This window comes from Gastrolobium bilobum, unplaced genomic scaffold (genome assembly GCF_033153095.1).
Source record: "Gastrolobium bilobum isolate Gb01-03AN ecotype WA unplaced genomic scaffold, APGP_CSIRO_Gbil_v1 utg1034, whole genome shotgun sequence".
In the NCBI taxonomy this organism is placed as follows: domain Eukaryota; kingdom Viridiplantae; phylum Streptophyta; class Magnoliopsida; order Fabales; family Fabaceae; genus Gastrolobium; species Gastrolobium bilobum.
The window spans coordinates 287,051-358,712 of NW_026897770.1; the positions used below are offsets into that span (position 1 = coordinate 287,051).

The following is a 71,662-nucleotide window of genomic DNA, read 5'->3' on the forward strand; positions in this document are numbered from 1 at the left end:
TAATATGCATAACATGTTCAACAATAAGGCTACTTATGGAAATATACCTATATGAATATAACAAACTCCACCTTATTTTCATAAGGCAGCAAGTGCAGTACCAGATGAATGGAATTTAATCCCATGACCAATATCATTTTCAACAAGATTGACCCAAAACCTTCAACAAGCTCAAGGCATCCTTGAACTTATTGACAGGAACTGGCTTGGTGAAAATGTCAGCAGGGTTACAAGAGGTTGAGATCTTCTCCACCTCCACCTGCTTATTAGAGATGATTTCTCTAATGAAGTGCAACCTAATATCTATGTGTTTTGTCCTTTCATGAAAGGCACTGTTTTTGGATAAGTGTATAGCACTTTGTGAATCACAATATACCTTTGGAATACCTTCACCTAGTCCCAATTCAGAGACTATACCCTTGAGCCACAAGGCTTCCTTAATGGCTTCTGTTAAGGCCATGTACTCAGATTCAGTGGTGGAGAGTGCTACCACATGCTGGAGGTTAGACTTCCAGCTGACCACATTTCCACCCACCGTGAACACATACCCTGTTAGAGATCTCCTCTTATCAAGATCTGCAGCAAAATCTGCATCACAGTATCCCTTAACAGAAAATTCATTAGATTCATCAGCAGTAAAATTTAAACAGTTATTACAGCATCCATTTAGATATCTAAGAATCCATTTTACTGCATTCCAATGTTCCTTATTTGGATTTGACATGAATCTACTCACAACACTAACACTATAAGCGATATCAGGTCTAGTGCCTATCATAGCATACATAAGACTTCCTATAGCATTAGAATATGGCACCTTATGCATGTAATCAGCTTCATCACCACTTAAAACACCATGAACTGGTCTTAATCTAAAATGTGCAGCTAATGGAGTGTTGACAGGTTTAGATTGGTGCATGGCAAACAAATTCAGCACCTTTTTCACATAATGAGATTGAGACAGTGAGAGGACTCTTGCCTTTCTGTCTCTAAAAATGTCCATGCCTAGAATTCTTCTAGCAGGACCTAAAATTTTCATATCAAACTCACCCTTTAACATCTCCTTTAACCCATTGATTTTATCTATGTCATGAGAAATTATTAACATATCATCAACATAGATGAGCAGATATACATAACTATTTTCACAAGTATTCATGAAATACACACAGTGATCATAGCTACATCTATTAAAACCATGAGATGTTACAAAGTCATCAAATCTCTTGTACCATTGCCTAGGTGATTGCTTTAGGCCATACAAGGATTTCTTTAAGAAACAGACTTTGTTTTCAGAGCCTTTCTTTATAAAACCCTCAGGTTGTTCCATAAAAATTTGCTCTTCTAAGTTTCCATGCAAAAAGGCTGTTTTTACATCCAATTGTTCTAATTCAAGATTAAAAATTGCTACAGCAGATAAAAACAATCTAATAGAAGTATGCTTGACTACAGGGGAGAAAATTTCATTATAATCCACCCCTTCCACTTGGGCATAGCCTTTGGCTACTACCCTAGCTTTATACCTTGGCCCTTCAACACCAGGGATAGAGGGTTTTCTCTTGAAAACCCACTTGCATCCAATTACCTTTTTATTTTGAGGTCTGTTCACTAGGACCCACGTCTGGTTCTTTTCAAGTGAACACATTTCTTCCTCCATTGCTCCATGCCACTGTTTCCAAGTACTTGATTCCATTGCTGCCTTGTAGGTTACTGGTTCCTCTTGCTCCATAAATTCTCCAACCTGTAAGGCAAAAGCAATTATATCAGCATGAGCAAATCTGCTAGGAGGTCTTATCACCCTCCTAGCTCTATCCCTAGTTAACAAATAATCAGTAGGAGGTTGCTCCTGTTGATTATCATTCCCCCTTTGTTCCCTAGGGGCATCCGATAAGTGATCATGATTTTCTTCATGATCTGAAGGGTCCTCATCCTCAAAAGGATAGAAATTATTTGCAATCTGCCTAGAAGGTCCAGACTGCTCCACCTCCAGCTGGACTGTACTGGGGGAGTTTTCTTGTTGCTTATTCTGAAAAACATTCTTGTAGAAAGTTAGTTCATCAAAAATAACATCTCTACTGATTATACATTTTCTCTCACTAATCAACCACAACTTAAAGCCCTTTGTGCCAGAAGGATACCCTATAAAAACAGATTTGAGGGCCCTTACACCAAGCTTGTCTTGCTTGACATGAACATAAGCTAGGCACCCAAAGGGTTTTAAGTAGTTTAGATTAGGGGGTTTGTTATTCCACAGTTCCATGGGAGTTTTAAAGGCTAATGCAGATGATGGAGACCTATTTATAACATGGCAAGCTGTTGAAACAGCCTCTGCCCAGAATGATTTACCCAAACCAGATTCAATTAACATGCATCTGACCTTATCCAGAATAGTTCTATTCATTCTTTCTGCAACACCATTCTGTTGAGGTGTTTCAACACATGTTCTATGTCTAGCTATGCCATGTTGTTTGCAAAAGTCAGAAAACTGACTATTACAAAACTCAAGACCATTATCAGTCCTAAGTACCTTAACCTTTTTACCTTTCTCAGTTTCAACAGCCACTTTCCATTCCTTGAAGCAATCAAAAGCTTGATCCTTTTGCTTCAAGAAAAAGGCCCACACTTTCCTTGAATAAGAGTCTATGATAGAGAGGAAGTAATGACAGCCTGAAAGAGAACTAGGGATATTGGGTGAACCCCAAAGATCAGAGTGTATGTATTCAAGTGATTCTTTAGCTTGATTTTTGGCTGCTGTGAAAGTTTGTCTATGGGATTTCCCTAAGACACAATTTTCACAGAAGTCAATTGGTAAAAGATTTTTAGATGGCAGAACCCCTTGTTTACATAACTCTTGCAACCCTTGGTTGCTTATGTGTCCCAATCTCTTATGCCAGAGAATGGACAACTCAGAATTCTTCAAGGCTACACAGGATTCCGGTCCTACTGCCTCACCATTCAGAATGTACAAACCATTCACTAAATTTCCTTTCATAGCCACCATAGATCCTTTTACAACCTTAAGAGTTCCTTTCTCACTCTTAAAGATGTAACCATCCAAGTCCAACATCCCTAAGGATATTAGATTCCTCCTTAGTGTGGGGACCAACCTTACATCCCTAAGGATCTTGACTGTCCCATCACCCATCTTGAAAGTGACCCTGCCAATTCCTGTTACTTGGCAAGTATTGTCATTTCCCATCAAAACCTTACCACCCTCAAGTGACTTAAAGTCACTCAACCACTCTCTCCTGGGTGTCATGTGGAATGAACACCCAGAGTCCATCACCCACTCTCTGTCATGGCTGTCCTTGGTCATAACCAAGAGTTCACCATTTTCATAGTCACTTAACAGATTTGCATAATCTGTTTTGTGGCTATTCGAGGATGCAGATTGGGATTTACCCTTTTCAGGACAATTTTTCTTTAAATGTCCTTCTTTATGACAGAGCCAACATGTTAGCTTTCCCTTATCCTGTGTTTTATTTTTATTTTTGTCATTATCAAAATTCTTATTCTTCTTCCTTTTATTATTAAATTGGGATTTCTTTCCAGATTTCCCTTTGACACTCAGCCCCTCCACTGGGGCCTTTTTATTGGAGTTCATCTCCAATTCCTTAGACCTAAGAGCTGCCATCACATCCTCAAGGGACAAAGATTCCCTACCATATTTTATAGCTGATTTTACATCCTTGAAAGTTTCAGGTAAGGAATTTAGGAGTATTATGGCTTGATTTTCATCTGAGATCTTCTCATCTACATTAGCTAAGCTAATAGTTATTCTTTTAAATTCATCTAAATTTTCATCTAGAGTCCTATTAGAATCCATTCTAAACCCAAACAATTTTTCTTTCAGAAAGATCTTATTTGACAGTGATTTAGTCATGAACAAGGACTCTAGCTTAAGCCAAACACTAGCAGCTGTAGACTCTTCATCTACTTGTCTAAGAACATTGTCAGTTAGGTGTAAAATCAACAGACTATAAGCTGTTTCTAACATCTCTTCTTTCTCAGCAGAAGACATAGTTGGAGGAAGATCCTTCACTCCACCCAGAGCCTTGGAACACTTTTGGTGAACCAAGATTGCTTTCATCTTCTTCCTCCACATGTTAAAATCCCCCTTGCCGTCATATTTCTCTACCTCCACGCGAGCAGACCCCATCTTGTACAACCGTAAGATCCAAGAAAAAGGGAAAAACAGAAGCGAGGAGAAAGCGGAATAATAGAGAAATATAATAGTGACAATTAATATGCACTTCAACAAGCAGATACTAAAAGTACTAGGTAAAACAGAGAAGTAACGCAACATATGCTAATCAATTTAACAGAGATCAAGAGAGATATAAAGAGAAATTGTAGCATCCAATTCTTAGTAGCAAGAATCAAACGATTAGCAGGCAGGAGCATATAAAGAACACACGGCAAGAATTCAAAGAACCTAAGCTCTGATACCAATTGTTGTAAAATAACATGCGGAAACCAAAAAGATTGGGAAGAAAGAAAAGAGTGACACGCAAGATTTACTTGTTCAGAAACTTGTTTTACCAAGTTTCCTACATCAAGGGTCAATTAGGGATTAAAATCCCTGGTACTTGCACTATAACAGAATAAGAGTTTGAAACAATATACACAACCAATCAAGAAACAATGATTGCAAAGAGCCCAAATAAAACCTCAGATAACAGAGTACAGATCAGAAACCCTAACCAACATGTATCAAAGATACTTCAGAAAACTCTCAATAGAGAAGAGCAACCACAAACATGCAAACTCAGTTGTGGTACTAGAACCTCCTCCAAGATCCAAGCTTTCAGTTCACTTCTTGATGTCTTCAAGAAGCCACCACCGAGATCCTCTTGTTCGTGAATCAGCACCAAGTTCCAATACTGAACCTGCACTCACAGAAGAGAACCAGAACCAAGAAGAAAGCTCGAAGGAAAAGGGGTTAGCAGATCAGATTTCTGGTTTCAGGAGAAACCCTAGCAGAGCTCAACACAAAAGGATTTCTTGCAAGTGAATATCGAGAGAGAGATAGCAAAACAACAGAATGAATGAGAAAATGCAAAAGGCTGATATCATATAGTAGCCAAAACGCATAGCTTCACTCATGTAATTAAAAAGACAAGTATACCCCTACTTATAATATGCATAACATGTTCAACAATAAGGCTACTTATGGAAATATACCTATATGAATATAACACTATTCATCTTTAATCGATTAAATTGAATATTTAATCGATTAAATGGTCAAAACTGACAAAAATCGTTGACTTGAAGATTTAATCGATTAAATCTTCAAATATTTCATATCTATATACTTTTATAGTGAGTCTGGGAATTATGCCTGTTACTATAACTTACATGAAGAATAGAAGAATAGTTTACTTTTGTTTATTTACAAGCAGACTTTCATCAAGAAGAAGAAGGAACGAAACCATCCACCTCAAAAATGAAGGATAGTTTACATTGATCCAACAGAGTGCCACCTTGCCAGAGCAGAAATCTCAGCTTCCTAACCCGTTTGAGCTTGATGACAAACAGATCCTGCACAAAGTTTATATGACCCACGTCAATGATGATGAAAAGTGTGATAAGGATATCCTTTTCAACCTTACGTCCAACGTTGTCTCTGGCTCAACTCAAATTTCTGGAACTGATATGAAATCTTTGAAGATTTAATTGATTAAGTTAAAAATTTAATCGATTAAATATTCAAGTCAATGATTTTTGTCAGTTTTGACCATTTAATCGATTAAATGACCATTTAATCGATTAAATATTCAATTTAATCAATTAAAGAGGGGCAGATTGGTAGATTGTGACACCCTCCCATGTATGCATCCAAGGGAGATGTCTGCTAAGCGGATTAGAGTCGTATGCGGAATTGAATTAAAATTTGGACTGCGTTTTTAAGTCATGAAATAAAATCTTATGATGAAATCTGTTTGCCCATGAAAAATAGTTCGAAACTTTATAAAATACATTGTCTGCTGAATTAGTAATCTTCCGGAAAACCTGTCTGTCTTGAAAAAATTATATATATTCGAGTTCAACAGCTTAAAAAAAATTCCTTGACACAAGAAAACTAGAGATTCGAGGCTTTACGTGCATATAGAAATTATTTCATTCGGAGGTCTATAGCTCCCGAAACAGAACTCGCAAGGTACTCGATCAATCAGTACAAATTTCCCCAAAACTACCTGACTTGCAAAAATCGTATAAAACCAGGCTTACATGCATTTGACATAAAATTTACATAATCTGAAACTAGATATCTGGGGCTTTAAGTACATATAAATTATACTCCAATCGGAGGTCCGTAGCCTCAGAAACGGAACTCGCAAAGTGCTCGAAAACTTAGTCCCAAGAATCCAAAATTTAAACAGTAGAATTTGTTTGTCCAAGTAAGAAAACAGAATTACATAAGTCTTACGTAAATACAATAATCAAGCTAGTGCATGTTCTCCAAAACATAATGCTAAATTCAATTAGTCAACTTCCAAAACACTATCTAACATCAAGATTCAGCACACGGCCAATTAGACAGCGAGCAAACAGCATGATATAAACAGCAACACTCAACAACATGTATCCAAAATACTACGTCATCAAATGCTCTTGCGTCTCCCTGCAATTTTATAAAAATTGAGCCCCAAAAGGGGTGAGAAAAATTCCAGTAGTGTGATAGTAAAACCAGTATTGCCACAATATTAGTCTAGGTACAAAATTCCAAAACAGTTGCATCAACATTTAAATTCAGAACAGATGCTAACATATAATCGAAGTGCGTAGATAACGTCAGAATACTAGTCAAGATGCGTATATAACGCCAAAGTAATGTACGTTCATAGCACTACAGTGCACGTACTACTAACAAACACATTGGAGATTCCATAGGGCTCCAAAGGTGAATTCCACTACGACCTATGCGAACTGAGCCACGGTTCCATTCCCTGGTACCTGAGGGATACCTATATGATGCGTGCTCAAACGTATGCTTACTTTTATTATATACTTCGTTTTCCAAAATGAATGCATAATGTTGTATGCTATGACATGATTGGCTTTACACACACATGAGAAATGTAGTTTTATGACGTGCATATGCATGACTAGATCATAATCATAATAGCATATATTTCATGTATTTTTAATACCAATCTGCCGAATAACAAATACTTCCAAAACAGAATTTCCATCATGTCAAGTCCAAGGCAGATTGCAAATCATATTTAACAAAATACGAAACCAAGGCACATGTGAGCAACAATTCAAAATTCCATACACTAGCTAATAGTCACAATAGGTCTCACCACCAAATACTTACCTTGACACTTTAGCTTTTTAATCAGACATTCCAAAATCAGCCCAACGTCCTTGAGACTTGTGGAACTAATCAAGAAGGTACCAAACAGAATTTTACTTTATTTTCTTATAAATCACAAGGTTCCATTCGAAATTCATACTTCTAACCCCCAAGTTCATTTTCTGACTTTTAAACTAATTTTCCATGCTTTCAATTCCTATGATTTCAATTGATTTATCATGCTTCCAACGTTATTTAATTTTCTGTTTTAACTTTAATTTCATACAGGCTAGCCATGGACAAACCAAAGGTTCTTACATGCAACATATACGGTTTTTAGGCCATCATTTGGTGCATCCACATTCTATTACTAGGACACTGCCAATTTGACTTAGGCATGAGTTGTTAGATCACTTAGCATGCTGCCTACAAGAGTTACAACACAAACAAGGCATGGTTCAAATCTGATTTCATGCTTCTCCTACCAATAATTAGCAAATGGCATAACCATAATTTTTCCATGCATGTGGGTTCGATTCTTTAGCCATTAGCAAGGGCTTCCAACTCTTGTATTTTGATCAATTAACATGCTTCTAATGCTAATGGTTTTCTGCCTTGAAATTTATCCTTTCAATTGATAGCAATTAATAGAATCCCAAAGTTCATACAGGTTCGGTTTTTAAGGCTATCCCCTATGGCAGTTCTATTTCTTTTCTTTTTTCTTAAACATACATTACCTACCTCACCTAGGCATGGTCAATAAGACTTTTAGCATGCTGTCCTCTTCTATTTTCGCACATGCATTGCTATATATTTATTTTTCTAACTCGATGGCAGTTCCAACTTCACTATGAACCACAATATAAGCTCACAAATTAGTTATCAAAGCTCACATGCACCGAAAACATGGCTGCACGGCTGAACAGAACCAAGGAAGAAGAAATGACAAAAATTACACCTTTCTAACATGCAAGTAAGGTCGGACAGCAAGGGATAAAGGGATACTTTGAGGTTCTACTTACGTTTTCTTGCCTATACATCAAATGGGCCACCAATTTGAACAGGAAGTTGTCCTTCACCCTCCACCGTCCCAAGACATCAACTCCAGCAGCATGCAATGGATGGATGAATGTAACCAAGGCAGAGTCAAGCACATACAATAAGGGAAAGTCCAATGAGAATCGAGTCAAGAGGTTATGAACAAGAAGATGCAGAAATCATCTCACCTCCTTGAGGTTTGTCTCCCGTCGAACAAGAAAGAAACGATGGAGTAGGAGCTTAGGTTGTACTCTCCTTACTTGCTACAACTCGGCCGAACAACCAAAAAGGGGATGAAGTAAGCTTAGGCTTGAGGAAAGGGTTGGTTAGATTTTATTCTGAATTAAAATAAGGCATCCAGTCTTCTGTTGATGATGGTCCTTACGCAGGGGATCAAAGAGGACAAAATGGTATGCTTCTCTTGGGTTCACGGCTTTGAGGGAAAGAAAAGGAGGAACATGGCTGGTCATTAATCAGCCCCCAAGGGCCAGCAAAGAAATTAGGTTGTTTCTTGCCTCAACAAGGCGTGTAGTAAGGGCATAGGGTAGATAAGTGTCTAGTTTTCTTTTCCACCAATAAAAACACATGCATTCAGATTTCACCAATCATCTACAAGGCGTGTAAGATGGCTATAGGGCTGGCTTGATTTTTCTTTGGACAAAAGGATAAGTACTTAAATTGCTTTATCTTTTCACTAGGTGTATAAAATGGTGAAGTAAAGATAAATAGATATTGCCATGTGGCCACTTCTTGGCCAATCCATGACAAGTATGCAGATTTTGTAAGGGATAGACTAATGGTTCAAGGATAAGAGAGGTTTGGGCTAAACTTAATTGCTACTCAAAGACAAGTGGCCAGCACCCCTCCAAGGAGAGGGTCTCAAAGTGCATGTCCAAAAACTTACCTATCTCATGTACAACCTACTACTTATTATTTTACATGTCTTCCAAGTATTAACTAAGGCTTTCATACTTTATGATTTTTAATTCAAGGCATACATTCACCTCCACTATGGCATTTTTATTAACTTCCTAATGGTTCACTTATCACATGAAACATATATATTAATTATTATTTCATGTTCCCACTAGATAGTAATTAGGATTCCTACCTATATTATAATTAATTGTAATACTATCCCTTTTTTTTAACTAGTGTCTTGAATCTTTTAAAATATATACATATACTTGCTTATAATAACAACAAGATAATTTTCCTAATTAAATTAATTCCTCTCTAAACATAAATTTAATTCGAAATTCAATCATGCTTCACACCCCTAATTGCAAGTTATGTAATTTCCTAATTATGCGGGATGTTACATAGATAGTTTTCAATAAGGGGTAAAATAGTTATTAATTAATTAATGATGGGTAAAAAGGTTAAAAAGCCAACAATTCATCATTTCATCCTTTCCAATATGCTATTATATATCAGAAGGATTATATTTACAAATTTTTATTTATAAACTCTTATAAATTATAGAGTAAATATCCTTTTTGGTCCCTAACAAAAAACACGGTCCCCACTTTAGTCCCTAACAAATTCAAAGTGGACCCGTTTAGTTGAAATCGTGGTCCCTCACAAATTCAAAAAAGACCTATATTGGTCCCTCAAAAGGACTAAAATGGGTCCACTTTGAATTTGTTAGGGACTAACTGACTAATTTATTTTTGTAAGGGACTAAAGTGGGGACCCATAAGGGTATTTACTCTAAATTATATTATGTATTCCCAGAAGTACATTACGTTACACTATGTACTTCAAGGAGTATATAATATAATTTGTAAAAATTTATAAATAGATTATTTCCTATTATATATAGTTATAGAGAAATAATAGCCTCATGATGTATAAGAGAGTTATCTTATGCCATACATTCATAGAATTTCGTGCCAATTTTTTTTTTTTTAACATTGTGGACTCCACGTATTTATGTCACCCACATGAGAGTATTATGTCATGTAACATGAGATTAGTAAACCCCAATTAAGTCTAAATAATTGTACAACAAATAAACATAAGGGGTAACATACTTGATTAGCGGAATGTGTCCTCGAGATTGAATTTCATATTTGATTCTTAAAAAGATTCATTCGGGCTAAAACAAAATTTCGTAGTCTCTCCCTATTTTCAATTTAAGGGTGTACACGACAACCTTCTCAAAATTAATTGTTAGAGAATAATATAAATCATTAAGAAGACTTTCACCCAACACTTAAAGGTTTTGGGTTGAAGTGTTTATTTACATGGTATCAAAGCTTCAATGACTGTAAGATCACGAGTTTGATCATCATCGCCCCTTACTTGTGAAATTAAATAAGTATAAGATAAACCAACCAAAAAAATTGGGTCTATGTAATATTCACGCTTCAAGCCCAAATGACTCTTACGTGAGGGGGTGTGTTAGAGAATAATATAAACCATTAAAAAGATCTTCACCCAACACCTTAAGGTTTTGGGTTGAAATGGTTCTTTACATTAATTTTTTTACAAATTTTGTTCCAGAAACAGAAATGGATAAAACAGTGTTTGACAAAACTGATTTATTTTTTTGTTCCAGAGAATGAACCGATTCAATTTTTGTGCTCGAGAGCACAAAAAAGAATAAAAAAAACTCTACTTTTTTGCTCCGACACAAAATGAGAAACACTTGTCTCTCTCAATCACTCTCCACTACTACTAACATCAATACCTCTGTTGGGTATGACTCATATTTCGCATGCTGATGAAGGCCCTTGTTGTCGGGGTCAACATAAAGGCAATTGTGGTCCTGCTCTTTTCGTTTGCGAGGTGAATATAGTACAGATAAGTTGGACATAGCCTAAATTGAGTGAACTAGGGGTAAATCATCGTGTCTATTCTATCTTTCTCTCTCTCTCTTTTTCTTTTCATTTGTGATTTGCGTGATTGTCGATTTCCAACAACCACCACCACCATCACGATACGACCACCACTACTATCATTGTACCACCCCTATCACACCATATGAAAAGAAAAGTGATAATTCAAAAAAAATTTATGCTTAATAAGAATACTTTTGTATTTTATTATTTATTATGTTATCAAACATAATTCTCATTCTTGGATTAAAAGTACAACATGTTATAAAACATATTTTCTTCTTCTCAAAAACTATAAAAATAGAAAAAAAATATTTATTTTCAAAAACACTATCAGGAATAGAATATTTGTCTCGTTCACCCTAATACACCATTTATTTTTACAAAGAATTGATTCCAAGGCCGTTTTTTGAGCAAATTGATTAAGTGAGAATATCTTTCGGGTTAAAATAGTAATTCAACAACATTATTTAAAAAAATAAGGGAAAAATATTTCTGCAGTTAATGCAGATAAATTATCTGTATTTATTTCCAAAACGACGTCGTTTTGGTATTGAAATCTTAAAAAATTATAAATATAAAGACTATTATAACCCTGAAATAAATTAAAATCACAACAACACCATGATTTCCGTCCCAAAACGACGTCGTATTGAGCTTACTGCAGATAACTTATATGCAGTAACTAGTGAACCCAAAAAATAATTATACAAATAAAAAGTAATAAATATATGTTTATAGTTTCATTTAAATTTCTACAAATTCGGCAATCTATGCAATAACTATAAGGAAATCATATTCTCCTTCTACATGAGAGTAGAACTTTTTCCTACACAAATTCGTTTTCCGTGCCAATTAATTTTTCTTTTCTTTTTTAATATAAAATGTGGGACTCACATTTAACTTATCTATACTTTTTTCTCTCCTACTTTCCTACAACACAAGAAAATATGAACCCTAACTATAATATAGAAAATCTACAAAATTGTGACTTTTTGCGGGTTAAACTTGATTCATGGGCTTGAGAAAAGTTGATTTGTTTAACCTGATTACTAATACTAACTTAGTTTTTATCATTAAAATATAATTTTTTAATCAATTTAAATTGAGTTTAATTATTATTTAATAAATTATGAAAATTAATATATTTTCAACCCAAGGAATAATGTTAACATAAATCATGAATATATTGTTATTAGGTCAGACCAATGTTATTAAATCCGGCTCGGTTATTGACCCGGTCGAGGTATTGGGTCACCGATTCAACCAGTGGATCACTGGTTCAATCGCATGACCCGGTAAGTATATATAAATCTATAATTTATATAAAAAAATTAATAAATATACTTAAATACTTGTAAAAAAATATAGCAATTTCAAATATTTTAATATGAAAATAATAAATTACACATCATTGTCCAACAAAAAACCAGTCAAACATATAATATTTGTGATACTAGTGTTTCAGGTTCAGTAAACGACATCTCTAACTATAAATCAAATCAAAATTCTCTACATAGTGCATAATCAAGATAATATTAGTGTTGTAGGTACATAATCTATGTAAGTTAATAAGCTACAAATCACTTAAATATTTCAAAAGAAAACAAACCATTTGTGTTTGAGAGTAAAAAAAAAGGCATTAATTTATGAAATTAAATTAGTTTTTTTTATAGACCGTCCCGGGTCACCGATTGAACCAATCGAGTCACCGGTTTTTACAAAAATTGGCCAGGTCGCACCGGGTCACACCGGTTCTATAACATGGTCGGTCCAATATGATAACCGGACGGTTATATGACCGGTTCACCAGTTTTCGGGTCGGTCCAATTTTTATAACATTGGATTAGACGGCCTATCAGAAGTCTACAACTTGATATATAGTAGATTAGAATTGATCTATTATATCTTGTAAAATAAAACTGGCTCAAACCTTAAAATTTTTTATTTAAAAAGCAAATTATATGTTTTTTTTTGTAAGTTTGACCTATAAGCATATAGATTGACATACACATATTTTTTATTTTAAATTGAACAAATAAAATTATTATGTAAATAATTGTATATAGTTATATTATTTTAATTATTTTTTAATTCTTGTAGTGATAAAAGACTTAAATAGATTAATAAATATAGATCAATTTTTTATTTTTTAAATATAATTCACGTCAGACTTACAATTTAATTTATATTATGTTATCCTTGGCTAAACTTAAAATATTTTAAGTAAATCTGATTTTTTTAAGCAAAACCTAAATTAACTCAATCCATTTACCCCCGTAGAGTTACTGTACCGTCCTATGAAAAAGAAAATTAAATTTGTCATACCAAAAAAATGCTATTATCATACAGATAAAAAGAACGACATTACATTTATTTTCAGAAAAAAAGGAAAGGGAAAAGGAAAAGGTGGGGTGCTTATCTGATTCGGCGGTGAATAGGATACCATATGGCATATGATATGGGCTATGGCACCCACCCGTGCACTTTTATTTTTCTTTCCTTTTCCACGAACCACGAAGACGCTTTTGCACTTTTTATTTGTGTCTGTCTGTCTCTGTTTTGATTATATTTAAATTTGCACGTCGCTTTTCCGTTCACTCTAATCCATCTATTGTTTTGGCGCTCTCTCTCTTTCTAATAATTGATTGATTGTTTTTAAATTATATCATATCATATTATGTTTCCATTTTTCTGTGCGGTGGCATAAAGATTCATATGAAACAGACAAATTTATCAATTGATATACATCTTTTATTTTTATTTTAAAAATATTAGAATTCAACGTCGAATCTTGATAAAAATATATATGTGATAGAGATACTTTTGCCATTATATTATAGGAAAAATAATTTATTCATAAATTATGTTATTTTAATTATTTATAACTGTTATGGGCCTGATGAAGATCCACATTCTAGAAGATTCAAGTAAGGCTAACAGTTAAGAGAGAATTAAAAAAATATTCCTTAATTATACGCAGATAAGTTATTTGCAGTAAGCCTAATACGACGTTATTTTGGAACGAAAATCATGGTTTTAATTTATTTCAGGGTTATTATAGTTTTTATAATTATAATTTTTTAATCGTGTAATTCCAAAATGATGTCGTTTTGGAAATAAATGCAGATAACTTATCTGCAGTAACTGCAGAAATATTTTTCTGTTATACTAATCCTACTACGACAGCAATGGATTAATAATTGAACCCCCAATACTCCTAAGACGCCCAGAAGTTCATTCTTGCCAAGTAACCCCTATATAAATAAAGCATTAAGCCAATACGGTACACACTCTACACTCTCTCTTAGCTTGTCTATGTGCACACATCCCACGCATTGACTATGTCGTCTTTATTATTGTGTGCAGTGATTCGCTGATCTCTAAGGTACCTCGACAAACAGATCCTATATAAAAAATACCAATTTGTGATTAGATATCTCGATCTATCAGATCGTAACAATAACTATATATTTTGAAAAGTATATAATTATAATAAATTATATTTTTTTCTTCAGGACTTGTCAGATGATGTAAAAAGTAAAAAAAATCTCACTTTAATATTATAACTACGTAATTTGTCATACATATATGGAAATGGAAACGTGATTATGTCATGTGAAAAGATCTTAATCATTAATAAGTAAATCAACGGTGATGATTGCATGATTTTTTATCCTTATATTTTTTTTCTCTCCTCTCTTATCACAATTAACTCTCATCCATGTATGATTATGATTGCCTCATTTGATATGATCATGTTAATTAGCACGTATATTCATCGCCATTTGCCGACGGATTTTTTTTTTAAAAATCAGGACCCAACGTCCACGTAATGTGGTAGAGCACTAGAGCCGCAGAAGGAGAAATACTTTTGTCTATTATATAACATAATATAATATACCACGTATGCACATTTCTCATCATTGCAAGTTGGAACTACATATTCCTCTCTAACTTTGCCAAACTGTGTTTTCATGAACTCCGGTAACATTTCATTGCAAATTCCTGCTCTTGTTGTTTTCTGTCTTTACGTTGTGGGTTTCTTTGGTTACTTCCTTTTTGTTCTGTTATGTCTATGTTACTGGGAATTCTTTCTTTCTCTCTCCCCATTCTCATGTTTGTTTCCGTTTCTTTTTTAAATTTTCATGAATACTAACATGAACGATGTCCCAGCACTTTCTTAGTCGAATTTCGCAGCTTGTCAAAAGTTGGGGTATATAACTGTCTATTTGATACTCTCAACTATGGCCATATTATTTGTAATTACGATGACTTGAAAAGTCATATCTAACTGGGTTTCTGCTTGAAGTTGATCTTCTGCGCTTTGTTCAACTTTTTAGTTAGCAAGTTTGAATTTTTTTCCCTAAAAATATAATCCTTTTTTATTGGGGTTCTTTTTTTGGTGGTGAGGGGGTGGTGTTGTAAAATTGTCTTTGGTCCTGGGTAAGATTAATAAGTAGATATACACAAAAATGATCAATCCTTGGAACCGAAGATCTTAGGGAGAGCCTACTCAGCTGTGCTGAGTGATTGCCCTTGAAGCTAAACTTCACTGTTGACAGATATGACAATGAACAATTAAAGGAAGTTAAAAAAACCAAAGTGTTATTGGTTGATCCATTTGGTGCACTTTATTGCACATATTTTGTATGGTAGGTCTTTTTATGCTTCTTAGGCAACTATGTGCGTAGTGTGACAATGCAGAAACTTCGGGTTATGTTTTGGAAATAATGACTCCCTTAATGAGAGAGGTAAAAGTCTGAAAAATGATTTTTCAATTCCCCTGTGGTAGACTTGGTCAGGTAACATTATTACTTGGAGTGACTAGGGCAACCAAGAAAATTTTGTTCATCATATTGTTTTCTGATTGTCATTTATTGTTACGGTAAATAGTTCAAGATATTGGTTGAGGCATTGAATTATGTTACATTATGGGTTCGTCTGTTAATATTACTTTGTGGTTGTTGCCAAGATTTCCAGGAATGTCACTTTACAAATGGTAGTAGGAGATAAAGTGATTTTAGTTCAAATGGAGCAGTATGAAATTCTAGAACAGATTGGCAAAGGTGCGTTTGGTTCTGCTCTGCTAGTGAGGCACAAGCTCGAAAAGAAAAAGTAAGGATCATTCCAATCCCTACATTGAAATGTGATTTAAGATATTATATATCCTTTTGCAATTTGCAGATTAATTTGTTAAGTACTTATATGTGGACTTGTACATTTCGTTATACTGATAAGCTGTTATATCATATGGTGTAATTTATATACTGATGTCGTTTACATTTTAGGTATGTCCTCAAGAAGATCCGCCTTGCTCGCCAAACTGACAGAAGCCGTAGGTCCGCCTACCAGGAGGTAATCCATTCTCCTTTTTACTTCCTGATCTTCAGTTGTTGGAGGAAAACTGAATCAAGTTCTTAAGTGGCTTAATTCTTTCTTTGGATTTGAATGAATAATTGTCCTTTTTCTGGAAGGGAGTATGGAATGCGTATGTTGTGATGTTGAAAATAACATTCATTCTTATACATTTTCTGTATTGTGTTTTACTGGGTTTTTTGCAGCTTGAAAATTTGAAGTTGATCTTTAAGCCAGAGTTTATTCATTTAGTCAAGTTTACATATGAATTTTAATGTGATATTTAAAATAAATTTCTTTCTACTCGTTGTTTTATATCTTAAAATGTGATAATGATATTTATGTTGTCTTTCTTATTTATTAGATTGTAAGATGGTTTGTTGGTTCCTTGTTTTGCAGATGGAGCTTATATCTAAAGTTCGAAATCCATTTATTGTGGAGTATAAAGATTCCTGGGTAGAAAAGGTCAGAACTTTCTGATTCTGTTGCTTTTCATGTTTTGGGTATGTCTGTGTGTGTTTTTTCCTGACTTACTAAGAGTGCTGGGAGTCTAAATTTTAGTTTTATGTTTTGACAGAAGTGACTTATTATGAACTGTTCAAATTCAATGATTTATTCTTTACTTCTCTGTTTGTGAATGCTTATTTTTTTTATCATACTAATTGTGATCTTAACAGTAAAACCTCTTTTGCAACCCATCATATGAATTTATAATCTTGATTGATTCCTAATACTAAAATTGGCAAGTTGGTGTCTTCATTTCCAGGGTTGTTTTGTATGTATCGTCATCAGCTATTGTGAAGGAGGAGATATGTAAGTCATGATTCGTACTGAATTCAAGTATTTGAGGAAGTCAGGGCATTTATTAAAACATTGCTATCTTTTACCTGCCAATTATGTAGTCTTTCAATGGTTTATCTCTGTTGTACAGGGCTGAAGCTATAAAGAAGGCTAATGGTGTTTACTTTCCTGAAGAGGTTGGTCACTCTTGCAGCAACTCCTTTTACTTTTGAGCCTTTGGTAATTTTCATCACCATTTCCGAGCACTTTGAAACTACATGAAATAAATGATGTCTATAAACTTTTGCAAACAGAAGCTTTGTCAGTGGCTTGTGCAATTGCTGATGGCACTTGAATACTTGCATGCAAATCATATTCTTCATCGTGATGTCAAGGTAAAGGACTATTTTAAGTTCAATAACAGTAGATGTTATGTAGCTAATATCTCAAAGAACTTCGACGACCAGCTTTGTGTTGATATTATTTCCTCATCTGTTTCAGTGTTCAAATATATTCTTGACGAAAGATCGAGATATACGTCTAGGTAAATGGCCTTGCCCATTTTATCCTAACATAATTGTCCTCTTAATGAATGTGTTTAGAGTTTGGATGTCTCTAACTTGTGCCTTGTTTTGTACTACGCTATCCTTATGTTATGCATGTTGGATGCAGGTGACTTTGGTCTAGCTAAAATGATGACATCTGATGATCTTGCTTCCTCAGTGAGTGATATTGCCAAAATACTGCTTTGTTCACTGTTTCAGAATTTTTTCTTGGTTAGTTACTGTGTACTTTTGCTCTAAACTTAGGTTGTTGGGACTCCAAGTTATATGTGCCCGGAGCTTCTTGCTGATCTACCATATGGCTCTAAGTCAGATATCTGGTCTTTGGGTAGGATAGCTTTCTTTGGTACTCCTGAGATTGCCTAACCTTTACAATATCTTTTTAATTGCATTTCTCGTTTGTGATGGCTTATAACGTTTGCCAGGATGCTGTATTCATGAAATGGCTGCTCACAAGCCCACTTTTAAAGCTTTTGTAAGTTACTATCCTAAGCTTTTGTATTCACAATTTTTGTTTTCCAAAAATGAAATGTTTATTCGCAAAACTTTTTAATCTTAAGTAGGAGAATTTACTGGGGGTGCAATAATTTGTTTAAAACTCTTAACATTGTGTTGTTGAATTATAAGCGTTCATGTTGATGTTTGAGACTTTTGAGTTATATTATTTTGGAAAGCATTTGACTTTCAGTATTTTACATTTCTAAAGTTTGGAGCACAACATAAAGTAATTGATATTTTATTTTTTGTTTGTTGTCTTCATCTGAGCAGGATATTCAAGCATTGATTATGAAAATAAACAAGTCTATAGTAGTTCCACTGCCAACTATGTATTCTGGTGCCTTGTGAGTCCTCTGTTTCACGAGAATCTTATTTAGAACTATTTTGTGTCTTCCTGCTTTATCTAACTGATATGTTAGCACTTAGAACCCATACCTACTGATTTTGAAAAACGTCAATGCCCTGGTTTATTTGAGCATGCATGCATGCAAATATTGATCAAATTAGCAATGCCCCTCCTATGCATTCTTAGTTTACCAGACCTACCATTAGATTTTATGTCCTCCTAGATAGACTTTCAAAATTATTGTGGATTGGATATTTAAGTGTTCTTCCATCCATATTGATCTATGTCAATTGTTAAAGAGTTACGTGACTTAAAACATGACAACATCTTTCAATATAGACGATTCACACAATAGTACCATTCATTATTTATGACAGAACTAGAAGGATGGCATGTAATTCTGTCATGGTGATAAGAACTTTGGAATGCAACACCCCAAAAACTAGCTCAAAAGGTGGAAGTGCTCAAGGCCTTATAAATCTCATGTTAGTTGCCCATACAACCAATGTGGAACTCCAAGTCCTATAACTTGCAAATGGGTCCTACTATGCTCTGCAGCCCCACTTTGCGCTAGTCTTTTACTAGCTCTGGGTGAACTCTGCAATGCCAAGGTCACCACCCGCGCTGCTCGATTGCAATCGGGAGACATAGTGGAATACTCTGATACCATTTGATAAGAACCTTGGGATGCACCACTCCAAAAGCTAACTCAATGGGTGGGAGTATCCAAGGCCTTATAAACCCCACATTGCCCATACAACCAAATGTGGCACTTCAAGTCCCATACCTTGCAAATGAGTCCTAACACATGGACTCATGGTATTGGTTTATCATTATACATTTTGCAATGGCAACTCTCTTTTAGCAGTGAGCAACCCTATTCTGTTTAACCTGAAATACTGCATGGACTGTATATTTCTCATTGGTTCTCATTCTCGATCATTTGATCTTTGCAGTTATAATTCTTCCCACTTAAGCTATGGACCTCATTCAATGACATGATTTGTGTAACTTATTGTAATATATATTTCTTCTTTCAGCCGACGGCTTGTCAAAAGTATGCTGCGAAAAAATCCAGAGCTTAGGCCAACTGTAAGTTTTATCTTTTCCTTGCGCATTTCTTTGCATTTATGAGACATTGATTATTACATAAGAACTTGTCTTTAGAAGAAAACTGGTACACATATGTCATTGTCTAGTGGCTTACATCTAATTGTCTTTAAGTGATAAATATAAACCAGATGTCATCAAAGTCTGACAAATTCAAATGCAAATTTTGATTTTTGTGGTCTCATACTTTCTCTCATCATTTTTTTAAAAATAATTTTAGCTTTTAGTTTTTCACCTTATGTGTTGAAAGACGGAGCAATTCTTCTTGATTAACTTCTTAGTGTTCCTTTCTCTGCCTTTATTCTTACGGTACATTACTTTTCAAGATTCATGTGCTGCAATGAACTATTTTCTTGTTGTTTGAGTCACTTGAGACTTGGATTCTGGAAAATGTGTAATGGGAAAAACATAAATGGATGGTATTCCAGGAACTGGAGCTAGCTTTACACTTCTACTTAACAATACTTATTGATTAGAAGAGAAATTCTATGTCAAAACAATCCTGAAAGTATATTGATTGAAGTTATTATGCTTGGCAGTGTTCAGTGAGATCTAGAGGATTAAAATTTGTAGAGGCAAACAATTGTTGAGAGATTTAAATTTTAAAATAATTCATTGCCTTTACTTTATAGGAATAGTAAGTTAGAGGAAAAAGAAGATAGTTGTTTTTGTGATTACCATCATATCCTTGGATGTAATTTATATACTCTAATTTGGTCTCTAACTTTCACATTTTTATTTATTAAAAACTGTTAAAACTTAAATTATATGGCTGCCACTTCCCTCACTTTTTAAGGGGGAAAACCTTCTAACCTTGCTTATGAGTAAGTATAAATAAATAGTTAGAGAAAAGCATCTGCCAGCATGTATTTCAAAAGCCACAAGGCTAGTTATAGGACCATTTGTTTAGACCTCTACTCCTTTGCATTTCATTTCCATTTTCACATTACTTTTGGATGCAGTAAGTTTGTTAATCATGTGATATACCTAATAAGGTCATGCGTATCTTCGCTTTTGTTCTCTCCAGCTATTCTTGTGTTGACCAAATATGATAGTTTTAATTTGTTGTTATTGTCTTTTGTAGTTGTTGTCATCATTATTAGTTTAACTCTCACTTCTGTTTTATGAAGCAAACCTTGAAAGTTAAAACTACTAGTGTAAGCGTATTCTTAAGTAAGCAAATGTCCACAATGTGAGACATTGCTATATTTGCAAATTTAATTGTTTGCTGAAGTTTTCTTTGTTCTTTTTCCGCCCTTACATAACTTGTCTATGCACCGCCCTTACATAACTTGTCTATGCAAATTCTGCATGGCATTGGTCCTTGGCTAAGTTTATTTCGGTGGATCTATTGAAAACAAATTAAGCACATTTTGTTTTGACAGGCTGCAGAGTTACTAAATCATCCACATCTTCAGCCATACATACATAAAATTCACCTAAAATTAAGTAACCCCAGAAGTACACTTCCGTTCCAATGGCCTGAGTCAAACTATGTACGGAGAACTCGGTTTATAGAGCCAGAATCTATTTCTACTCTTTCTGATCAAGATAAACGCTTGTCATTAAGCAATGACAGGGCCTTGAATCCTAGTATTTCTGGAACTGAACAAGGTTCTCAGTGTTCTACTCAAAGAGCACATGGATTATCCACTTGTTCAAAAGAGAAGCTCTACGAACAATCCTTTGCCTGTGTCTTTGACGAATGCAATACTAGCAAATCGAAAGCCACAAAGTCCTCAACTGTTAAGAGAACACCAAGATTAAGAGCAGCTAAGGATTCTGCTACTGCGAGAAGGCACACAATGGCACCAACAAAAATATCCAGAACTAGTTCAAAGCATGATTCAGTAAGTCTTTGCTTTGTATGACTCAATATTTCCATTTCTCTCGATGGCTACCATATAAAGAATAATGAAAAAGAAAAATAATTGAACTCATGCTGAACTGATAGAATTAACTTCTCAATCTATTCCCATTGATGGGAGTTGAGATTTATTTCATCTTCAGATCATAATTTCATAACTTTTTGATACAGGGAAAATTGGGTTTGTATTTTCCTAGATAATGTCTTTGATATTTGAATTTTTGTCACAATACATATAGGCAAGGTGCGCATGCTGCATTAATGTGTGAATGTGTGTACTTCCTATATTAGCATGCTGATGACATTGGATATTTGTAAAATTTCATTAGAAATTACTTTTTCATTAATTTCCCGTAGAGCTTAATTGGTGATGAGGTTGACAATGTTTGACTTAATGAAGAGAGTTCATATGTTACTACTGAACCAGGCTATATATTGATATCTACGTTTGCTTATCATTTCAGCTTCCAGCGTCTAATGCACCATCTGTAAAGTTTTCCCCACCAACTCATAGAGCATCACTTCCACTTCCTAAAACAGCCACGGCCACAGCAAGCTTTTACACCAATGTTGGTCTCCTTCGAAATGTGCACTCTCCAGATGTTTCTGTTAATGCACCACGATTTGACAAGATTGAAGAATTCTCAATGGCCTCTTGTGATGATTTGGCACAGTGCTCTTCTAGCTCAGCAGGGAGTGCTGATTGCACAATCACAAAGGACAAGTGTACAATCCAGGTGGACAAAGTTACTGTCCCTACCACTATTAATGCTCCACGTCTAAAGGGTAGTGAATGCTCTGAGCATGTGACAGCTGGTGTTTCTGCTGAGTTGCATCAGCGTCGATTTGACACCTCATCATACCAGCAACGTGCGGAGGCATTGGAGGGGTTGTTGGAGTTCAGTGCCCGGCTACTACAGCAACAGAGGTTTGAAGAGCTTGGGGTGTTGCTGAAGCCATTTGGTCCTGAGAAGGTTTCTTCAAGGGAAATAGCTATTTGGTTGACCAAGAGCTTTAAAGAAACACTGGTCTAAGTTTTTCTCATGCACTTAATATAGTCATTAGTATATTAATAATTGTATATTTGGGAACAGAATTTGAAGTGTGGCTTTTATTATTGGCATTGGCATTTTCCATGAAATCTACATTGTACTGGGATAATGGGTATGCTTCATATAGAATAATATTATACACATATTACTTACATATTCATTACTTTACATTATAAAGTTTTTACATGATTACAATACGTCTCATCTCTTCTTTTGCATATTTATATTCTGATTTTGCTACCTCTCGGTGAGGTGACGTTTCCATGAAATTTAAAAATATTGAAAATAAGTCACTAAGAGTGGGCTAGTGGTAGGGATTTGATTAATTTACATGAGATTATATATTATAAGCTCATAGTCATCATTGTACAAAAAAATATATTGAAAAATAATGCTATATTCACTGTTCTAACAGGAGTAGCTTCCTTCTTTCTTTTGCCATCTTATTTAGTGACGATAAAAAAAAGGAAATACTACTCTCATTTTACATGAGGTAGTTATCTCATTTTCTATCACATCGAAAATCGCACCCCTTCTTTTTTCTTTTTCTTTTTTACTTTTTAATGGTGGACCCCACTTAAACTCTCTCTATAACATGAGATAATACTCTCATGTAACATAAGATTAATATTTCCCTAAAAAAAATCCATTTCCTGCATCATGTTATTACTTGGGAATGAGGAATGTCCATCACCAACTCCAACTAGAGGTATACATCTTTGTAGATATATATGATCCCAATGAGAGAATTGTCCTTTTTGAATCTGCTGACATAATCTCAAAAGCAACAATTCAGACACTGCTTTGCATTTAATAGAATGGTATAAAATTTGGGAAGCTGCTTATAACTGTTACCGAAGAACTTTCTACCCTTTTTCGTTTTGAATTTGATTTTGATCTATTTTTAGTGTAAAAATCTCACTACATTTAATAGACATAAATTAAAAATGTTCAATTTCTTAAAATAATTTTTGTTGTAATTAAATTCTTTTAATGGTGTAGCAATATATGATTAAATAATGGTGTACATGAATCAAGTTCATTTTTCCTCCTCCCACTTGCCTATTTTATGCTTTTAAGGTTGATTACGCTGGCTACTTCATGTGCAACCGGTCTTCATTCGCTCGCACTAAAGTCTCTATATAGCAAACAAAAGAATCAACGTGCATTTTATTCCTTTTCTCTTTTGGTTTCTCAATGCTTGTATGTGGTTTTTGTGTCAGGAGATGTCTGTCGGGAATGTTGTGCTTTCATTCACTCAAAGCTTTGGCTTAAACCATCAACATGCACCCATTAATTAGAGGAATATTACCTTAGTCTGGCCATGAATAAGTAGCGCATTGCACAACTAAACTTGAAAGTGAAACGAGTGTGTGTTGTGTGTACGGGGAGTTTGCAAATTTTCGAAAAAAAGAAAAAAAGAAAAGCGAAGGAAAACAAAAGTGGGGTTGGGGTAAAAGAAACAAAAAAATGAGAACAGTAACCAAAATGTCATTGTTCATTAAGTTTTTTACCCAAATGCCACACGAACAATGTTATTTTTCAATATGCCACGCGGGCAAGTTCGCTACAGTGCTCAGCGAACTTGGTAGCCAATAATTTCGTTACACGTGACACATTTTCTCAGGAAAAGTGGACTAACATGTGTCCAAGTTCGCTACTATTGGTAGCGAACTTGGTAACCAATAATTTCATGACACGTGTCACACTTTTGCAGAAAAAACTGACTGGACGAAGTTCGCTACCAGGGGTAGCGAACTTGGTGCGCTACGTGGCATTATCTCGTTGCCCGATCAGAATTAATGTACCAATCACAATCAAAAAAAGAAAACGAAGGAAAATGACTTTAATTAATGTACCAATCAAAATTAATGTACTAATCACCAATCACAATTAATGTATCAATCACCAATCACAATTAGCATATCAATGAGATTAACTTTTGACTGTATCAATAATAATTAATGTATAAATCATCAATCACTTCAGAGGGCCATAACTCTTAATTCGGATATCCAAATCAGATATTTTTTATTTTGTTTCACATAATTTATCGGGATCTACTCAATGACACATCATTTGGCATATTTTATCTCTCACAAACATCGTTCGAATTTGTAACAATAGTATCACAAACAATTAATGTACCAATCAAAATTAATTGCGATTGATACATTAATTGTGATTGATGATTGTTACATTAATTGTGATCAATACATTAATGACAATTAATTGTCATTTTCCTTCGTTTTCTGTTTTTTATTGTGATTGGAACATTAATTCTGATCGGGCAACGAGATTGTGCCACATAGCACACCAAGTTCGCTACCCCTGGTAGCAAATTTCGTTCAGTCAGCTTTTCCTGCAAATGTGCCACGTGTCACGAAATCATTGGCTACCAAGTTCGCTACCAGTCGTAGCGAACTTGGACACGTGGCAGTCAACTTTTCTTACGAAAATGTGCTACGTGTAACAAAATCATTGACTACCAAGTTCGCTAGGTACTGTAACGAACTTGCCCGCGTGACATTTGGATAAAAAACTTAATGAAAAGTGACATTTTGACCACTGTTTCCAAAAAAAATGTCTATATACTTATTGTGCAACGAATTAGTCATTAGGTAGTAGGTAGGTCTTGCTTTATCACTTAGTGGTCCAAAAGGGTAGCCAAAATCGACTTAAAAAGTAACTCATTTTATAAAAATAAAAAATCTGTCTCTTGAAAACAACAAAAAAATAACAACAAAGCACATTTGGATTGCAACTGAAATCGAAAGGGAACAATTATTGTTGAGAAAATGAGGCAAAAGGAATAAAGCTTATACCTTTTGTCAGTAGCTATGAAGGTGAGAACAAAATACATTCAAACCTAAAAGCAAATTCTGTGGTTTCTCATTCCTTTATGCTTCTTTGTTCAGAAAATTATTAAAGGGTAGTGAGATTGTGTTCATACCAATGGATGAAAAATTGAAAAAGCAGAAGCAGCAGCAGCTGCTGATGTGTTTAGGCACGCGCATTTTAGGACAGGTCCCCTTCTGGAACTCAGCTTTTGTGTCCAATAGACCAATACTGTGTAGAAAAATGGTTCTGCTAAAACTTGTTTGCACTTCCTAACTTGTCGACCTTGGACGTTGCCAACACCTACAACACGAAGGAACACCATAACTTGGCTCTTCCCAAAAAGCCTATATACTCTGAAATTTTCCTGTTGTAATGCTAGAGCCGCAGTGTCTACCCTAATGGTCCTGGAACAACATTCTTTCTGGTTTTAGTCGAATAGTGAACCATGTTGCAGCACCAAACCAAAATGTACTCTTGTACTGTATTTGAAGCTCTTATTTTCTTATTTTTAATAAACCACGTATATTTTTTCGGAGAAACAATCTTATTCAAGTGGGGAATATTGTGATGGTGCTCACTCTCCCAAGGGAGATTTTTTGTATTTATAAAAACTTGAACTCAAAATCACTGGAATTAAATATGTATTACTTGAATCAACTCTTTTCGTGAAATTCTTATTTTTTATTTAAATGTAAAAGTTTTATTTCTCCATATGACATGAGAAATTTTTTTCTTTTATTTTCACTTCGATTTTTGTGTCCTTTTTTTTTAGTAAAAGGGATGGATCCCATCATTAGTTCTATGTGTATAAAACAAGATTCAAAAAAAAAAAAACTCATATATATATATATATATATATATATATATGGTTTACATTTCTGCAGCTGCTGTATGTGCAGTAATTAAATACTTGCCATATATATACGTGAAAACATTAACTGCGGGAAATCATAACTATACAAAAGATGAAAGCATTAAATGTGGGGAATCATTAACATACACATGTCGTTACTGTACGTAAAGCGACTGCAAAAATGATTTTACCTATATATATATATATATATATATATATGAGATAGGATCATTTGACACTAGTGTCAAATTTGAAATTTGACATTTCATCTGAGGGCCATTAGATAAAAAAAGATCAACGACTCTAATTTGTCAGATGAGATGTCAAATTTGAAATTTGACACTGATGTCAAATGATCCTATCTCTCTATATATCATTTTAGGGGTAAAATATTGTACCAATCAATTAGGGTCACTACTAATCAATTTCACCGTTAAATCAATTATGTTGGTCCAACGGTTATAATTATTTTTATCTTTGTATGGTTATGATTTTTCAATTTAATGTGAAAATATTAAATATGAAAAACATAATCACACAAATGTGGAAATAAATATAAAGTATTAAATATGGGAAATCATAACCATACAAAATTGGAAATAAATATAACCGTTGGATCAACATAATCGATCTAACGGTGATTTTATTAGTAATAACATTTTTATTAACCCTACTTGATTGTTACAATATCCTTCCCCATAATTTTAAATAAAAAAGTATATACACAATTAATTGAAAATTATTTAAATTCAAAATTTAAATATAGATAAAATAAGAATGACATGGGTCATAGTTAATTCGAAGATCAAATCACTTTTTGAGTAATTGTGGGGCGAAAGCATGTATCCGATCATTTTCCAATATTATATTTGAGAATAGTTTAAAGTCTTAATCTTATACTCTTCCCGAATACCAATTAGTCCACAGGAAATGCATGAAATTTCCAATAAGAGAAATCCAAAAAGAAAAAATTATCTAAATTGAATATGGGTAAAGAATTTCTTCAGTCAATGGAGATAAGTTATCTCTGGTGAGCTCAAAATGACGTCATTTTGAGGTGAAAATCAAGGTATTTTTGTAATTATAATATATTGTAGATTATATTAGTCTTTATTATTATAATTTTTTAATCTTATAACTCTAAAACGACGTCATTTTAAACTCAATTTAAGTTTATCTACTGACTGGCCGGAGAAGTAGTTTTCCCATTGAATATATACATATATACGAGTGAAACAGGTAAGATTTGGAGGGAAGAATATTAACATTCTACCACTCCTAATTCTTCCCCACAAAAAAGAGGCACTATATATATACAGCTTCATGCTGCCACCTCTCTAACGCGGTTTCACACTTAGCATGGAACCAAAGTGCACAATCAATTGTCGCCGGCCGGAATATCTTCCCACCGGCGGAAGCCATCTGCCGGAGAGTCCTCGAGTGCCAATGGAGTTTCTGTCAAGGTCATGGAGTGCCTCAGCTCTTGAGGTCTCAAAAGCTCTTGCACCTCAACCACCTCCTCCTCCTTCTTCCAACCCTGCAAATGGAACCACTCCTCCTATTCCTGAAGAAACTTGTGGTGGCCACTCTCTCTCTCAGGACTTCTCAACTGTGTCTAAGAATCAGTTCTCTTTCGCTTCCTCTGCTACCTCACAGCTTGTCCTTGAACGCATTATGTCACAGTCCGCAAGAGAGGTCTTCTTCACTAACCAACTCCACCTTATACAATTCATTTCATTGCATTGCATTCCTCTTTTTAACAACAATGCCACACACACTACTCTTCTTGTTACATTTGTACACACATGTTTTGACTCTCTAAACTATGTTATTCTTTTCAACCCAGAGAGAAGAACCGTTGATGTATATAGTCTTCAATCTTCATATATCACCACATGGGGTTTTGGAATTCATTTTATTATTGTATATGTAAACACAGGAAGTTTCGCCATTAACCTCAGGTAGACTATCTCATAGTAGCGAGCCTTTGAATGGTGGTGGTTCATTAACCGGAACAGATAGCCCTCCAATTTCTCCTTCAGATGAATTTGACGACGTTGTTAAGGTATTTCACTCTCTCCTCTCTTTTCCTTTTCTTTTGTTTTGCTGTGGGGTGGGTCCCAATGGAGCTCAATAGTGTGCAATAGTTGTTTTGAGGAAACTCTCAATTTGGTATATGTATATCCAATTAATTTAGTCCTTTTGAAAAATCAATGATATTGAATACATTTTTTGTTTTTAAATCTAGAAAATACAGCGTTTGCTTTTTGTACAAAAGAGCATAAAAATATGTATAAGATTTTCCAGACAAAGTTGAGGGTCCCATATAGCTTATGTTAGCTCTTATGGTATGGATGCATGGAAGAAATGCCTTTGTTCATTACCTACAAAAAACAAATTGTTGGAACTTGGTGCTTTATGCTTGAGGTGAGAGTTTAGTAACTTAGGATCAACTTTATCTTCCCCCACTCTGCACAGAAAAAGAAGTGTGAAAGGAAAGAAAAAATTGGAACCAGAGCTCTGAAGATTCACTTAAGAAGGCAATCACTTTTTCATTTCAAAATTTACATTTTGAAGATGACTTCGGATGAGACCAGTAGAGTGCTGAGTGCTGAAGTGTGTAATGACGGAAATTACTGATCAAAGGTGTGTCACCATGCCGTTAATGATGTCATATATTCCAGTCAGCTTGCCCAATTTATGGAAAATAATAATATAATTATATGGGATAGTTTAATCTACCTACTATTTTTTCTTCCTGCCTAGCTTTACCTACCACTCTTCAAGACCGATACATCAGAATCTCAAGAGAAGAGAGAAAGATAAAAATTAGTTGAAATTCTGATCTAATGGTATTTTAGAGTAGTAAGCAAAGGTAGACAGAAAAAATAGTAGGTAGAATAACATATCCCTAATTATATTACCCTGACTTTATGATTATTTTTTCCCATATCCCTTTTTGATAAGGGAGGTAGCACAGAAAATGTGCTCCAATTTGCTGATACTGATTGGTTCACAACGGGACAAAGAGATTTACTAATCACCCCTTCTCTCCGCATTATGTGGATAACCTTCTCAATTTGACCTTTTTCTCTCAGTAGGGAGATTTTTTTGTTTTGGTTTTCAGGAAGAACATAGCAAAATAGTCATCTTAATGCAACTTGTGGGGGATTGCGTTGGAAAAGAGCTGGCTATATGATGTACTATCGTCCCATAGATTTTATTCGGTTTTCTTCATTGTAAAATTGATGAAACTAGTTAGTGAACACCAACATATGTAGTGACTAGTGAGGAAAAGACATGCCAGTGGCTAGAGTGATGACAACCGGGAATAATGCCAGTACTTCTATAATATGTTTTTTGATGTGAAAGTTGAAACAGCTCTATAATGTTAAATCAGTACAGGTACAACATGATAAACTTATATTTAAAATAAATAAAAAAAGGAAAAAAAAAAAAGAATCAAAATAAGCTGAAGTTGAAATTACTCAAGAGTCAGCAGATTTTTACCATGTAAAACTCAAAGTAATGCTTATCCTTATTAATGTATATGCAGTTTTTTCGGGCAAACAATTCCATTCACCCCTTATTCAATGGTGGACGAGCCAGTGCTGCTATTGGCAATGGCACAGCTTGCTCAGGACCAAAAACTGTTGGTAGATGGTTGAAAGACCGAAGAGAAAAGAAGAAAGAAGAAAACAGAACCCATAATGCTCAGCTGCATGCTACTATTTCAGTGGCTGCAGTGGCTTCTGCTGTAGCAGCCATTGCGGCTGCAACAGCAACCTCATCTGCACCCAACAAGGATGGGAAGATGGCCAAGACAGACATGGCTGTTGCATCAGCAGCAACATTAGTTGCGGCACAGTGTGTAGAGGCTGCCGAAGCAATGGGAGCTGAGCGTGAATACCTTGCTTCAGTGGTCAGCTCAGCTGTTAATGTCCGTTCTCATGATGATATCAGTACTCTTACAGCTGCAGCTGCTACAGGTACACTTTTTGCTCTCATTAAGCATCCAATTCCTATACTAATGGACATTTTGAATACAACAAACCATTAGGGCCATTAAATTCTACTCTTAACCAAAGTTGATAGACCAAAATACATTTGCAAGATCTTTGCTAACGTTAATGGCTAATTAAGTTGTTTCAGCTGTCAAGAATCAACTAGAGTGTACAGTGTCATTGTTAATTAGTCCCTCGGTACTATAAGGATGAAAGGTGTCTCATGTTCATGTTCGCATGTGTAGTGAGACATATTAATTGTCCTGTTTTTTATTTTTATTTTTACATTTTCTGTCTCCTTATATTGGCAGTTTTTGTTTATGGTCCTTGATATGCAGCTCTACGAGGAGCAGCAACCTTGAAAGCAAGAGCTTTGAAGGAGGTATGGAATATTGCAGCAGTTACACCACTAGAGAGAGGCATAGGGGGGGTTGGAATGTGTGGTAAAGTTAATACTAATAACAGCAATACTAGCACCAGCTATAGTGGGGAAATAGTCAGTGGAGAAAATTTTCTGGGTGCCAGTAGCCAAGAGCTACTTGCTAGGGGCAGTGACTTGCTCAAACGCACCCGTAAAGGTAATAATAATAATAAACTACAAATGCTGTTACTAGCACTAAATCTTTCTCTTGTTTGCAAAATGATTAAACTCCATTTTTGTGGTAACTGCAGGTGATCTTCATTGGAAAGTAGTTTCTGTTTATATACATCGAACAGGCCAGGTAATTTTTCTATTTAAGAATTCACAGCAGATGAAATTGGTTATATGTCCATTCAATCACAAGGTTTGCAAACATTACAGGTAATGCTGAAAATGAAAAGCAGACATGTTGCAGGAACCATTTCCAAAAAGAAAAAGAGTAAGCTGTCATTAACTTCACAACTTTGTTTTGCTAGCCATAAATAGTAGCACATGACTTATGCTCTTGAATTTCCAGATGTTGTGGTAGATGTGTGCACGGATTTACCAGCATGGCCAGGAAGACATCTGTTAGATGATGGTGAAAAACGAAGGTACTTTGGATTGAAGACAGACGCAAGGGGGATTGTGGAGTTCGAGTGCAGAAATCAAAGAGAATATGACATCTGGACTCGAGGGGTTTCAAGGCTTCTCTCCATTGTTGCACAGAGACAGAATAGATATGGGAATTGAACTCCTCATCTTATGCTAATCACTACCAACAGTCTCTAGCTAATGCTGACTACTCAACTTAATTTAAACCATATGTATTGAGATTTATTTTGCAAATGTTTAACCTCAAACAATCATCTATTGCAAGGACTCACTTGGACTTTGTAACTTCAGCAAGAAAATACCATTTGCTGTCTAAATTATTAGAATCGTATTAAGTATTTTATTTTTTAACCCCATTTGGACATTAGTTATCACCACACAGTATAGATAAATCATTAAAGCATAACACAAGACAATGGTAAATGTATTTACAGTAATATGCAAAATTCCATTGTTTAACCAACTATTTACTATCAGCGTCACGATCACAGTGAAATGTTAATAGATAACTTGATAATAATTATTTTTTCATAAAACAACCTGGTTCCTAGAAAAAAGAAAAAAAAGAAAAACTAAAATATGTCTAAGGCAAGGAAATATATGCTGCTGCAATTAACTCCTCAGTTAGTAGCTCTAAAAACAGTAAGCAGAGAAAGGAAGAGGTTGATGATGTCTAGATACAAGGAGACAGATGCCCAGATGTACTCATCGTAGGAGAACCTCTTGATGAGGTTGTCTGTATCATAAATGATGTAGCCACAAAATATAATTGATGCCAGGCACCCATAGATCATCATTGACAACTTACCAAGTGGAAAGAGAATCTGCAAGGTAAGGAACACACGTTAAGAATACAAAATGTCCCAGAGCATCATAGATTAGAGGCTAATAGCCTAATAATAATATATGTTTCAAGACCAAAATACCTGAATCAGGGCAAAAACCAAAAGAACTAGCACGGCTCCGAACAAGAAGGGACCCAAAAAGCTAAAATCATGGCCTCTCCTTGCGGCCCAAAATGTGTAGAGTGTAAGGCTTAACACCACCACTGTAGTCAATATGACAGATTCCAGAATAACTTTCCCTGTATCCAGTTTCCACCCTCATTAGAAAAATTGCCAATTCTTACTGAAAAATGAAACCTAAACGTAGCTTAGCAAGCCAACATACAGTTATTTTATTTTCCATTGCAAAAATCGAAGCTAAGTAGTAAGTAAGAAAGAAAATAAAAGCAGTAGCTTTGATCTAATAAAATCCAAGAGCCTAACTAAAGTAACCTTTAAAATAAAAAGTAACAGAAAACAGCTTGATCTCCTCCTCCATGCATGCCAAACTAGAAATGCTATCAGAATTCAGTATACAGAATAACTCAAATGTCAAGTAACTAACCAACATCTAACCACCAAAGCAGACCAAACAAGTTACACGGTTCTAAAATCAAATTAACATGAACTTTTTTTTCTACCATGTTCAAAATCATAGGTAAACGTATAAAAATGCAACATATGCATATATTGATAAATTCATACCACAGTCGAACCAAATAATATAACATAATTTCAAAAAAAATTAATACAGGGGAGAACAGAGATTTTTGAGATGTTACCGCTAGTAAAGGCACAAGTCAATCCAACAGCGAAAGCTAAAGTAACGGTGAAAATAAAGAGGAGGAAGTAATTGAGAGGGTGTTTCTGGTGATAATAGTAAAGGGGACATAAAGCTGCAATATGCCACAAAAATGGAACAACTGTTAGAAAGAAGAAGAAAAAAACAAATAATATAACTAAGAATAATAAAATATTTAATCAATGGAAAAAGGAACTTGATTCGATCTCCACAAATATCATCATCAATAGAGGTTTAAAACCTTAATATCTGATTCATTCTAAACTTGGAATTAGTCTTATGTAGGGCTTTTTATCCATCTCTAACTCAGGATTAATCTCATATCTCACTCAACAAGCGAATTGATCCCCACCAATATCATCATAAGTAGAGACTTAAAATCTTAATATTTGATCTATTCCGAACTCAAAATTAGTCTCATCTGACTCTGTGATCCATTCCAAACTCGGAATTAGTTCCGTATCTAACTCAATGAGCAAAAACTTATGAAAATAAGTATAATTATTTAGTTCAAAAAGGTAATTAAGATTAATATATATATTGGAAAAAATTATATTTATAAATTTTTGTTTACAAACTCCATTATATTCTCCCGCAAGAATATTATGTTATACTATATTTTCTCGAGAGTATATAATGTAATTTATAAAAGCTTGTAAAAACATTTATAAACGCATTATTCTCTTTATATATATATAAAGAAAAAATATTTATCATTTTAAATGACACAATTTTATGTCATTTTTAATGAAAATGCATCATTTTAAGGTGTTTTGTCCTTTTTTTTCTAATTTATAAAATTAAAAATAAAATGAAGGAGAGAAAAGGTAAAAACACACCGTAATTTCATTAAAAATGAAATTACTTTGTGTAATTTAAAATGAGAAATTTTTTTCATTCTTATATAAAACATTTAAGCAATAGAAAAATATAGAAAGTAAAGCAAATCGGAGAGTGATGAAGATGTAGCAGAGCACACGCACTTATAAAGGGGGCAATGATGAGGATGATGAAGAGAACCAAGCCTTGGGTGGAGCCAACAAAGAAATGAGCGATGGGGTGAACAAAGACAACGACGGAGGCGACGGCGATGGTGAGTAGCAACTGGAAGGCGATGATGGAGTATACCTTGCGTATGAAGGACCAACGTAGTTGAGGGTTCTCAAGCATCATGGGATAGAGGATCCTGTCTCCACCTCCTCCACCACCACTCTCGACATCTCTTTTCCGAAACATGTTCCCTACGCAACCTTTACACATAGCTTAACAGTTAACATAACACAAACCCCTCACTCAGGACTCATCACATTAACGTTCATTTTATTCATAGCGTCCTCATAAAAGCAGATTCTTAGCCTTAAAGCAAGGAAAAGGTAAACATCTATATAGGGTATTGGGCTGTTGGCCTTCGTACCCAACACTCTCTTGTCTCGTCTCGTCTCGAACTTTCTTATTATGGGTGCAAAATTCGACTCATTGATACGGATAAACTCAAATAACTCTATACAATAAAGTAAAATAAAATAAAAAATCTAATATTTTTAATTTAATTTGACTTAATCTGATTTAGTTTAGTTTAAAGCCATGTTTAAAAAATATCATTAATGAAATTATGATAATTTATAGTCTTTATCACTAAATCAATTCTAATTATTAGCTAAAACACTTCTAATTTTATATTTATATATATTTAATTCATGCAATTTGAACTAGTAATTCATTGATTAAATCGGTGATTTGATTCAGTTTTCAAATTTGATAACGCTAGTTTAAAATGGGTTTCTTCCATTATCAAGTAAGCTAATTTATACATTTAAAGTTATCATAATTAATTTTTAGGTTTTGAATTTCTAACATAATTTAAATAAGTAAAAAAAAAATATGCTAGCTAATCAATAAAAATAATTAGTACATTTTTTGGTAAATTAATTCTTATTCAACACAAGATTGGATTGATTTAATATTCTTTTAGTACAAATTACAGATGATCTGCAATAAATCGGTTTTCATTCAACTAGTTAGCAATGGCTAGTCCAAATCAACACCCTTAATTTTTACATAATTCTGCTAAGCACGTTTTATTATTATTTTATTAAGCCTATAGTATATTAAAATAAAGTTTTTAATTATGTGTTCGGTTGACATAGTATTCAAACAATCATTTCTGCAGCTATTTTAGATAAGATTACCTACAGGCTACCCAAAAATTACGTCGTTTTGATTAATGAAAGGTGTTTATGTAATTTTAGGTAAATTAACGAAGAGAGTTTCAGTAAAATATATATGATACAAAAATAAATAAAATTACGCAAACACCTTTCGTTAATTCACCTAAAATTACAGAAACACCATTTATTAATCAAAACGACGTAGTTTTGGAAGTAGCCGTAGATAACCTTATCTAAAGTGACGGTAGAAATGTTTACCCATATATATATATATATATATATATATATATATATATATATATATGGGGGTAGGATTCTTTGACACCAATGTCAAATTTTGAAATTTGATGGGTGAATGATTTCTCTGACCGATGGAGATAAATTATATCTGGTGAGCCCCAAATGACGTCGTTTTTTAGCTAAAATTAAATTATTTTTGTAATTCTAATATATTACAGCGTTATATTAGTCTTTATCATTATAATTTTTTAATCTTATAACCCAAAACAATGTCGTTTTGAGCTTACTGGAGATAACTTTACAAGATAAATAACTTATATATATATATGAGGTATGATAATTTGACACCAGTGTCAAATTTTAAATTTGACACCTCATCTAATAGCTATAAGATCAAAAAAGATCAATGGTGTTACGTGCTTACAAATCAGAGTCGTTGATTTTTTTTATCTAACTGCTCTCAGATGAGGTGTCAAATTTGAAATTTGACACTGATATCAAAAGATCTTACCTCATATATATATATATGAGAAAAATGTTTATCCTTTTAAATGACACAATTTATATCTTTTCACTCTCTCAAAGAGGTGGGACCCACACCTTTATTTTTTTTTGTCAACTATCTTTCCTCCTTTATCTATGTGTTTCTCTTTCTTAAAATGACATAACCTTAGATCTTTTAAAATGATATACACTTTATCCTATATATATATATATATATATATATATATATATATATCGAAATCGAACTTAAATCAGCATGATAAATCATTCCATGTATTACAGTGTACGAGCTGTCACTGTGTTTTAATCTCTTGCTTACACGAGAGGAAAACATCACCCACCTTCACCCGCAACACTGACACGTGGATGCATGTTATTTTTAGCATCTTTTATTAAATAATAAAGCAAAATATTGTAACGTATTTTTTTTTTCTCGGATTAAAAAAGTAGAACCGGTATGATGTGCAAATAATAAATTTCATTGTCAAATATGAAAGCGTCGTTCTTAAACTTATAAATTAATTAAAGCTGTCATTTTTGTTTTATTTTATTTTTGTGGAAAGTTCTTTTTTAACCATAAAACACGAAGGAGAGTAAGCAATTCAAATATAAATATGGATTTTATCTATGAAGTAGTGGGAAATAAAATTATCTTATATATATATATATATAAAAATATATATGTGGTCCTTTTTTTTTTCTCTTTTCTTTTTATGTGATCTCTGTAAAATATATATATATATATATATATAGTTCGTTTTTTCTGCAGTTACTGCAGATAAGTTATCTGCAGTAAACCCAATACAACGTTATTTTGGGACGAAAATCATAGTGTTTTTGTAATTTTAATTTATTTCAGGATTATAATAGTCTTTATATTTATAATTTTTTAAGATTTCAATACCAAAACAACGTCGTTTAGGGAATAAATGCAGATAACTTATCTGCAGTAACTGCAGAAATATTTTTTTCCATATATATAACAATTTTAGAATTAACATGACGAGATATTATGTTTAGTGGTGACAATTTTGTTGGTATGACACAAACATAATATAAAAAATTCGTATTGGGTTGACTTGCTTTTAACTTCATATAATGTTTAAGTTAACAAAAAGTGATCCGAAAAAATTCGTGTCATGTCATGTCCTTAAACTCGAAATTGATCATCATTAATTTTTTTAGAGATTATTTGTGTCGTAAACAGATTATTTGTGTGTCGTGTCATATCGCATAATAAGCGATACACTATGAATTTGTGATTTATTTATGTCATATTATGTCAACTCGTAAAATAAGCGAGTCGTGTTCGTGTTGAAGATTTTAACCTAACTTCAAATTTATGTTCGTATTCGTGTATGTCGACCCGATTTTCCATTATTAATTATGTTTTTTTTTTTAAACATACTTTATTTATTTCTGTCCATCACAATCTCAAAAAATGAAAAAAGATAAATATTATTTGAAATTATAATATAATGATGTTATTGAAAAATATATAAAGTTAACATGAAAAAATATATACATAATATAGTCACGACGCAAGGGTGATACAGTCAGATCAAATGGACATTCAATTCAATCATAACTCTCTTGGTCTTATCCGAAGGTATAATTATGTGGTTGTTGTTCCATTTTTAACATTATCATTTTCTATCTTTCTTAAGTGTATTATGACTTCTTAGAATAAAATAAGATAATATTTATCTTCATAATAATAACTTTTTTTTTTTTTTTGCACGCCTTATTCTCTTCAAATTCATTAGGAACAAAAAAAGTAAAGATTTTTATATAAAAAAAAAGTAAAGACGATTCATTTATGATTTCTAATATGATATTTTCTTCAAATTCTTTCTTCATTGTTTGTATTAACTTATTTTATACTTAATTTAAAACTTTCTGAAATTTTTTTTTATAGAAAAAAGTATATTTTTCTCAAAAAATGTCAACTCTGGCATTAGCAGTTTCAACTTTCAACTATGAAGCAACAGTGGCCGCAATTTGTATGGTTCCAAAGGAATGAAAGTGAGGTTCTTTCCCTTTCACCAAACTAAAAGCACTAACAAAATTGAAGTAAAGTTAGTTGAAGTACCAAATTTTCAATTTGATTCCCCCCACCCCCCTTCCCTTTCACTTTGATCTCTATGCTCTCTCTCTCTCTCTCTCAATTCTTTTGTTACATTTTCTGAGTTGGTCAGGTGAGTTACATTTTTCTGCTCGAGATCTTTCGTAGCCGTTGTAGGTTATTCATTATTATATGCCGAACTCAAGAGACTAAGCAGAGTAGAATGTTTATATTATATGAATTTCCTTTTTGGAAGATTTAAAGTTCGTTTTAGCCTTTGTAGATGGGATCACTTGCCCGTTAATTTTGCTTTATTTATTTTATTGCATGTTAGTTACACCAAATTCATTGAAAAAAAGGACCTTTAGCTTGAGATTGTTCTGTTTCTAAGGGGGAGAGGGGTGGGGGGAACAATAAGGGGGAAACAAGTGTTATTGTTTTTCTGGGGTTGGAAATTACTGAGCTAAGAGTAGTGGAATGTGCACCCAATTTGTAAAGTTTTGATTTTGAAGAGGAAGTTTGTAGTGATTTTCTGGAGATCCGGGACTTGTTTAATCTCTTATGCCCCATGAGGACTTTATTCCCTGCTGAATCCTGTAAAGAAGCACACCCAAATGCTTTGAATCCACAGTCTTCACTCAAAATTGAAAGAGGGAAACTTTCCAAATTGTCATCATACTCATCTTCTGCCTCAATGTAAGTTTCTCTGCTCCTTTATTTAAATTTGAAGCTTAACTTTTTTCCAATTCAATTAATTAAGTGTTTTTTTTTTTTGGATGGGGACTGGGGTGTGTGGTTTTCTGTCATCTACTATAGAGAATCTCTAGTCAAGGTCCCACAACCACCTATACTCCCCTTGTTTAAACCTATTGATTATGTGGAAGTTTTAGCTCAAATCCATGAAGAACTTGAGTCTCGTCCTCCTCAAGAGAGATCGAATCTGTTTTTGTTACAATACCAGGTCTTTAGGGGCCTTGGGGAAGTTAAACTTATGCGTAGAAGCCTCCAGGAAGCTTGGCAGAGAGCCAACACTGTTCATGAAAAGATTATATTTGGGGCATGGTTGAAGTATGAGAAGCAAGGGGAAGAGCTAATAGCCGATTTGCTAACAACTTGTGGTAAATGTGCAAATGAGTTTGGGCCCATAGATGTAGCGTCTCAACTTCCATTTGATGTAAATGTAAGTTCCCAGAAGAGAGTGACCAACGAGAGTCACATTTCACAAAATGTTACTTTTACAATTGGAAATGAAAAAGTGATTTGTGATAGACAAAAAATTTCTGAACTTTCGGCACCATTTCATGCAATGCTAAAGGGGTATTTCAGTGAATCGCTCTCTGAGACTATAGATTTATCTGAAAACAATATCTCTCCATCAGGTATGAAGGCAATAAGTTATTTCAGTTTGACTGGCTGTTTAATTGAGGTCCCTCCAAATCTTTTGTTGGAGGTATTAGTTTTTGCAAACAAGTTTTGTTGTGATAGACTTAAAGATGCTTGTGATAGAAGACTTGCATCTTTAGTTTCCTCTAAAGAAGATGCTGTGGAGCTCATGGAATATGCTCTTAATGAAAATTCAGCTGTCCTTGCTGCATCTTGTTTACAGGTCCTTATATGTGATCTTCCAAACTGTTTGAATGACAATCGGGTGGTGGAGATATTTATTCATGCAAATAGGCAGCAGCTAGCATTCATGGTTGGGCCGGGTTTATTTGCACTTTTCTGTTTCTTAAGTGAAGTTTCCATGAACCTTAATTCTAGTTCCGACACAACAACTCATTTCCTGGAACGGTTAGTGGATTTTGCTGAAAATGACAAGATGAGACTTCTGGCTTTTCATAAATTGGGATGTGTAAGACTCTTAAGAAAAGAATACGATGAAGCACGTTGTCTTTTTGATGGGGCTGTAAATGCAGGCCATATTTATTCCATTGCAGGTTTAGCTAGACTGGACTTTATAAAGGGCGAGAAGCTTTCATCTTACGAGAAGCTCAACTCTATTATTTCCTCTGTTACTCCACTTGGATGGATGTATCAGGAAAGATCTCTATATTGTGATGGTAATGTAAGGTGGGTGGACCTTGAGAAAGCAAGTGAGCTGGACCCTACTCTTATATACCCTTACATGTATAGGGCAGCCTCTTTAATGAGGACACAGAATGCTCAAGCTGCACTGGCTGAAATCAATCGGATTCTTGGGTTCAAACTTTCATTAGAATGCTTGGAAATACGTTTTTTTATCTATCTGGCTCTTGAGGACTACAAAGCAGCTCTCTGTGATGTGCAAACAATTCTTACTCTGCGTTCAGATTATAGAATGTTTGAGGGGCGTGTAGCTGCATCCCAACTCTGTACTCTTGTGCGTGAGCATGTTGAACATTGGACAACAGCAGATTGTTGGGCACGGTTATATGACTGTTGGTCTGCAGTTGATGATATTGGGTCTCTATCTGTTATCTACCAGATGCTTGAATCTGATGCTACAAAAAGTGTTCTATACTTCAGACAGTCATTGCTTCTGTTGAGGTATGTTATGAATGTGTGGAAGCCGCTAGGAGTGGGCTAGTGGGGAAGGACTTAGTTAATGTGCAGGAGGTCATAAGTTCAAACCTCCATGCTGTCATTGTAATCCAAAAAAGAATGCTACAAATGTTTGGTAGTTGTCAATAGTTGTTAAAGGCTTGAACTAATTTATCATCATGTGTATAAGGAAATGTGACATGGTAATTGGAGTTTTATGTTTACAAATATCGAAACACTAACTAAAAGGACAGGTCAAACATAGCTAGCTACTTTTAGTCTGCCTGTTACATACACTTGAATTTTTTTTTATCTAAAAGTTGCCTCTGTGACAATTAGTTCAGCTGAAAAGGAGGAAAAACCCAAAACATATAAGATTTTCATTTGAAATCCAAGTTACCCCTGTGAAATTGTATCTGGACAGGGAGATTCTTAGGTGTCAGGGTTCTCTTCCATTTATCTAAATACTGACTTAAATTTAATAAGCTAAGAACTCTAAAAATTTGATATATTTATTTGATTTAGGCTTGGCTGTCCCGAGGCAGCTATGCGGAGTTTACAGTTAGCTCGACAACATGCATCAAGTGACCATGAACGACTCGTATATGAGGGGTGGATCTTGTATGATACAGGTCATTACGAGGAAGGTCTCAGGAAGGCTGAAGAGTCTATTAGTATAAAAAGGTCTTTTGAGGCCTTCTTCCTAAAGGCCTATGCATTGGCTGACTCTAGTCTAGATTCATCATATTCTTCAACTGTTATTTCACTTCTGGAAGATGCCTTGAGGTGTCCTTCAGATAATCTGCGCAAAGGTCAGGTATGGTTCTATTGTACTACTACTTTTGGAAAAATACTTCACTACTCAATAGCTGCTGGCCATGCATGTGTTAAGAACAGACTTCCAATTTCTAAATTGAATAAGTTGTTAGGTGGAGATTCATTATCTAACACGCCCTCTCATGCAAGAGCCTTTTGGGCTTGAACTTGGACAATGTAGAGGCCCATGTTTACCATGCTAAAATTCAACTTCATTTTAGAAGAACAAGGGCGGTAAAGTTTGAATCCCTGACCCCTTGGTCATTGAGGTTCTGATACCATCTTATGGACCAACTCTCCCAAAAAACTTATGCTGTTTGGTGGAGGCTATGAATGGTTCTATTCCTAACAGCTAAGAGACCTTTAATGTTGCATAGCTTTTATCTTCTCACTTTTCACCATTTTACCCTAATATTGCCTTTAAAGGAGATGATATCACTATTTGATCATGAATTTCTTTTAGTTCTTTTATGGGGATTGTAAAACCAAACTAAGAAAATGGGATGTGAAGGGGAGGTTAAATTGCTTTCTGTCTGTCTCTGTTGCCACTTTTTCCATCATTCACTTGGAAGTTGGCTTGTCTACTTGCTGCATTCACCTTGATTGCATTGACTTGAATCAGAGTTTTTCTGATGCGAGTTACTTGTGAGAAATCCAGCCTAAGCCTCATAAATTTATAATTGCAGTATTCACAGTAGTTTTAGGGGTGGACTAAACTAAATACAGCAAGCATATAATCTGTTTCCTATTCTCTTTACAGAATGTATCAGCTATTTATAAGGAATATCAACTTATTGTATCATCAAACAATAAACTGCGTCCTTCAAATGAAAATGATTCTTCACCCTATCCCCTTGCAATCTGAATTTTGGATTTTTACATTCATTTATGAGACAAGTTATATTTCTAAATTTTTTGTTAATAAACTCTTACAAATTTTCCTATGTACTCCCGGGAGTACATTCCTCTATTTTTGTACTCCCCAGAGTACATTGTCAAGTTTGTAAAAGTTTGTACACAAAAATTTTGTAAATATAGCATTCTTTTTCATTTATTATGGTTGATTGGTGGTTGTAAACTTTGGTCACTCTGTGAAAAAGTTCGGAAGGTGAACTATGAAGTTATGTTGTTTGAGCTGTAGGTAATACAAAAAATTGAAGTGATAGATATGCAGTGAAAGGATATAAACAAGCCTTTAATGTCAATACGTGAGGACTGATAAAGGCATAAAGTTGTTAGCTATTAGTACTCTATGTTCTTATAATATCTATATAATTATGCAACTTTGTACATAATAGTTTATAATTTTACTGCTTATTCTTCCTATCATGAATTAGCTCTCCCAAAAGTTTAAGCTACTAGGTGAAAACACATTAATGGTTTTTTTATATTATATCTCTAATACATAAGCTGTTCCTTTGTGATTCAAAGGTCACGGGTTTGAATCCGAGAAATAATCTCTTTGTAATTAAGCAAGGTAAAGTTGCGTTCAAGCCCTCGCCCCACCCTTGCTAGTCGGGATTTAATGGGGAGTGGTTTTCCTTTTTTTTAATCTCTAATACGCCCCTCATGCAAGAGTCCTTTACTCCTTTGGCCTGAAAGTGTGGACAATGCATTGGATAAATGCTTTGATATCATGTCATGAACCAACTATACTAAAACCTTAAACTGTTAGGTGAAGATACTTGATTGAATGTTTTATATTATATCTCTAACACATCCATTCAATTTTCCAGGCACTGAACAATCTTGGTAGTGTTTATGTTGACTGTGGAAAATTGGACTCTGCTGCCGATTGTTATATCAATGCACTGAAAATCCGACACACCCGAGCCCATCAGGGTCTTGCTCGTGTTCATTGTCTCAAAAATGATAAGACAGCTGCTTACATGGAAATGACTGAACTTATTGAGAAGGCAAAAAACAATGCATCTGCCTATGAGAAGAGGTCTGAGTACTGTGATCGTGAACTCGCAAAGGCAGATCTGGAGATGGTGACTAGATTAGATCCACTTCGAGTGTATCCTTATAGATATCGTGCTGCTGGTAAGTATTTTATCTTTCTTAACTTTGCATAATCATAAATCATAATGTCTAAGGATACTAATATGCTGTTAACTGTTAAGCACTCCTTAGTAATAATTACAGCCATGTTCAAAATATTAGATATTGTCCACTATTGTTGTCATTGTTGGGGGTGCTACTGCAATAACAAATTTTACTTTTTATTGCGGAATAGTTTTATTGCAGCTAGTACAGTAGTGCTGAACAATGTGTTTGGTGTATGTGGTTGCAGTATTGATGGACAATCATAAGGAAGAGGAAGCCATTGCGGAACTCTCCAGAGCTATTGCATTTAAATCTGATCTGCACCTCTTACATCTACGTGCAGCATTCCATGAACATAAAGGTGATGTCTTAGGTGCTCTAAGAGACTGTCGCGCTGCACTCTCGGTGGACCCAAACCACCAAGAAATGTTGGAACTTCACACTCGAGTTAACAGTCATGAGCCATGAGTCACCAACATATATGACTTTTCCCAGATGGAATTGCACATTGAAAACTTGTAACCTTGGCTGCATTCAGCTGAGTCATGAAAATCAAATTTGTAAAATGGAAAGTATAGTTAAATCATATTCCTGTCTATAGTAATGTAAATGTGAATTGTTACCATTTCCCCCCGAGGGTGTGGTCCCAATTTTGGAATTGATCTTGATTTTTTTGGGGTATATTATTTGTGTCAGATATGTTGTTTATCTCCCATGCGCTTCTTGATTAAAATGGTATACAAGCAATGCTTATTTACTGTTTAATACATAGTCTTTAATCACAAAAGGCTTTAATAGCTCTCCTGTTGCTGCGGATCAGAAAATTTGCAGCAACACTTACTTTCACCAGGATCCGGTTTCGTATCTTGGAATTTTTTTTTTTTTAATTTCAGGATCAGGATCCGGCTCCGTATCTTATGTAAATATATTTGCTGCAAGTTTTTTCATCAGCAGTGACAGCAAAAATGAGGAACCCATCACAAAATGGTAAAATGCTTGAAATCCTGTTAATTATATAATTTAAGGGTTTAATTTAAGGAAAATATTACTCTCCTTTTACATAAGATAACTTCTCTTCTATTCTGTCACTTCAATTTTAGCACCTCACTTTTTTTTTTCTTGTAATGGTGGGACCCACCTATTTTCTCTCTACAACATAAGATAACTATCTTATGTAAAAGGAGAATAATAAAACCCTTAATTTAAACCCAAAATGAATTCACTCATCTCCTTATCATTTTGTTTACTTCCCAAACACTGAAATATAAACTAACTTTCATTTCAGCATCATATCTCCTTATTGTCATTTGACTTCAAGCCCATCTTTATTCATCTTTAAGAGAAATTATTGGCTGCAGCTATCTAAATACACTAGTGGACCAAACTCCTTTGGAACATGTGATAAGAAACCTGAGTCTTTTAACTAGAGGTCTCGAGTTCGAGCTCTAGAAATGAAAAAAAAAAAAAAAAGGATTTGGAATAGCTGCCCCCGAAAAGGTCCGACAATACTCGATGGGGATTAGTTTTCAGTTACCGCTGGAGAATACCCTTGAGATTATTCAAAAAAATAAATAAAAAATAAATACACCGGTGATGGTTTGGTTTAAGTTACCATCCAATTCAGTCATTTGATCTTACTTTCCTTTTGATGTTCCAGCCACTGTTGTCTAAAGCTACGTTGTGGTGGTATAGAGCACTTAGCAATGCCCTTCATCAAATTTCTGTTGCAATCTAGATATTGTTAATCGAGAAGGATGGAATGGTGACCTTGACTTCGTTTTGTACATGCAATTAAGTTCTTAGGCCGTACTTGCTTGCTGCAAACCAATGGAGAAGCAACAAACAACTAATTAAGGAAGCTAATTGGTGAACCTCTTTTTATAGATGGATCGGTGGAAAAAAATGTCTCTCATTTCATCAGTAATCAATCAATGGAAACACTAGACCAGTGGTCTATAAGACTATAACGGCAGTTTGAGCCAACCATACAATAAGGGTGTGCACTACGACTATTTTGTTCCCTGTTTCTGAAAAGAAATAATTCTTTTCTAATTCTGTGCTTACAGTTTCTCAGAAAAAAAAATGTGTTTTATAACATGTTTTATTTTTATTCTGAAAATGAGAATTGCGTTTGATAACACAACAAATAATAGAATAAAAAATATGCTATTAAGCATAAATTTTTTTCAAATCATCACTTTCCTTTTCATATGGTGTGGTGATGGTGGCGATGATGGTGGTTTAGTAGTGGCGTCGTGGTGGTGGTAGTGATGGTGATGGCATGATGGCGGTGGCCGTGGTGGTGGTAATGGTGGCCTATGAAGCACCGACTCCGACACGGCGTTTTCGATACGATCCAAATACGTTCTCGATACGACCATTAATTCGTCGATACGATACAATACGTTCCCGATACGCGTATCGGATACGTTGGAAAAAAAAATTCGGAGTATCGGTGCTTCATAGATGGTGGCATGGTGGTGGTAGTGATGGTAGTGATGGTGACGGTAGTGGTTGCGGCGATGGTGGTGGTGATGGTGACGGTGATGGTAGTGATAATGGTTGTGACGGTGGTGGTGATGATGGTGATAGTGACGGTGACCTAGAGGTGGTGGTGGTGACAACAATGGCCGCAGCGATGATGGTGGTAGTAGTGGTGGTGATGGTGATGACATGGCGGTGGCGGTGGCGGTGGTGTAGTGGTGGTGGTAATGGCGTGATAATGGTAGTGGTGGTGGCGGCGGTAGTGGTGGTGATGGCAGTGGCTGCGACGATGATGATGATAATGACATGGCGGTGGGGGTGGTGTAGTGGTGGCGGCGCCGGCGGCAGTGACAGCGACGATGGTGATGATGATGACATGGTGGTGGTAGCGGCGGCAGTGTAGTGGTGGTGATGGCGGTGACGATGGCGGTAGTAGTGGTCACGTGGTGGTGGTTGGTGATTGTGGTAGTGATAATGGTGGTGACAGTGATGGTAGTGGTGGTGGTGGTGGTGGTGGCGGTGGTGATGGTGGTACGACGATGGTGGCAATGGTGGGACGGTGGTGGCAGTGGTGATGATGGTAGTGGTGGAGAGTAATTGAGAGAGACAAGTGTTTCTCATTTTGTGTCCGGGAACAAAAAACAAATTTTTTGATTCTTTTTTCTGTTTTCCAGCACAACAATTAAACCGGTTCATCTCAGGAACAAAATATAAATCGATTTTACCAAACGAATTTTTTATCCATGTCTGCTTTCGGGAGCAAAAATTAAAAAAGTATTAATTCCGAAAAGATTGTCATGCACACCCTAAGTAAATCTATATTTAATCACCACCCCAAAAGCTAGTGACGTCAAGGTCCATAACAGCCCACTAGTTAAGCAGTGGAACTCGACAAAGCCCCTTAACCCGGGTCCTGGGCTTTCACCCCATCATCTTTGGATCACCGCCACTACACCCACGATCACCACTTGTGGAATTCTAGCTTTGAGCATTTTGAGCGACAGAATGAACCACCTAGCATTTTGAGCATTTCCTACTGCTATCAATTCAGAGCATCTATTCATTCCCAAGTGTTCACACATACGCCATTGATTTGCACCATCGGATTGTTGGCTGGAAATTATGTCCAATCTCTTGCCAATTATCTCTACCTTTTTTTCGTAAATAGAATCACTAGCTTCTTTGCTAGACATTTATGTTCAATACTCAAAAGACTTTCTATACGAGAGAAATGTTTTTAAAGTACCAACATTTTGAAATAGTTATTGCACGGGGTCAAACTTTCTTTTTGGACATCATTATCAGATACTCTTGCATCGCATCCTACACTTTTAATTGTATTTTGTTGAAATATTTGTACTTCATTAAAATTGAGTTTTTGGTTTTGTGTGGTTGTAGTATTGAGAGAGAATTGCTATATTTTCTTACGTGAGTAATTAGGAGCATCATAAAGAAAATTTATGAAGATTAACCAGTCACACAAAGCAAATAAGATATCTATGGCAAGTATATTTCTTAAGGGGGTGTTTGGTTAAGGAGAAATTTTTTGAATACTAGGGAAATGTAATTGATGGGGAAATGATTGGAAAGTGAGATAAAGTGAGATAGGTAGGAAAATGTAAAAAAAAAGTTGTTTGTTGAGAAAAAACTTTACTGAGTAAATTAGGTAAATTTTATGAAATCCGTGTTTGATTGAAGGTAAAATATAGATGGGAAAAGAAGTATTGTTTACGAAAATAGCCCTGATATTAAAATTTTAATTCGGTGGCTACAAACAGGGTTGTCAAAACCCACCGTTCACCTTTGAAAAAATTGATTGTTGCCAACGACCATGAATGAATGGATTTTTTAGTTGTCAAGATCCTGTGGGGTACTGTTTAGTCATTCTCAGTGATGTTTGATGATCACTTCCTATCTTCCCTTCTTTGACATGTGCTCAAGCTTGTACATGCAGACCATGAAATCTGTATTACATATACGAGACATCTTTTTAGTGAAATATAAGTTGGTTTTTATCCTTCTAAGAATTATCTTGTTGCATATTAATCCAAATAAATTCAAATCCATCTATAGCATGGTGAATTGGAATCTAGAGGTAAATAGAGAAAACTGTCAAAGTTATTAATTAGAACAGCTTCGATGAATTGAAAATTAGATTTTAATCTCTACTTTTTGCCAAAGGGAATTGGGGGCCTGTAAAGAATCCTGAGATATTGGACGCTAATGAAAGATGATGGCCAGGGGCTAAACAATAGTTGAATTGAAATTGAATAGTAAAGGTGTCATTGACCTGTTTATTTTCGAAACAAAAGTCAATTGTCTTAAATGATTTGGTTGTTTCTCAGACTTTGAACGTTTCCATGGAGTAGACACTGACTTAAGTCTTAACAGTGTATCCTGATACCTATGTTACTAAAAATCTCAGCTTAATTAAATGGAACGAAGCACAATTTATTAACACTGGTTTATGTTGATAATGCACTCAAATCCAATAACAACAAAGGATAAAAACATCTGACATTTATAATAAATAACACAGTTACAAGTCAACAAAGGAAAAGGACTAAAAAAGTTTTACAGCATAACCACAAAGCCTTCATTAATCAAAGGTCCATATACAAGCTGATTTACATCCAACTTAAACGCATAATTGTTAAAACCGACACCCTACATCAAACACAGTCGGTTGAATGGTTTAGGTTGAGGGCCTTTGGAATTTATGTGGGATGACATGGATCAGCAATTTTTCAAACCATCAGTAGTTGAAGACCCTGCTGCAACAAGTAGTTGAGGCAAGTTAAAAACAACTACAAATGGCAGTAGACAATGCACAGAATGAAGACCATGCTGACAGAATATATATCATTGAGTGAAAGAAAGAATGCATAAAAGAAATATATCATCAATAACCAGGAGTTCAACAAAAAAAAACCATATAAACCAATAACACTACGAAGTTTATCATCAGTGAATATTATCTTCCCAAATATCATGTCAGCTTCCGCAAAGGTAGCAAATTAGCATTTCACCCACCCACAAAGAACTTCTTGCTGGGAACCTAGATAAACCAGCCAAACTTTGGTTATAACTTAAGGTTATTCGTCAGAAACAATTTTTAATGGTCAGTTTCTGTCCTCTACAAATCCTGCAACCACATTGATGTTCTAAGCATTGCCCACTGTACCATGTATGACAAATACTTCAAATTGTATCCAAGATTTCATTAAACTTGACATGTCTTTACCTTCACAAATATCCCAAACCAAACATATGACCATGACTCTGCAAAATGAGAACCCATGCAACAGATTTAGTGCTGCAAAACCCCCCACATGTTCATGTAGAATGGACTATTTCCAAGACACTTACTAACCCTTTTAAATTAAAAAAAATAAAATCCCAGATCATGATACAAAGCTGAGGTCACAACAACATGCCTTCCTCAAGGCCCAAGATCTTGCAGGAAACATCAGAGCTGTAACACACAAATGCAAAATTTATTCACTGTTGACACTCCATAATCGATGGGAAATCATATGCGTGACATGCACATAATGAATAGACAGCAGGTCTAACAAAACCCACATCTGTATAGATAGTATCAGTCAAAAACAAAAAAGAAAAAGAAAACAAGAAATGACAGTTTTGTTCTCACCCAACCCCCAAATTAATTCGAATGCTACAAATTCAACCATTCAATTCTACGCGAAAACCATGCTTTAACCAATTCAGACTTCAAAAACTATATCATAGATAAGTTTTCACGGCAACAATGGGCACCAATTGTTCTCACGTTTCGTTATTACGAACCAACAACTATTGGTGTTGTTATCAGTAGTTGAATTGATAATTAAATAAAACCCAATACCTATTAAACCAAAACTGAAACAAGTTTTACGGGTAGCAAGAACTGAAAACTAAATCTACAACTTCAAAGTCCAATATTCGAAAACAATAATAACAAAAAAACAGACACCAATTTTGTCAGAAACCAACTAAATTGCAACATACAGATAAACAGAACAAGTTTCTTCAAATTTTAGGAACAAAAAATTCAAAAATCTAACCCAATCACTCGAATCATAAGCATAACGGACATAAGAGATGGAACAAACCAGGGTCATCGGAATATCGATCGGCGCGGGAATAAGGGGGAGGAGGATCTCGGTGGAGTCCGCTGGGCTCGAAATCGCCGGAACGACCACCGGCGGAGGCGCCGCCGCCGCCCTCGCTGTGGGAAGGGCGGACGACGAGGCTGCTCAAGAGAGGCTGGTGATGGTGCGGCGGCGCTTGTTCCTTGTCCCTCGATGAAGCCATAATTCTTTGTGGAGAAGATTGAAAATAGTTAGCTCAGATACAAAACAGAAATCTCAGGTTCAACACCGGAGAAATTTTTTCACCTACATGCAAGGCTTCAAATTAAAATGTAACACCATGGATGAAGGGAACAACACTGCCATTTGTGTGGAAAATACCGAAAACCACAGACACAATTTTTTTTTTTCCTCCGAACTTATCTCCCGCGAACCAACCTTCCTACTCACTGATGGTTGGAGAAAGGAATCAGACCACATAAAGGAAGATGGTGAAGACTATTTTGCTTCTTCATTTCGCTTGCATGTTTCCGTCTCCGTCTGTGCGGTATTTGGAAAGTGACAGGGGAACATATGTAGTCAGCAAATTGGTACGGCCATTTGCATTCGCGCGCTAAATGATGAAACTCTCTCAGCCAAACATGGCTATTGTATTTCCCCACTTCACATTTCCCTATCATTCTCCTCAAAAACCTTCAACCAAACACCCCTCAAGAAGTTTATTATGTTGATTAGTTATCCTGCTTCATTGGTTATATTATAGCCCCTCTCGGAATGTCGTCGTACCATTAGGCTATTGGGTGCCTTTGTGTGGAAAAATTAATTGAATAATTACCCTAGAAACAATCTTTTGTTCTTTAAAATCCTAAACATGTTAAGTCCTAACTCCTAACTACTAGTATTAAAGTAACATGTCTTTATTATCATTTCACCTAAAAAGTATATGTTCATTGAAATATATGAATTTTTTAAAAAAAAAAAAAAAAAAAAAAAAACTTGGGTACAATCGCAGAAGATACTCTTGATAAATTTTTACCCAAAAAAAGTGATAAAAAATTAATTTTACGTGCAAACATTCAAAGAAGGATTTTAAGTAAAATTGACATCATACTCTGAGGTGAAAGATGTCTTCTTTTACAACATGATTTTTCGCAACTTGAGTGGGAATCTTCTTATATCATGGACTTAAAAAAGAAAGGAAAAAAAAAAACTCTGGTGGAAATTTTCCAATTTTTGTTATGTAAGGTTGAGATTAATTGAGAAAAGCAAATTTGGTGACAAGTTCCAGACTAGTACTTTGCTACTTCCGCAACAGCCCAAGGCCCGCCCTCAATGAAAAAAAATAAAATAAAGTAATCCCAAAACAATTGGCCCGTAATATTTTCTTGCACTTTGTTGAGATATATAGTCCCACATTGATTGTATGGACAATTAATATGACCTATATAAGGCCTTGGGCACTCCCACCCCTTGAGCTAGCTTTTGGGGTGGTGATCCCAATGTTTTTTACATGGTATCAGAGCCTCACCGTCCCCCGCTTTAAAAAGTGGAATTAAAATAAAAAAAATATTGTAAAGAACCTTGGGATCACCACCCTAAAAGTAGTCACTCAAGCTCTGATACCATATAAAGAACCTTGGGATCACCACCCCAAAAGCTAGCTCAAGGGGTGGGAATGCCCAAGGCCTTATATAGGTCATATTAATTGTCCATCCAATCAATGTGGGACTATATATCTCAGCACACTATTTGTAATGCAGCTATTTTTTTGTTTAGTTACCATACTCATCGTGTGTTTAATTAAAAATCGATATTATATACGAAAATAAAATAAAATAAAAGCTCTTTTTAATTTATTATTTGTAAATTCAGTGTTAAATGTTTTGTATACATTAAAGATGCGAGGGCATCTTACTAAGAAAAGAGAAAATAAGTCACTTAATTTATATTATGTTGAAGCGGTTTATTTATGGTCTCTATTTTTTTAAAAAAAAATAATTATTAATAATCATATTAAATTTTAAAATCATATTAAATTTTAAAAAGTTAATAAAAAATAAAAAATTATTGTTATTATTATTATCCATTTAAAGATCTGAAAATAAAAATAAAATAAAATTAAGTTATAAATATATCTTCAATTAAAATAATAGTCATAGTTTACTTCAAATATTTTTAAGATTTCTAAATTAAAAATAATAAGCATTAAATAATCACATAGACTTGAAATATTAAAAAATAATTATTACTTTTTAAAATTCAAAATAAAATACCCTTTTAAAATTTTCACCCTAACATAAATAATTTTTTCTTGTCTAGCTGGCGTTTTATTATTAGCTCTTTGACCAAACGATAGTGTTTGACCTTTTAATCTACTAATTTGATATCTAATTAGTATATATTATCGTTGGGGATCTTCAAGTCGCACAGGGCCGAGCAGATTTGAATCCCTCCCATGTGCAAGAGGAGTGGATTCTCTTATATATTAATTAATATGATCATGTCATGTGGGGTAATTATAATTATACATGGGTGAGTTAACAGTAATAAAGGAAAAGAGACAAAAAATATAAGAATATAAAGTTACACAATTATCATCGTTGATTTAATTATTAATAATTAAGATTCTTCTACATGACATGATCATGTTAAATTACATACGAAAATATCTATTTTTGTTGGGGAGGGATCATTTGACTCCAGAGTAAGATTTAAAAGTTTTACTCCTCATCCCAACCCTTGATTTCCGTTCATCCAACGGTTAGCATTTATTTAAAATTAATAATTAATTAATTGTTGTAACTTATTAAATGTTAACCGTTGGATGAACGGAAATCAAGGGTTAGGATGATGAGTAAGAATTTTAAATCTTACTCTGGAGTCAAATGATTCCTCCCCATTTTTGTTAAATTTTGAATTTGCACGAACTTGGACCGTATATGAAGTGACACAATCCTAACCATCCGAGCCCTTTATAAAAATGTATCGAAAATTTTTACCCCCATTTTTTTATTCCACTGTTTCTACCAAATCTTTTTGATTCAAATCTTTTTCATTCAAAATATCTTTCTTCCCAATTTTTTTCCGTTGGCCGAGGGAAGCTTGCAGCAGCGCATTTGACAAGGGAGCAATTTTTTTTTCAGCCAACGTTTTTGCATTCAACCCGGCTGCAGAGGGATTATAGCAATTTTTTTTTTCCACCGAACACTTTCCATTCAAACCGGGGGTTGCAGCATTTCTGAATTTTTTTTTCATTTAAACCGTTTTCTTTCCATTTTCCAGCAAACACAAGTGGGGTCTTCTGCATTTGACAAGGTAACTTTCCTTTGATTCAACTTTTCCAGCAAACACAACTACACGTGTGGTCGTCTTATACATTTGACAAGGTAACCTTTCTTTACTCAACTTTACACATTTCTAAATTTGTTTTTGTCTAATTATATTTATTTTAATTATATAATGATTATTTCTTAGTAATTATTTTAATTAGTTATTCCTTATTAGATGCAATATTTCTTATGTTATTCTAAATATTTGACATGTGTATTTAGATATTATGTTTAATATTTAGATAATTAGATATTTATGTAATTAGATAATTATATAATATTTAGATATTTAGATAATTAGATAAATTTAAATAATAATTAGATATTTGACATGTATAATTAGATAATTAGATAAAATTTATATAATCGGATAATAATTAGATAATTTGTAATTACATAATTAGATAATAATTATATATTTAGATAATATTTAGATATATTATAACGCAAGCATGTGTGATTAATTATATTTAGATATTTGACATAATAATTAGCCATTGATGAGTAGTGTTTAGTTTTTTAATAATATAATTTAGAATAATTGATTTGTGATTAATACTTATGATTTATTTTAAATAGTGAATAGTTGTTATAATTTTTTAAATTAATTCTTTTGTTTTATCCTAACATAGATATGTGTTGTGTAATTAATTATATGTAGAGACTTTACCTAATACTCAGTGGTTAATGAGTAGTTTTTAGTTTTTTAATAATCTAATTTAGAATAATTGATTTGTGATTAATATTAGAGTTTCTTTTAATTAGTGAATTGTTGTTATACTTTTTAAATTGAAACTTTTGTGTTATCATTTTATAGTGTGTTAATAACGTTATTTATGTAGCTTACAAAAAAAAAATAACGTTATTTATATTATCATTATTTAGGGATGGCATACGGTGATTTATCTGAGAGACGTCTTCATCCCGATACTCGCGACAATTCTATATTATTCATGCAATGTACACACCGTTCAGAGGTGGCTTGGATGGAGGACCCGAATTATAAGTCTCTGAATATCAGAAGTGGACGGCTAGCAGGTTGGATGTTTTTCCAGAGCCCATTGTACCTTATTTATGTTGTGTTTGTTTTCTTGGTGTTACTCAGATGGCCCGTATGGAGGTATTTTATATGCTACATATATAAAATTAATATAAAAAATCTTATGAAACAATTTAATTGATTTATTTTGATTAATATTTTATCGTTTGCTGATTGATAGTTCATTAGTCACAGCTCCAGTTGAGCGATGGAGACCGGAAACTCAAACATTTTATATGCTTCCGAGAGAGGTTACTGTAACACTCGAGGATGTTGCAATGATCACCAGTCTTCCTACGGATGGTGAACCTGTTACTGGCATGTCCAAAACACAAGATTTCATACGTTTGGTTTCTCAACTTCTTAGGAGGACCCCGAGTTCATCTGATCTAAGGGGTGGTACTCTTAAGACTTCATGGTTGGATCGACTTTTTACAAACGTCGAGGATTGGATGCAGGATGAAGAGGATCTTATCTGCTTCGTGTGAGCTTACATATTACACCTTATTTTAGACTTTTTACTTGCGGATCACAATGGTGGTAGGCTTTTTACCATGACATACATTATTAAATCATTAACAAATATTTCATTTAACAAATGAATTACATGTAATCATAACTAAATTTAATAAGTCATTCTTTAATTGCGCATTATGGAATTTATGGTCGAATTGCTGGCAATGTGTCTGATTAGGGATGACAAAAATGAGCTAACTCGTCAGGTTGGCTCGTAACCCGCATAAAATGAGTCGAGTTAGGTTGGCAAAAATGAACTGACAACTCGAGCCAGCTCGAAAAAAATTGAGCCAACCCATGGGTTAAACGAATCAACTCGCGGGTTGTTTTTTTATTTATTAAAAAAATACAAAAGAATAATATCAAAGACCTAAATGTTGCCGTCACTTTCTTCTCTGCACGCTTTCTTCCTTTGGGATGCACGCTTTCTTCCACAAACTACCTGAAGCAATTCACACAGGTTTTACCTGGTGTGGGTTGGATTGAAACATATATAGATTCGACTAGTTTGTATAATTTAATATTCAAGATTAACCCCTTCTCTTCGTGGCTGTTTGGCGGCTTGTTTCATTGGGAATTAAGGCCATCCATCTAATAGGTGACATACTAAATTTCCATTTTTTTAATGATTTGTAATAATATCTGAAAGTTATGTCTCAAATCAGAAAGTGGGTTGTTGAAAGATATGTATTTTCCACCTTTCATTTGATCACATTATTCATCCTCTATAATCCAAAATAAGTTTCTTTCCTTTTTTATTTTTTTTGGTGGGGGTTTATGATGTGGCGTGTATGTGTTGTTTGTAGTTTCTTTTTAGGTTTGAGAATATTTGAATGGAACGAATTGTTAGTGGATCAAACCATAAGCGCAAGAAAAATTAAGGTATATTGGATTCCTTTTTTCCCCTATTTTTTCGATCAAACCAATGTACTTTAACCATCTTTCCAGATAAGTATACGACTCTTCTCAATCACCAAACAATTTTACTATGGCTTTTTGTTTGGCCTACTAAGCTTTTCGATAGGACACTTTATAACCATGAAGTCTATAAATTCTCTCATGAGTAAGTGCAATGCTAATTGATGGATTCACTTGAACCATGCCTCATAAAAAAATGGGAGAATAAATCGTAAAATACAAGTACATTACACCATCATTATTTTTTTTAGACAAACATCATTAATATTTAGTAGTCATACCAAGAATACATGAACAAATGAAGTTAGAATCGAGCTGTATGTGGTCCTGCAAAAGTTAAGGGTTTACACAAGTGTGTTTACCTCCCCATCTAGTAACAATCCACCGATCTCGCCATCTCAGTAACATTGCTCGCACCCTCCAAGGACATCCTTCAGCATCATTAACACATTTCATAAGCAACTTATTTTTTTGCTTTCCTCCACAAAAGCAATATGATAATTCTTCATACAATAACAATTGATTTCCTTCTGTATCGCATCCTTACTTTCAAATTCTTGATTAACATATAATTCATCCCCCATTTGCTAACAACCATCATTCCTCCCAACAACAATTTGTTCTTGATATGGGTGTTCCCAATTAATATAAATATAGTGCGGATTAGCATTCCAGAATAAAGCGTTAGATTGATCTACACATACTAAAACTCAATCACATTCAACTAACACATGAATATAACATGTGAAATACAATAATCATAGTCAGCATACAACTCAAGCATCGTTACTGCATACTATTGTTTAAGAGACTGTCGTTAAAACATATTGAACATCATATCAACATCATCATCATCAGCAATTTCCAGCACCGTAAATTTTTCAATTGTACGATAGTGGCTGGTTAACCGAGACACCGATTGATTGGACCGAGCTTCCATTTCTCTGCAATATTTGATTTTAAATCATGCAATCCCACTTCGTATCGAATTTGTATTCCTTTCGTTTGCCCCTCAAATGTCTATCCAGAAGCACTTTCATACATTCTACCATTGTAATATATGATTGCATAAACTGACCCTATATCTATAAGAAAATAGCAAACATGTTAGAGAAGAAGAAATAGGGGAAATTAGAAATGAGATAAATCAAGTTAATTATTCTAAATTACGTTAGTAAAAAATTAAACACTATTCATTAACCAATAAGCATTATATAAAATCTGTACATATAATTAATTATACATGTCTATGTTAGGATAACATCAAAAAATTAATTCCAAAAATTATAACTATTCACTAATTAAAATAAACCCTATGTATAAAAAAAAAAACCCTAAATGTTAATTGCAAATCAATTATTCTAAATTATATTATTAAAAAACTAAACCCTACTCTCATTAACCTCTAAACATTATGTAAAGTCTCTAAATATAATTAATTATACATGTTTTAGGATAATACAAAATAATTAATTTAAAAAATTATAATAAATATTCACTAATTAAAATAAACCCCATGTATAAAAAAAATCCTAAATATTAATCACAGGTCAATTATTCTAAATTGCATTATTAAACAACTAGACACTACTCATCAATGACTAAATATTATATCAAATATCTAAATATAATTATTTACACATGCCTAATTAAAACATAAAAATAATAACAAAAAAAATTATTGCATCTAATTACTAATTAAAACAATAACTAAGAAATAATTACTATATAATTAAAATAAATAAATTTAAAAAGGACCAAGTTTTGAAATGCAGTGTAAATTTGGGAAATGGTTAACTTAGCTTAGTGTTTTTAATAGGTGAATGGAAAGAAAGAGGTTTGGAAGAATTTTAGAACAAAGTTGGCCAGGTGAACAAAGTTGCAGAAAGATGAATGGAAAGAAAGAGGTTTGGAAGAATTTTTGAGAGAGTGAAAGATGAATAAGAATGAATGAACGGGGAAAGAGTAAAAATAATTTTCAGTATATATAGGGACCCGAACGGTTGGGATTATGCAGGGACGTGCAAAATAATCAAAAAAGTGGGTCGAACCATGAACCGAACCGAACCGTCCTATAAAATAACTAATTTTTAAAAATCAGTTTATGAACCGAACCGGTTTTTAAAGAACCAGTTCATGAACCGAACCGGTTTTTAAAACAGGTTTAAGAACCGAACCGATTTTTAGAACCAATTTAAGAATCGAACCGATTCCGAACTATTTTCAAATCAAATCAAATTAATTTTTATAACTTTATTTTTTAAATTTTTAATTTTTTTTCTTTTCAAAAGAAGGTCAACCCGAACCGGTTTCGAACCACTTCCTAACTGAACCGAACCATTTCCGAATCGAACCAGTTTTGAACCGAACCGAACCACTTCCGAACCGAACCATTTAAACTAATTCGGTTCGGTTTTTCAAAAAATCCAGTTCGGTTCGGCCCATCCACGTCTCTAGGATTATGTCACTTGCCACACGGTTTGAAATCCCGGGGGAATTTAAAATTAAAAATAAAAGTAAAAAATTCAATTCCAAAGAAGGCGGGGGCGGGACTATGTGACCAAAAAAAAAAAGAACACAGTGTTTCGCGAGGAGGGGGTGGGACTCAAATCCGTTGGACCTCTGGGTGGAACTTGAAGACCCCCAACATAATATATACCAACCAAATACCAAATTGGTAAATCAAAACGTCAAATACCCTCATTTGGTCAAAGATCCTGGTCAAAGATCCTTTTATTATTGGTAGTTAATTTGAATTGTTTCGAGTAGTCCTTACCCATGCAAGTTGCAAGTTGCAACCACCAATAGTCCAATAGGCTTGCGTCTCTAAGAATTTAAAGAATAGTTTAAAGCACATATCTCTTCTGATAAACTTCACTCACTCTCCGTCTTCTTCAATGACCTTTGAAATATAAATCAAGTCACTTATTTCTTTTTTTTTTCTTTTTTTTTTTTGGATTACATCACTTCTTTCTTTCTTTCTTCTGGTAAAGTCACTTATTTCTTTTAATTTCCTTACAAAGATACCCACGCCTATCTTTAATTTTAAATTTACAAATAATAAATTAAAAAACAATTTTTTTATTAATTTTCATGTAAAATATCAATTTTCAATTAAACACACGACGAGTGTAGTAAAAACAAAAAATTACATGCTATTTTATACATAAAATCATATGATGATGTTATAAAATTGTTCTTCCCAAAAGCGCATTAACATGTTTTTTTTTTTTTTCGTGAACAAATTTGACATTTACGGATAAGAAAATAATTCATTTGATACATTAGGTTAAGAAATTAATTATGGATGAGCAATTAATCATCACAACTAGATATTTTGCCTGTCCTAGCAGATTTGATTTGATCCACAATTTAAAATAAAGGATTCAAAAGGGTGACGGAAAAGAAAAGACGTTACACGATAAAAGGAAACTTCAACGAGAAACAATCATTTTTAAGAAGATATTAATTTTTAGTTGCATAAACGTAAGCAAATAATTGTCCCCATTTGTCATTACGTTCGAGACACTCGGAAAAGGAAAAAAAAAAAACAGAAACTATCGTTTCAAAGTATAAAGAACCGCCACTAATTTGTGTGCCAAAATAAAAATAACACGTCTGGTGATACAAAATCTAGAAGTTTTGTATAAAAAAATAGAAAAATCTAGAACTTTCGACTTCGAGAAGGTTATAGAACATTCATCGAATTCATTTCCATAATATTTAAGAGATTTTTCGTATAACGTGTCGTTAGGATACCCTATCCACTGCGTCTCAACAATATAATAATACTCCGCCATCACGTAAGAACAGAGAACCAACGCAAAAAGATATGTGTTTCTTTTTTATTGGGTCACAAAGTAATGATCGATGCGCAATATATATTAAAAGGGGTGATACTCTCACTGGGTTAGGATTAAACAAATGCAACTTGGACATGGTGGTGGGAACCAAGATGCTTCGGCTATTAACAATGGCTGACTCACTCACTCATATCCCGAGGGAATGGATATGGAGTAGTGTCTAGTTGGCGTGTCACACTATTGCTTTGCCAACACATGCTTCTTGTTGCATTCTTTGCCTTCAAATTATCTTCTCCTCTGAAACTACGCACACGCTATCCAAAATAAACTTTTGTACTTCACATATTTTCATGTCATCCATTCTATAAAATGGAAATTTTATTAATTTATTTAAGTATGTTTTAGATGATATAAATTAATGAAATAAGTTTAGACTTTTAAGGAGTTTATTAGTTTTATCTTTTGTAAAACCTTTCGAATATATATGTTATGTAGTACCTTCACAAATTCTCAAATTTTATGCTTTTTTAAATTATTGTTTTTATTTGTATTCTTCAACGAAATATCTAACTCATTTGTTCCAAGAATAATACTTCTCTTATGTTGCATAAGAGAAGTATTATCTCATGCTCAAACAATAATTAAGAGAGAGAAAAAAGTTAAAAGTGAAAAAAAAAAATCTTGTGAAATTCATTTAAAAAATATGATTGTAGAAAATAATAATTTTTTTATGTAACATAAAATATATAATTTCCTTCTTCCAAACAAAAAAAAAATTGTGACAAATGAGGTGACAGCAGATTTGCGTGCGTATGAAAATAACAAAGTAACAAACAAAGGTTTTTCTTTAGATTTTTAGTGTCATAATTTATCTCCTGCCGACCAAGCAGAAAGAGAACAAGTTGGGTCTTTCTTCAATCTTCAATTTCTGAAAGCCTTTTTTCATAAATTCTCTCTCTGGTTTTGATTTGAATCAATTTAGTGAACTTTTACACAGATGTTATTATCCGATTATAGAAAGGGTGATGATTTGGCCACCAATCAAACATCACAAAATCAGTGTGCCAACCAAAACCACTCTCTTCCAACATGTGAATCCCACATCCTATTAAAAAATTAGTCCTCCCCCACCACCCACTATGGTGCTTGCCTATGTAACTTCCAGAACTTTCCGAGCCACCCATCTCTCTCTCATCCACTTCTATTAGAGGAAAGGTGCTCAATAAAAAAATAAAATATTGCCCCCAGATGTCTAGAATGTTCTTTTATATAGTTTATTTAACAATATATTCATTCTGATTTTTAACTGCCTAAACGACTTTCCCAACAAGAAAACAGAGTCCTCTGTGTTCTTTTGTTTCATCAACCAACAATGTTTCACTGATCACTACATCCTATCCTATCCTTTCCCTGAATATTTTCTTTCCTTAGTTGTGTCAAGTCTTTCCTTTGTTCTCAACCTCATAGACATTAACCTGAAGCACTAGCATTTGAAGAGTAAACTGAATTGGCATATCAAAACCATAAATCCCATCAAGTTTTTTTTTATTTTTCAGAATGAACTATTTGTACCCGGTGAAAGAAGAAAACTTGGAACCATCATCATCAACAGCAACGTTTCACATAGGAGGTGATGATGAACCATCAATGGTTACTCCTCCGCAACCAATGGAGGGGCTTCATGAAATAGGACCACCCCCATTTCTCACAAAGACCTTTGATGTAGTGGCGATCCTATGACTGATCATGGAGCAGAGTTGGTGCAAGCTTTGTGGTTGGGATCCACAGGTCTTCTCCAGGAACCTTCTTCCCAGATACTTCAAGCACAACAATTTCTCAAGCTTTGTTAGGCAACTTAACACAAATGTAAGTGTTCTCTTTAGCACCGTCTCTATAATCTTTCTTCAATTTCTATTGTATAAATATTTTACTTGCAAAGACATATTGTAACCCAATTTAGAAACCAATCCCATGTTTCCTCCCCTTTCCCTTTTCTGCGTCCTTTTGAAATGGTATACAATGTTACTGTTCTGTTATTTTATATTTTCTTCATCTTAGTAAGAGTGGTCAATTTTATTTTATTTTTTAATACATTGCGAATTGAATATAGCAGCACCCATTACCCAACTCAATAAAAATTGTTTTCTGGCATTGTATTTTTTGGATATTTAAAGTTAGGGAAAAATAAATTTTATATTGTAGAAAATCTTACTCTCATGTTGTAGATACATCAAGTATGTGATCTACTTATTTAAAAAAAATAAAAATCAAGAAAAAAAATGGCACACTTTTTTATGATGTGTGTAGAAATGTCTTGTTTTCTCGTACAACATGAGAAAAACAAACCCCTTAAAGTTATTGGTCTAGTGGGTTTTGGATTTTCCGTGACAGCTCATGATAGGTCACAAATTAGAACATTCAAGGAGGGTATATTGGATTAAAATTTTAAAAGATTATTTTGAGATAAATTCTTTTATATATTTTAAAAGACTATTTAAAATTATAGTGACTTTAAAAAAAAATTATAATCAAGATTTTATAATATTGAATTTTAAAAGATTTAAATAGAATTTATAAAATTTGAAAGGATAATATGAATTTATAATATTTTAAAAAAATTATACGAAATTTTAACAAATATTTAAAATTGCAAGAGTTAATAAAAAAATTATAAGAATCATTAGTGCCTAATGCAATGTGTAAAGAATCATTCAACCCAAAATTTTAAGGTGTTGAGTGGGGTTTTTTTAATGGTTTACATTATTCTCTAACACAACGTCTCACACAAAAGCTTCTTGGGCTTGAAATGTAGATATTACATATGTCCAATTTTTTAATTTTTTGTTTGTTTAGCTTATGCTTATTTAATTCAACAAAAGGGGGTGGTACGAACTCGTAATCTTGTGATCACTGAAGTTATAATAATATGTAAAGAATTAAGGATACCAAAAAAAAATATGTAAAGAATTATTTTAACTTAAAATCTTAAGATTTTGGATTGAAATTATTCTTTGGATGGTACTGTCAAATAACAAATTTTTAATTGTTAATATATTGCAAATAATCTCAAATTCTAGAGTTTAACTATGCCCAATGATAAAGGAAATTCCTATGCAGGGTTTCCACAAAAACAAAATGATGTTCTTCTGCTTCAAATCAAGTAGTTATTGGGTACGTTACATCACTTTTTGTTTACAAACAGCCATAAAAGAAGCTTATCCACTAGGGATGCAGAAGAGAACATTCCAAACCTCCTTTACCTTTTTTTGTTGGATACAAAAGGAAAGATAAACAAACTAGTAAGATCTAATAATTTTGGGCCTAGAGATGCCCCTAAAGTCACTAAAGTATCTATCCCTGCACCCTTCAAGAATTTCTCAAACAAAAAATGTTTCCCAACTATGCAGGTGAGCATTTACAGCCCATCCAGTAAGCCACCATGTTAGCTTCTCTATAAATATGGGATATTTTGATTTCCCATCGTCTATGCAAAAAATTTTGGATTCTCATATGTAGGCAGGACAAAGGGTGGTTTGAATGACAACCTTTTTCAATAAAATCTAAAGCTGTTTTAGAGTCACTTTCCACATGAATCTTCCTAAACCCTTGTTCCCAAGTGATGTCAAGGCATGTAAGGATACCCCACATTTTTGCCATAACCGAGCTGCCAACACCCAGATTTTTTGAGAAACCCAGCTTTCAGGAACCTTCTTTATCTCTAAACACACCCCCACAACCTGTGTTCCTCCCTCCATTTGTACAAGAGCCATCCACATTGAGTTTGATCCAATCTGGAGCAAGTTGATGCCATCTAATTTGCACTTCAGATATGGCTTTTTGTTGAAGGCCAGCAAGGCATAATTTGATTTGAGCCTCCTAATAATTTTTGACTAGGCTCATAGCTTTCCTTATCACAACATCTGTAGAAAGAGCCAAATTAGAGAAAACCAAATTATTTCTCTCATTCCATACCAGCCAACAAATAACCCTAAACAAAAGGGGCTAATCTGAGTTTGGGGATTATTTGTTTTATGTTGGAGATTTGATTGGAGAAGGTTACAAAGATTGGCAGAATTTTTTTTTGCATAATGCGTGTGGGGTGAACCAGTTTCAACCATATGTTTCTTGCCCAAAAACAGTCCCTGATCATATGAATGCTATCTACTATTTTTGAAATGCACCTGGGGCAGCAATCAATTGTAGACATGTGTCTCTGTTTTCTCGTAGAATTTGTTAGAAGGTTTTCCCCTAACAATAGCCAAAGATAGTTTCTTATTCTTTGAGGGTCATCCCAATTCCAAATCAGGTTCCAGTTCAAGTTTGAGGCAGTCTCATAAGACCAAGCTAACTCTTTGTAGGCTGAGCTTATAGAGAAGGCTCCATCCTTAGTGGAATAGGGCTCTATCAGGGCCATTCCACTGAGAAGGGGGAAGAATTCCTGCAATAGCTTTGGCAACTTCAGGAGTTATGTGGTGCTCAAATTTGATCCAATTCCACCAATGGTCACTGTTGATTAACTCTCCAACTTTTCAGGCAGTCATTTCAAGAGAGATTTTTTGAGTGGCAAAATTCAAAAGGGGGTAGAAATCAGGGATCCAATTAGCTCTCCAAAACAGTGTATTCAAACCATCACCTATCATGACTCTCGATCTATCTTCCACCTGAGGCCAAACTTTACTAAGACCTTTCCAAAGATTAGAAGAGTTTTGGATCACCCTCAGCTTGGGCACAATGTTGTTTTCCACTTTGTATTTGTATCTAAGCACTCTAGCCTATAGAGCTTCCGGGTTGGTGATTAAACCATGACCAATCTTCATAAGATAAGCTTGGTTAAAAAGTCTCATGTTGCGGAACCCCAACCCACCTTCAGATTTGGCTTTGCAGACAACTTTCCAAGGGACAACATGCACTTTTCTAGCTCTATCATTTGAACCCTATATAAAGCATTTGATATTTTTTTCCAGCTCCTCACAAGTTCCCGGTGGTAAATAGGACGTTTGCATTGTGTATAAAGGAAGAACAGCCACAACAGATTTGGCCAGAGTGACCCAGCCAGCCATGGCTAAAGAAGCTTGATTCCAAGCATTAAGTGTTTTGTTAGCTTTGTCTAGGATGAATTTGAAAGACTTTCTTCCAACTATCTTGTGGTGGATAGGGATCCCTAAATATTTACCAAGGTCTGGAGTGAAAGATAAGCCTAACTTTTGACTAATCTCAGTGACCCTGGTATGGTTTACATTCCTGGAGAAAAAGACCTTGGTCTTACTGCTGTTAACTTTTTGACCTGATGCTTCACACAAATGGTCCAGAATTCTGTTAACCACTAATGCTTGATCAAGGGAGGCTTCACAACATAAAAGAAGATCATTTGCAAAGAAAAGGTGAGAAATAGGAGGACTTTTCTTACTCAAAATTATTGGTTTCCAGACCTTTTGGTTTGCTGCTGTTGTAATGAGGTGGGCAATTCTCTCCATGCAAAGCACAAAGAGGTAGGGTGATAGGGGGTCACTTTGCCTTAGGCCTCTTGTAGGCTTGAACTCCTCAGTTTTTGCTCCATTCCATAATATGCTCATAGTAGAAGTTGTGATACATTGCATGATGGGTTAATAAGCTTACTTGGCAGCTTGAGATCCGTGAGAGTATCCTCAAGGAAATCCCAACCAATTCTGTCATAAGCTTTCTCTAAATCAACTTTAATCACCATCCAACCTTTTTTTACCTTTTCTTCCACGCATAGAGTGTATCATCTCTTAAGCTATGATGATATTATCTGCACTAAGTCTTCCCTTAACAAAACTACACTGGTTGGGCATTACCAGATATGGCAAATGACCTTTCAGCCTATTAGAAATTAATTTAGTGATTAGCTTTGTAAATCACATTGCATAGGCTTATAGGCCTAAATCAGAGATATGTTCTGGGTTATCACTCTTGGGGATAAGGCAGAGGAGAGTTTGGTTGATATTAGCTACCCTTGAGGGATTAGAGAAAGCTTCTATAACTAAAGCCAGAACTGATTCCTTTACAATATCTCACTGTGTTTGGAAAAAAAAACAGCATGCAAATCATCTGGGCCAGGAGCTTTATGGGGGTGCATGCCAAAAAGAGTACTCTTGATTTCTTTCTCCGATGGGATTTTCTCCAAAAAGGCTGTGATTTTTTCACTCAACAAAGGGAATGATCCTTTTAAAAAGAATTTGGGTTTGGCTGGTATATCTTCAGTATACAGATTGCTGAAAAAAGTTAAGGCTAGGCCTTGATTGCTTCCTCTACCTTTGATGTAGTATAACTTTTGTTAAATATTTTTAATTTTTTTTTTTTGGAAAATTTCACTTTCACCTAAAGATTATAGCCTGTATCATCTAACCCTTCAAACTTCTAGGTCACACCCGTAATGATTCCATCCATAATATAAAAGTACCTTTATTATATAACTAAAATCAAAACCCTAAAATATATTCCAAAATTTTCGTTTAATTTCAACGAGTTCTTGGTCTGTTGGCGCTGAATTCAATTTTCACCCCTGCATAGCCACAGAGAAATATTTCTTGGCAATCTGAAGACCTGTTAAATGCTACAAATTGTTTCTGAATTGTTGTTTTTTTTATTGGAGCAATTCTTTTTTGCCCGGTTGATCATTTTTTCTTTTCAACTTTCGTGGCATTGGGTGTTTGGTTCGAGAGAAAAAAAATTCACTAGGGAAATAGAATTCCTAGGAATATTGTTGGAAAGTGATTTTAGTAGGAAAGTTTGAAAAAAGTTGTTTGGTATGCTGAAATATTACTGGGAAAATCGGGTTAAATTTTCTGAGTGTACGTTTGGTTGAAGGTAAAATATTGATGGGATAATTGATTAAAAATATTAAAATACCATCTCTTTTTTAAAATTGATGAAGGTATTTTAGTCGGCATCCTTGGTCCCCTTCTTGCCCATTTAGCTAGTCAACTACAAATACCATCTCTAAATTTCTTTCTGAACAGTGATTCTTGCAAGCAATTCTCAAATGCTATGCATTTGTGGTGCCTTGGGACAAAATTCAAAATCTCTCTACCAAACATAGCTTATACAGTTTGCCAACCTCAGATGCATAGGAAAGTTTTGAAATAATCTGAAACAAACGCCACTTGTATCTTCAATTGATCCTCCGAATAAGTTTTTAACTTTGCAGGAAATTCCGATGCAGGGTTTCCACAAATGATGTTTTTTGTCCACAAAAACCCTCCTCTACTTAGGAGATTGTGAAACATTGCAATTCAGAAATATTAAGATATTTCAGGGGTTAAGGTGAGATTGTTAGAGAAGTATGATATTTATACTTCTTACTAAAAAAGTTTCACAAAATCCGCAATAATAGAAAATTTATTAAAATCGCTAGATTTTTGAATATCACATGTTTTTTCTTTATTTAAAATTCTAATTGAATATCATCAGATTTGTATAAAATCTAAAACAATTTTTTAAAATCCTAATCGAATATCACATGATTTTTTTACCATCCTTTAAAATCTTAATTGAATATCAATGGATCCATTAAATTTTTTTAAAATCCTAATCCAATACATTCCCCTATTTTTTTCAATTTGATATCATGCTTTATCACTTTCTACAATTCCTATTATCATAGCAATTACAATTCCAATTTATTCTCGGAGTATGTGTGCGTTGAGATTTTGGATTTTGATATTAAAGGTGGCTTTTTTTTACAAGCTTTTAGAAAAATTGATCCAGATAAATGAGAGTTTGCAAATGAAGGATTCCTTAAAGGGCACAAGCACAAGAACAAGGTCATTATGTTGAAGTTGGTCGTTTTGCACTAGATGAAGAGATTGATCGTTTGAGGTGTGACAAGCAGGTATTGATGATGGAGCTTATAAAGTTCCATCATAGATATTTGCGAGCATACAGATCTACGTAGACTTATTACCCTTCGGGTGGATATACTTGACTAGCATCAAACATTGATGTCGTTTGTGGAAAATGTTAAAATTTGATTCCCACTATGTGATGGTAAAAACACATAGCGTTGTGAACAACCTCCCACCACTGCAACCATAGCAACCACCTCTCGCTCACAATCAACCTCAGAACGACCAATTCCAGAGAGTGAAGGATGTCCATATGAGCGATGTCGAGTCAGACTTAGCCTTTGCTCGAAACCTAGCCAATTAGCCAGCAACCTAGCCTCACCGCGTCCAACCAGAGGCACAAGCTGGCGAGGACAATTGAATAGCTCAAATTATTCTTCATGCCAGCCTGCGAAGAATGGAGGAGATGGAGAATAATGGCCAAGCTAATGGTGATGGACGGGTTGATAACAATGGCCGAGCTAACGACTACGGATTGGGTTAGAATGGAAATTTCTTGTGATGATTTCGTAGAGGCGGTCATAAAAATAGCCCATTCACTGACAGGGTGAGCAATGACACTTTGCCTTTGGGATGGACGAAACCGGACGTGTCAAAGTAGACGGGAGTCAAGGCCTAGATGCTTGCCGAGAGGCTTTCAATGCAAAGATGTACGTGAAAGGTGTGGACAAACCAATCATTGCCAGAATCTCTGTTTCCATCCTCTCAGGGCTAACCATGACTTGGTTTATCAAGCTCCCAAGAAACTCGATTGATTCCTTTGAGAACTTTGCTTAGATTTTCATGCTCAACTTAATGTTGAGATTAATTAAGAAAAAGGCAAATTTGGTAACAAGTTTCAGACTTGTACTTCGCTACTTCCGCAATAATCGGGGGCTCACCCTCCATTAAAAAAAATAATCCTAAAACATTTGGCCCGTAATATTTTTTGCACTTTTTGTAATGCAGCTAGGGGTGGTAAACAAATCAGGGGCCTTACAGGAGCCTTTGACTCGGCTCGTGAAGGCCTGAACCTACATGTCTGAAATTGGTTATTGGAACCAGGCTTGAACTTGTATAAAAGCTCGTTTAATAAAAAGGCATGAGGCTCCAATTCAAAAGCTCGACCTTGGAGCCTCTCAGGCCGACCTAGTATATTAATTTTTATTTTTATTTTATATTTTTTATACTACTTGTAATAGTCCCTTCTCTCTCCTCAATCCATTTCACCCCATTTTTTTGGTTAAACAGATTTTTTGAATAATTTTGTTCTATATTATGCTGTTTGGATATACATTGAATTTATGAATATTTATGGAATTACTAGTGTTGTTGATTGTATATTCTGTTTGGATAAATTTTTGTTGTCTTATTTTTTTTTTCAAACAGGCTAATAGGTCAAATCAGGCTTCTATTTTTTTGTAAATAAGACAGACCAAGGTCGATAATTATATTCGTAACAGGTAACAGGCTAGGTCAAGCTGACACATTTAAACACAGATTTAGCCTTTTAAAACCAAAGCTCGGCTCGGCTCGGCCCGTTAACACCCCTAAATGCAGCTATTTTTTTTTTAAGTTACCATTCTCGTTGTGTGTTTAATTGAAAATCGATATTATATACGAAAATAAAATAAAAGCTCTTTTTAATTTATTATTTGTAAATTCAGTATTAAAATTTTTGTATGCATTAAAGATGCGAGGGCATCTTAATAACAAAAGAGAAAATAAGTCACTTAATTTATATTATTATGAAGCGGTTCATTATTAATAATAATCATATTAAATTTTAAAAAATGAATAAACAATAAAAATTATGATTGTTATTATTATCATTATCCATTTAAAGATCTGAAAATAAAAATAAAAAACTAAGTTATAAATATATCTTTCAATTAAAATAATAATCATAATTTACTTCAAATATTTTTTATATTAAAAGTATTAAGCATTAAATAATCACATAAGCTTGAATATTACAAAAATAAGTATTACTTTTTAAAATTAAAAATAAAATTACCCTTTAAAGTTTTTAACGCTAATATAAATAATTATTTCTTGTCTGGCTGGCGTTTTATTATTGGTAATTAATTTGAATTGTATTGAGTAGTGCGCATGAGTTTCCTTAGTCCTTACCCGTGCAAGTTGCAACTTGCAACCACCAATAGTACAATAGGGTTGCGTCTCTAAGAATTTAAAGAATAGTTTAAATTAAGTACATATATCTTCTGATAAACTTCTCTTCCTCTCCTTGTTCTTCAGTTACCTTTGAAATATAAATCAATTAGTCGCTTATTTCTTTTAATTTACTTACAAAGATAGCCCCGCCTATCTTTAATTTTAAATTTACAAAAAATAAATTAAAAAACAATTTTTTTGTTAATTTTCATATAAAATATCAATTTTCAATTAAACACACGATGAGTATAGTAAAAACAAAAAATTACTTGCTATTTTATACATAAAATCATATGATGTTATTATAAAGTCGTTCCAAAAGCGCACTAACATGTGTTTTTTTCGTGAACAGATTTGACATTTATTTATGGATAAGCAAATAATTGATTTGATACATTAGGTTAAGAAATTAAATATGGATGAGCAATTAATTATAACAACTACATATTTTGCCTCTCCTAACAGATTTAATTTGATCCACAATTTAAAATAATGGATTCAAAAGGGTGACGAAAGAGAAAAGACGTTACACGTTAAAAAGAAACTTCAACGATAAACAATCATTTTTAAGAAGATATTAATTTTTAGTTGCATAAACGTAAGCAAATAATTGCCCCCATTACGTTGGAGACATGATCGGAAAAGGAAAAAAAAAAAAAAAAACTTTCGACTGGTGATTCAAAGTATAAAGAACCGCCACTAATTTGTGTGCCGAAATAAAAATAGCACGTCTAGTGATACAAAATCTAGAAGTTTTGTACCAGAAGAAAAAATAAAATCTAGAACTTTCGACTTCGAGAAGCTTATAGAACATTCATCGAATTCATTTCCATAATATTTAAGAGATTTTTCGTGTTACGTGTCTTTAGGATACCCTATCCACTGCGTCTCAACAATATAATAATACTCTGCCATCACATAAGAATTGAGAACCTACGCAAAAAGATATGTGTGATTCTTTTTAATTGGGTCACAAAGTAATAATCGATGCACAATATATATTAAAAGGGGTGATACTCTCACCGGCTTAGGATTAAACAAATGCAACTTGGACATGGTGGTGGGAACCAAGATGCTTCGGCTATTAGCAATGGCTGACTCACTCACTCATATCCCGAGGGAATGGATATGGAGTAGTGTCTAGGTGGCGTGTCACACTATTGCTTTGCCAACACATGCTTCTTGTTGCATTCTTTGTCTTCAAATTATATTCAGCTCTGAAACTATACACTCTTTGATCTCAACCTAACATATATACGAGATAGAGGCCTAATTCAATAAAGGCTTATAGGCCCCTAAAATCATCAAAGTTTGACCAACAAGGCAAAGTAGGGATGTTCATGGTCTGGATTGAATTGATTTTAGAAGTAAAAATCATCCAATCTAATCCATTCGGTTGGATCATGTAATCATCCATTCGGTTGAGATTTTTTTTCAAATCCGATCCGATCCAATCCAATTTTTTTCGGTTTGGATTAGATCGATTTTTGATTTTTGAAAATCTTAAAATTTGTTTCATGATTATTGTGAAAATAATATTTATTGTATATATTGGCTTTGTAAAAAAAAAATTGAAATACAAAATCATCTGTAAATGATAATATAGTTTTTTTTGGGCAATAAGATATGAAGCTCTACATAAATAAAATTTTGTTGATGAGATGTGACTAGGTTTTTTTTTGGGTTTAGTTGATGGGTTAATGAGTCTTGGGTTTAGAAATTTTTGGGCTATGATTAAGGAAATGCCCAAATAGATAGAGAAAAATTAATATATTAGATCGGTTTGGATTGGATCGGTTTTTATCAACCAATCCCAAAACCGATCCAATCCAATTAAAATTTGTGATTTTTTTTCAATTTTCGGCTTTTCGATTTTCAGTTTATTCGGTTATCGGTTTTTCAGTTCGGTCACTGCGATTTGAATCGGTTTGGATCGGTTGATGAACACCCCTAGTACAAAGCGTGTGAATTTTGCCTGGTTGACTAACAAGGCAAATT

At 34.1% G+C, this 71,662-nt stretch overlaps 6 protein-coding genes across 9 annotated transcripts; 4 read left to right on the forward strand and 2 right to left on the reverse strand.

Annotated features, from left to right (window-relative positions):
* The first annotated feature begins 15,357 nt into the window (after positions 1-15,357).
* Positions 15,358-22,848, forward strand: LOC133310116 (serine/threonine-protein kinase Nek4-like). The gene is made up of 16 exons (XM_061511006.1): positions 15,358-15,403; positions 16,163-16,305; positions 16,479-16,545; positions 16,945-17,010; positions 17,312-17,358; positions 17,477-17,522; positions 17,640-17,720; positions 17,827-17,869; positions 17,998-18,047; positions 18,135-18,216; positions 18,314-18,363; positions 18,657-18,730; positions 19,773-19,824; positions 21,228-21,692; positions 22,174-22,455; positions 22,540-22,848. The coding sequence occupies exons 2-16, from the start codon at positions 16,187-16,189 to the stop codon at positions 22,741-22,743; spliced, it is 1,728 nt and encodes a 575-aa protein (XP_061366990.1). The 5' UTR covers positions 15,358-15,403; positions 16,163-16,186; the 3' UTR covers positions 22,744-22,848.
* Positions 22,849-27,814: 4,966 nt separating this feature from the next.
* LOC133310107 (VAN3-binding protein-like) lies at positions 27,815-31,612 on the forward strand. Its single transcript, XM_061510994.1, has 8 exons — positions 27,815-28,150; positions 28,395-28,520; positions 30,012-30,444; positions 30,798-30,897; positions 30,940-31,037; positions 31,132-31,181; positions 31,262-31,319; positions 31,398-31,612. Exons 1-8 carry the CDS (start codon positions 27,815-27,817, stop codon positions 31,610-31,612), a joined length of 1,416 nt encoding a protein of 471 aa, XP_061366978.1.
* Positions 31,613-31,890: 278 nt separating this feature from the next.
* LOC133310115 (protein LIFEGUARD 4-like) lies at positions 31,891-34,544 on the reverse strand. Its single transcript, XM_061511005.1, has 4 exons — positions 34,084-34,544; positions 33,081-33,194; positions 32,401-32,558; positions 31,891-32,298 (listed from the first exon to the last, which is right to left on the reverse strand). Exons 1-4 carry the CDS (start codon positions 34,358-34,360, stop codon positions 32,095-32,097), a joined length of 753 nt encoding a protein of 250 aa, XP_061366989.1. The 5' UTR covers positions 34,361-34,544; the 3' UTR covers positions 31,891-32,094.
* A 3,942-nt stretch (positions 34,545-38,486) lies between these two features.
* On the forward strand, positions 38,487-44,169 carry LOC133310119 (ETO1-like protein 1). 2 transcript variants are annotated; one of them, XM_061511011.1, is made up of 5 exons: positions 38,487-38,773; positions 38,894-40,603; positions 41,123-41,414; positions 43,150-43,459; positions 43,710-44,169. In XM_061511011.1, exons 1-5 carry the CDS (start codon positions 38,646-38,648, stop codon positions 43,928-43,930), a joined length of 2,661 nt encoding a protein of 886 aa, XP_061366995.1. In that variant the 5' UTR covers positions 38,487-38,645; the 3' UTR covers positions 43,931-44,169. The 2 variants fall into 2 exon arrangements, with proteins under 2 accessions (XP_061366995.1, XP_061366996.1); XM_061511012.1 differs by lacking the exon at positions 43,710-44,169 and having other exon boundaries at positions 41,123-41,409; positions 43,150-43,308.
* Positions 44,170-48,483: 4,314 nt separating this feature from the next.
* On the reverse strand, positions 48,484-50,620 carry LOC133310130 (uncharacterized). Of its 3 annotated transcripts, none has more exons than XM_061511025.1 (3): positions 50,351-50,620; positions 50,062-50,267; positions 48,484-48,717 (listed from the first exon to the last, which is right to left on the reverse strand). In XM_061511025.1, exons 1-3 carry the CDS (start codon positions 50,518-50,520, stop codon positions 48,683-48,685), a joined length of 411 nt encoding a protein of 136 aa, XP_061367009.1. In that variant the 5' UTR covers positions 50,521-50,620; the 3' UTR covers positions 48,484-48,682. The 3 variants fall into 3 exon arrangements, with proteins under 3 accessions (XP_061367009.1, XP_061367008.1, XP_061367010.1); XM_061511024.1 differs by having other exon boundaries at positions 48,484-48,720; XM_061511026.1 differs by having other exon boundaries at positions 48,484-48,720; positions 50,062-50,620.
* Positions 50,621-54,256: 3,636 nt separating this feature from the next.
* LOC133310108 (serine/threonine-protein phosphatase 7 long form homolog) lies at positions 54,257-54,896 on the forward strand. Its single transcript, XM_061510995.1, has 2 exons — positions 54,257-54,489; positions 54,590-54,896. Exons 1-2 carry the CDS (start codon positions 54,257-54,259, stop codon positions 54,894-54,896), a joined length of 540 nt encoding a protein of 179 aa, XP_061366979.1.
* The last annotated feature ends 16,766 nt before the right edge of the window (positions 54,897-71,662 follow it).

Bases quoted from the DNA above. Each gene is read 5' to 3' on its own strand.
- LOC133310130 (XM_061511024.1), bottom strand. From the start codon at position 50,520: ATGTGGTCTGATTCCTTTCTCCAACCATCAGTGAGTAGGAAGGTTGGT. The intron at 50,268-50,350 runs GTAGGTGAAAAA...TTCTCCACAAAG, and splicing joins TTTAATTTGAAGCCTTGCAT to AATTATGGCTTCATCGAGGG. The intron at 48,721-50,061 runs GTTTGTTCCATC...TACTTGTTGCAG, and splicing joins TCGATATTCCGATGACCCTG to CAGGGTCTTCAACTACTGAT.
- LOC133310119 (XM_061511011.1), top strand. From the start codon at position 38,646: ATGAGGACTTTATTCCCTGCTGAATCCTGTAAAGAAGCACACCCAAAT. The intron at 38,774-38,893 runs GTAAGTTTCTCT...CATCTACTATAG, and splicing joins TACTCATCTTCTGCCTCAAT to AGAATCTCTAGTCAAGGTCC. The intron at 40,604-41,122 runs GTATGTTATGAA...TATTTGATTTAG, and splicing joins CAGTCATTGCTTCTGTTGAG to GCTTGGCTGTCCCGAGGCAG.
- LOC133310115 (XM_061511005.1), bottom strand. From the start codon at position 34,360: ATGTGTAAAGGTTGCGTAGGGAACATGTTTCGGAAAAGAGATGTCGAG. The intron at 33,195-34,083 runs GTGCGTGTGCTC...GGCATATTGCAG, and splicing joins CATCATTGCCCCCTTTATAA to CTTTATGTCCCCTTTACTAT. The intron at 32,559-33,080 runs GTAACATCTCAA...AACTGGATACAG, and splicing joins GACTTGTGCCTTTACTAGCG to GGAAAGTTATTCTGGAATCT.
- LOC133310108 (XM_061510995.1), top strand. From the start codon at position 54,257: ATGGCATACGGTGATTTATCTGAGAGACGTCTTCATCCCGATACTCGC. The intron at 54,490-54,589 runs GTATTTTATATG...GCTGATTGATAG, and splicing joins CTCAGATGGCCCGTATGGAG to TTCATTAGTCACAGCTCCAG.
- LOC133310116 (XM_061511006.1), top strand. From the start codon at position 16,187: ATGGTAGTAGGAGATAAAGTGATTTTAGTTCAAATGGAGCAGTATGAA. The intron at 18,048-18,134 runs GTGAGTGATATT...CTCTAAACTTAG, and splicing joins CTGATGATCTTGCTTCCTCA to GTTGTTGGGACTCCAAGTTA. The intron at 18,731-19,772 runs GTGAGTCCTCTG...TTCTTCTTTCAG, and splicing joins ACTATGTATTCTGGTGCCTT to CCGACGGCTTGTCAAAAGTA.
- LOC133310107 (XM_061510994.1), top strand. From the start codon at position 27,815: ATGGAACCAAAGTGCACAATCAATTGTCGCCGGCCGGAATATCTTCCC. The intron at 28,151-28,394 runs GTCTTCTTCACT...ATGTAAACACAG, and splicing joins TGTCACAGTCCGCAAGAGAG to GAAGTTTCGCCATTAACCTC. The intron at 30,445-30,797 runs GTACACTTTTTG...CTTGATATGCAG, and splicing joins TACAGCTGCAGCTGCTACAG to CTCTACGAGGAGCAGCAACC.